The 72089-nt window shown below is 41.2% G+C and overlaps 1 protein-coding gene across 1 annotated transcript; it reads right to left on the reverse strand.

Annotated features, from left to right (window-relative positions):
- Window positions 1-28470: 28470 nt before the first annotated feature.
- On the reverse strand, window positions 28471-38667 carry TNFAIP3 (TNF alpha induced protein 3; the record flags this gene model as incomplete). Its single annotated transcript, XM_084228386.1, has 8 exons — window positions 38358-38667; window positions 34529-34719; window positions 33732-33879; window positions 33424-33594; window positions 32396-32576; window positions 30266-31185; window positions 29455-29636; window positions 28471-28746 (listed from the first exon to the last, which is right to left on the reverse strand). The coding sequence occupies exons 1-8, from the start codon at window positions 38650-38652 to the stop codon at window positions 28471-28473; spliced, it is 2364 nt and encodes a 787-aa protein (XP_084084512.1). The 5' UTR covers window positions 38653-38667.
- Window positions 38668-72089: the final 33422 nt, after the last annotated feature.

Raw genomic sequence — 72089 nt, forward strand, 5'->3', positions numbered from 1 at the left:
CGGTGTGGGGGGTGAGGGGATTCACCAGAGACAGAGTGGGGAACACAACAGGCAGACTGACTGAAATACACTGCTGAGGGGAGCAGTGGGCAAGTCAGGCCAGGTCTGCCGTGCCATGTGGGTAGTTCCCTGGCTGGGGATCGAACTTGTGCTGCAGAGGTTGCGGACAGCTTCACAGGTTGCATCTTAACCCCTTGTGCCACTAGGGGAGACCCCAGACTTTTTTTTTTTAAGATTTATTTATTTATTTATTTATTTATACATGTACTGGGTACAGTCAGAAGCGCGGGAGGGTGGGAGAATTCACCAGAGCCAGAGCAGGGAGCAGAACAGGCAGACCGACCGAAGTACACTGCTGTGGGGAGCAGCGGGTGGCAGGAGAGGTCTGCGCGCCATGTGGGACCCTCACCAGGTGGCTGGGGATCGAACCAGCACTGCAGAGGCTGTGGGCAGCTTCGCAGCCCAGCGCTCAACCGCAGCACCACCGAGGAGGCCCGAGGCCCCAGACTTTAGAGTAGTTTTAGGTTTGCAGGAACATTGAGCAGAAATTCCAGAGTTCCCATCTGCTACCTCAGCAGGTCCCATAGTTTCACCTATTAGTAAAATTTTGCCCACCCCCCACACCGCTGTCCTGTACCCCAGTTCTTGTATGCATAAATAAAATTTCTGGTATAATTGATGAGCCAATATTGATACATTTTTATTAACTAAATTCCACAATTTACATTAGGTTCTCTCTTGTTTTGTGCATTCTACGGGCACAGCATGACAGGTATCTACTGTTAGAGATCATACAGAATAGTTTCAGCACCTGAAAAACCTCTGAACTCTACTTACTTGTCCCTCCTCTTCTCTCTCCAAACCTCTGGCAACCACTAATATGTTCACTGTCTCCATCATTTTTCCTTTTCTAGGATGTCATATAGTTAGAATCAAACTGCACCTAAACTTTCTAGGTGATGTCTTTCATTTAGCAATATGCATTTAAGTTTCCTCCATGTCTATTCATGACTCAATAAATTGATTTATTTTTAGTACTGAATGAAATCTCATTGGATGTACCACTGTTTGTCCCTTCACTTGTTAGAAGACATCTTGGTTTGGCAATTATAAATAAAGCTGCTATAAACATCTATGGGAAGGTTTTCATGTAGAGGTAAGTTTTTAACTTAATTGGATAAATGCCAAGGTGCACAATTGCAAGATAGTGTGGTAAGAATATGTTGTTTTGTAAAAATTTGCTAAACTATCTCCTAGAGTAGCTGTATCAATTTCCATCCCCATCAGCAATAAATAAAAATTCACTATTTTAGGTTTTAGCCATCTCCTAGGTATATCATGGTATCTCATGCTTTTTATTTTGCAGTTCCCTGATGACTCATGATGTGGAACATCTTTTGACAGATTTATTTGCTATTTGTATATCATTTTCGGTGAGATAACTGTTAAGATGTTTTGCCCATTTTCATTGCACAGTTTGCTTTCTTATTGTTGAATTGTAAGAGTTCTTTGTATATTTTGAATACTAGTCTTATATCAGATATGTGTTTTGCAAATACTTTGTCCCAGGCGGTGTATTATCTTTTCATTCTACGCAAGGCAGAAGTTTTTAATTTTAATGATGTCCAGTCTATCAACATTTACTTTGATTATTCGTGCAATTTGGCATTATATGGAAGGGGTGGCTTCTCTTAGATGTGTAGAATAGGCCTTCCCAAGACTTATCGTTTTCACATGTGGGCTATTTCAAAGTAAGGTCAATTGAGGACTTGGAGTCTCATGAGAAACTTTTACGGTTCTCTAAGGATCAAAATGAAAAATGTCAGTAATATCCAGAATTAGTATTTATTTTTAACCAAAAATAACCATATATATCAGAGAAACTGATCTATATAGCAGGACAACATCTAATTACATAGCACCTGGTTTTTATCATAAGTTACTCTCTCCTCGCCATGTGATACCCCCTCCTTTCTCTTTGAAGCCCCAAGCCCTATTTCATTCCTCAGCTCAGATTGTACACCTTCATTATGCTGCATTGGCTTTGGAATCTATGTGCATGTGAATTCTCCATATGTACATAATCAACTTCATTCTTTTCTCCTATTAATCTATCTGATGTTAATTTGAATGCCTGACCAACAAAACAAGAACCCAGAGGGATGGGGGAAATTTCCCCTCTGCCCCTCTAGCACCTAAAAAGTCATTGCCAAATCCAAAGTCACCTATATTTTTTCCTATGTTGTTTTCTAGGAATTTTACAACTTTGAATTTTACACTTAATTGTATGATCCATTTTAACTTAATTTTTATGGAAAGTGTAAAATTGTGTCTAGATTTATTCCATAAGTATTTCTTGTGTACCAGACACTTCATGGACATTTTTTTAAATCCTTATTGTTACCAACCATAAAATTTCTACAACATTATGCTGTTTTTTTTTTTTTTTAAATTGAAGTAAAGTCCTTTTTTTCTAAAGGTTTTACAAAGTCTATCTTTCACTCCAAAAATCCACGTCCATTTTGGGGCAAAGTTTATTTTGAAATTAAGTAACTATCTTAAAGAATAGTAGCAGCACTGTTTACAATAGCTAAGCTTTGGAAACAACCCAAATGCCCAAAAATAGATGACTGGATCAAGAAGATGTGGTACATATATACCATGGAATATTACTCAGCATTCAAAAAAGATAAATACATGCAATTTGCAGCAACATGGATGGCGCTGGAAGGGATCATGCTCAGCGAAATAAGCCAAAAAGAAAAAGAAAAATACCGGATGGTCTCACTCATAGCAGGAATCTAGAAAACTTAAATAAGGGACCAGGAAAATGAATATAAGAAAGTGAAAATCAAAATCAACAAAAAACTATGAACCAGAGACACTTTTTGGGGGGTGGGGTGCGGGAGGGGAAGGATTGGGGTCAGAATGGGGCGTTTGCAATTGTATGGGGGAATATAAAAATAAAATTTATTATTTAAAAAAAAATAGAATATTGAGACCCACATAGTGTGACAGACATAGAGGACTTGATTTTTGCAAATAAGTTACCTTATCTGCAATTGAATGAGTAAAGAGGACACAGTGAAATCCAGTAGGACTCTTACACAAGTTGAGGATGAGATACTGTTTCAATTAAGAAACATATTAAATTCTATCATAGAGACTAAAGACATGGAATCCAGGCCAATAACAACGTCAAAGACACTGGCTCTCTCTAGCTTTGAATGCTGTAATTTTTAGAGGCTGCTCCTTTGCCCTCATGATTTTACTTCATGGTTGGGGGTTCAAAGAGAAAGGAGGGGGTATAACATGGCGAGGAGAGAGTGACTCATATGATGAAAACCAGATGCTATGTAATTAGATGTTTGACCTGCCGTATAGATCAGCTTTTCTAATGGTCAAATCTGCACTGTAATCAGAAAGAAGAAAAGAGGAGTGTATCTGTGACATCTACTCCTTTTATTAAGAAGAAATTTCTCCTTGCATCTCAACAGCCAGGGCTGTGTTACTTGTCTCCCTTGTTCCAATCTCTCATGGAGAGTTTGTGAGGGAGAAGGAGGTTGGGAAGCAGTGCCCATTCAAAAGTTGTCTGACTTAGAAACTGCTTGTAAAGATGTCATCCTTTCTTACCCCAACTCTTGTATGTAAACCTCCTTCTTCTTGTATGTAAACACAGTGACTGCTTAACACCTCTCCTTCTCCAGCTCCAGGTCTTCTAGTCATTAAATACATTTTTATCAAGAAAATATATATAACTTCCCCAGAGGACTACTGGAATTGTCCACAGGACACAGGTAAAGAAGATAGATTGGTGGGATGGGCACTGACTGATACTTGGGAGAAAGAAGCCCAGGCCATTGGCTTTCTCAAATCCTGATCTAGTCACTTATTATTCACTTTGTCCAATAAATTTATGAGTTCTGCAGTGGTCACAGATAATACATCAAGAAGAAAGAAGGGAAAAGTAAATGAAGGAAAAGAGACTCAGATTACATGAAATCTCAAAGAGAGTTTTCAATTCCTTTGGGGTCATCCTCAATACCCAACAGAGTACACATACAAGAAGTACATGACAATTGTCTAACTTGATATACCCACAGATCTTTTTCTATTTCAACAGGCAATTAGTGCTACTCAGTGCTTAAGACACGTGGGTCATAGTATGAGCTCACTAAAAAAATACACGATATTTGTACTGAACTGAGTGACTTTACAGGTTAGGATTGTTCTCTGAAAGATCATGTGAAATCCATTGCAAAACCATCACTTGCATATACCAAAGGATTGGTGAGCATGTTTTTTCGGGGGAAGAATTGTCAAGTAGAATGATTTCACAGAATTATAGAACACAATGCAGTCCTTTTTTCAACAAGCCTTGCTTCTAATTGGAGAGGTCACACTAAATGACAAGTTGAAAGGGACACTGGAAATAAATACGCTAAGAAGATACCTTGAGGGGATGGCAATCATTAAGTCTTACACTATTAGTCAAATAAATCTTTCAGCAAGAGGTGCATTTTTCAATGATACTGACAAACACAAGACTGCTTTTGGATATAGTTCAATTTGATTTCAAAGAATTCAATTAAGAGAGAGTTAAAAATGGGGCCTCCCTGGTGGCGCAGTGGTTGAGTGCTGGGCTGCGAAGCTGCCCACAGCCTCTGCAGCTCCGGTTTGATCCCTGGCCCCCTGGCGAGGGTCCCACATGGAGCACAGACCTCTCCTGCCGCACCCGCTGCTCCCCTCAGCAATGTATTTCATCAGTCTACCTGTTCTGTTCCCTGCTCTGGCTCTCGTGAATTCTCTTACCCTCCCACGCTTCTGATTGTACCCAGTGCTTATATAAATAAATAAATAAATAAATCTTTAAAAAAAAAAAAAAAGAGAGTTAAAAATGACAGAGGCTGACAAAAAGGGAAGCAATAGTGCTTGCTGGACACATTCGTTAGGGCACCCTCGGGGCCAGCCCATGAAGAATCTTTCAGTAGGAAATGAATTAAAATTAAAAGAATGACCACCAAAGAAGAGCTTAAGGGGCAGGAGAGAGACAATTTGGCTCCTGATTCTGTTGTTTCTCTAACACTAACATAGTCCCTGCCTGTCCTTGTGCCAATGGACTTGTTTTGTTGCATAAAGGTGTTCCCCCAGCACCAATGGGCGGTAAAGATGCCAACAAGGAGCGAAGCTTTAGCCTTCAATCTTCACTTTCATTCATTTCCTAAATCTGCTTATTTTTCTCTTTGATTTGGTGGGAGGTTAGTTTTTTTTTTTTTTCTTTTTTCTTTTTTCTTTTTTTTTTTCCATGAAGAACAGGTTGGTGAAGAACAGCGGAAGCTACCAAGAACTTAATCTACAGGTCAGTACCTGATCAATGCAACCAGCTGAAAGTTCCATGGCCAGACTGGGCATTTCAGATCCTTTCACTTCTTTGCAACTCAATTTGCATTTGTGCAGGGTCTGCATGTAAATCCCACTCCAATCTGGAGATTATGGGGCAGATGCAGCTTGTTTGTGCTGTAGAATCACAGCAGAGTCTATAATACACATGACCACGACGGAGCAATGGAAACAGGAAACTATGAGAGCCGGTGAGAGACACAAAGCCCAGATTCCAGTAGCTTCCAAACCAACCCTTGGGACTCACGGACAACTTCTTAGTGAGCAGTAAAAATTTCAGTTTACTCAACACTATGAGAGAAAAAACAACTGGACTTTTGTTTATAGAAAAATAAGATGGGAATAGAAAATTCTCTGTTGTTAAAAGAATAAGACTAGTGAGAGGGAGATTTTGAAGAATGGAGAGAATCTGTTAGAATTAAAGTCAGAGTTTAACTGGTAGTAGCAAGAAATAATCCTCACATTATTTGTTTTTTAACTGCTGTGAGATTGATAGCTACCTTATACTTGAAGCAACACGTTTTAAAGGTGATACATGACTAGGAAAAGGTGAGGGACTTGGAAAATCTACTAGGTAAGCAATACCCCTAGCAAAACACAGTAAGGGCATTATTAAAAAATATATTAAAAATATGTATGGGTGTGCTGGGCTTTATTTTAATTGGTGGAAATTCCATAGACTGTGTTTCTATATACTTTGGAAATTGTGCTTGAAGGCATGCAGGAGATGAGCACGGAAAGGGACTCCAGCCAAGAGGGGGCTGAGGGTATGAAAATCCCTGTGGTTTGGCTCCCCCAATGCCATTATTCGCCCCCTCTTCCCATTATGGAAGCTGAACAGCTCCTGAGTCATTTTCCCACACACCCTTGGAAATGAGGGTGGCCATCTGACCCATTTCTGGTGAATAAGATACTAAGTCGATTTACAGAGGGACTTTTGAGAAAGATATTTTTCTTTCTGATTAAAAGAACAAAAACTTTCCCTTGCCCATTCCTGCTTGAGATGCTGAATTGAGGACAAAATTTTACAGCTATGAAGCAAAACCACAGGGACAAAAACAGCACTTTGAGGTTAGCTGAGCAGAATGATGGATACACATTAACAGTTCCTGAGTCACCCACAACCCTGGAAAGTGCCTATCTTCAGACTTCTTAAAAACAACATAATTGAAATGTGTTTTCCTATATATGCCACTACAGGCCTTCTTGATTCATCTAGAAGGATTAAGGAAGATGCCGGCTAGAAGGAAGATTTTCTCATCTTGAGCCTGCCCCTTCACACAAGCCTTCTCCTTTATCACTTGAATTAAGATAAATGGAAGTTACATGAAATCTACACAAATATGTGCTAATATTATATGAGAGGAGATTCATAACTAGCGTTCCTAATTTGTGAGTGCATGAACATCCTTAAAGAAGAAAGAATTGAGGGAAAGGAATTGATTAGATAAACAGATCACAGAGGAAAGTTAAGGTAAAGTGTCTCCGTCTATGATGTCTTAAGTAGTTGTAGTCTTGGTGGAGAGCTGAGGGGTGAATCACCTGACCTTAGAAACCCACTTGCACTGCCAGAGGAGAAGCATGTGAGCACATGGGAAGCCATGTTGTCGGTTTCCTACATTTTGCCTCAGCTTTCTGTCTGCAGTGACCCCAGGCATCTGTGTTCCATGTTCTTCCTCTTGTTTTCCTGAAAGTCTTCCTCTGCTCTGCCCATTTTCCTTCCTGTTAATTTTTCAGCCCTCGCAGAGTGTCTCCTTTCTGCTACTGCTCTGCTCTTCCTCTACTTGTACTTTCCCGTCGTTTTGCTTATACACATTCTCTCCTTTCCTTTATTTATTTTATTATTATTATTTTTTGTGTGTGTGGGACCCTCGCCCACGGCCAGGGAACGAAATGGCTCTGCAGAGGCTGCGGGCAGCCTCGCAGCCCAGCGCTCAACCTCTGCACCACCAGGGGAGTCCTTCTTTTCCTTTATTTTTGTCCTTCACTCTTGGTCTTGTCTTCTTACTTTTCCTTTTCCTTACTGTCCATCTCTCGCCTACCTTTTCCCCCCCTCTTTGCACTGAAGGGAAATAAGAAGTAATAAACTGCAACAATGCCTTTTGAAGATCATCACAATTTTTAAAACAGATGATGAAGCAGAGAGAGAGGTACCAAACACAAAGATGAAATGATGAAATTCTTACACTTATTTCCATAAACTAGAACAATATTTACATGTTCTCTAATTAAAAATCTTGCTTTACTACAAAAAAGAAGCTGCTTTCACTCCTGCTTCATGTGTATGCTCTCTCCAGCTCAGCTCCTGATGCTTTTCTAGCTTTATTCCTCTTTGGAGAGGGCCTTTTGATGATCGAGAATGGTGGAGGGTAGAATTGACATTAGAACATCAATCAGGCTGATACCTCAAAGAAATTAAATCAGAATCTCATGATAGGCCACAGATATGGGCATTTAAAAATCACTGCCTAACTAATTTTAATGCAAACAGAGGTGAGAGACAGTATTCTAGTACATGCATTCTCAACAGGGTAGTGCCCATGAAAATTGTATAAGTTCAAGTTGAACTGGGGTTGTCAGGAAACTCCCCCACTAAGCAGAGAATGGTAAAAGTAGCAAAAAAAAAAAAAAAAAAAAGTGATCTCCTCATGAGGGTATTAGGACTTCCCAAAAGGGTAAGAGGAGGCTGAGATGACAATGTGTAGGCGCTGCCCACGCTCAGGGGTATGCCCAAAGTTAAAACTGTTTCCAAAAACCCCTGCGTGACCACAGACAGCACGGAGCTTGTCATACTTATATTTAGAAACAAAGCAATAAATACATGAAGGAATTCCATCAGACGTGATAAAATTAAAATAAAAAAGCTTCTCTCCACTCTACAAAGAAAAATGAAGTTTGATACACTAGTCATTTTGTTGAATAGAGCTAAGAAAACATTTTTTTTTCCTAAAACCCAGTGGGAGCAAACACAACAAGTTCCAGGGTGGGTACTTTTGCAAAAGTATTTCCCGGGTAGTTTTGTAAAACTTTTAGGAAGTTTTTTGGTTCCATTTAATGATTCAAGTTTAGAGTCCTGGGGAGGGGAGGGTGTGTGTGTGTGTGTGAGAGAGAGAGAGAGAGAGAGAGAGAGAGAGAGAGAATGGAACAGACAGGCAGTTGGTAGTTCATATCAGAACAGAATCCTTGGAAGGCAACTTGGCAATACCACCTTCTTAAAAATTAGAATTTGCATTCTTTTTTTTTTTTTTTAAGATTTATTTATTTATACATGCACTGGGGTACAGGCCAGAGGCACCGGAGGGTGAGAGGATTCACCAGAGACGGAGCAGGGAGCAGAACAGGCAGAAAGACAGAAATACACTGCTGAGGAGAGCAGCGGGCAAGATGGGAGAGGTCTGCCGTGCCATGTGGGAATCTCCCTGGCCGGCTGGGGACAGCTTCACAGCCTGCACTCAACCCGCTGCGCTACCAGGGAGGCATTCTACATCCAGGAAATTTTTCCTGAGGAAATCATAGCAGAATGAGGGAAATTCGCAACTATCTATAGTCACAATCTGTATGCAACAAAATGAAAGAATTTAATTATAATATACACATAGTGCAACATTCATCAAAAAGAATGTTGTGGAAAAATAGTTTCAGTGATGTAATAATTGGCTACATTTATTATTTACGAAAAATAAATAGGTGCATGTATACTATGACCTTATTTGTATTTAAATATATATTTATTATTAGAAAAAGACCGATAAATATAAAATCAAAAAATTCACAATAGTTATTTACTAGAAAGCAAACTCCTTGAAAGTAGGTAATAAATATCTGCATTTGGATATATTGTGAGTTAATGAAAATATATTGTTGAATTACACTAAATTGTGTAACAAGTGGTTTTGATTTTCTTGATATGTCTATTTTCTATGTTTTTTTTTTGTAGCTAATACATAAAACTCAAAAATGAGAAGACACAATATCAAAACTTATTCTTTACAAAGTCATGTTAGGAACAAAGAATAAAATAAACATACAAAAATGAAATTAATTTTTGCTTAAGCAGTAATGTAACAGGAGGGATATCTTTAATTTTTAAAGTATCTTTGTATACTCACACACACACTTCAGATGATATAAATGTATTCATGTAGAACCCAAAACAATCTATAAAAAACTTATCAAAACACAAAATATTTACATAAGCAAATTGTATTTTTATATAATGCCAAATAAAGAAAGTAAATTTAAAAAATTGCTTTTGTCGTCACAGGGGAAATAAAATCATAAGGTACATAGAAATACCCTTTTCAGAAGAGAAGCAAGAATGTTATGAAGAGTGTGACAGCATTTTAATTATCAAACCCAGTTGGTCCAGCTTCAAATTACATGGCTCCCCTGAATTCAAGGAGAGAAAAATCCAATCAAATTCCTCTCTATTGTCTATCATATCCTTAAGTTAATTTCAATGATATTAAATATTTAAATATGAAAAACAGCACTGAAAAATGTCTAGATGAAATTATAGGACAGAATCTTTAAGATCTCTGGGGAGAAAATGGCTTCTTATATAAGATTCTTACTGATAATGGTGAAAATTTAAATTTGGCCACATTAAAACTAAGACTGAAAATTCAGCCAAAAATTTGGGGAAGGTATTTGCAACATATGTTTAATGAAAAAAAAGTAATAAAAAATATAGAAAAGTGGCCTACAAATTAGTGCAAAAATGACAAACAACAATGAAAAAAATGAGAAAATGGGCAAAAATACAAGCAGGTTTGTCACAAAATACGAAGCCTAATGATCAATAACCATATGAAAATAATTTCAAATTCATTAGTAATCAAGGAAATGTATATCAAATTAAAGTGAGCTTCCATTTCATACCTGCCAGATTGGCAAAAAATGAAAGCTCGTTTTACATCAAGTTCTGGTGAGAATGTGAACTAATGGAACATCTCAAATATTATGGGTAGAAATGTAAAACTTTTTTTGAAATACTTTTGAAAAAATAAATTTTCAAATCATGCAAGATTAAACATTCACATACCCTTCAACCTGCCAATTTTACTCTTGGCTATAAACTCAAAGCAAATTAAATTTCAACATCTTTACCAGAGAGCAGCAAGAATGTTCCTTTTTTTTTGTAATGACAAAAATGGGAAACAACACAAATGAAGATAAAGGAGAGAGTGGAGAAATAAATGTGGTATTTTCATCCAGCTGATGACTAGGCAGCAGTGAACACGAAGACCTAACGACCCTCTATACTCATCCTCTTCGATTATAGTGAATGAAAAGAGCAAGTCACAGAAGAATAATTATATAAAATTCAAACTCAAGAAGAATCAAGCAGTGCATTGTTTCAGGGTAAATTCCTATGCGGTAAAACCGGGAAGAAAAAAGTCATAAACCCAGAGTACAACACAGTTCTTTTTTCAGAAAGAGTCTGCTCTGTAACGGGGGCATCCTACCAGGAATTGTGCTCACTTGCACACACTAAGATCTCGTTTCTGGAATGACAAGGAAATTGAGGGAAGGGTAGAAGCGACTTCAAGTGCTGCTAATGTCCAATGTCTTAAACCCAGTGGTGTGTATTTCAAGTATCGATTTAATTATTATTCTTTAGACCGTTCACATGTTATAAACACGGCTTTTGTTTTGAATATTTATTTACGGTCTTTAGTTAAGGAGTAAAAACATTGAAAGTGGGGAAAACTTTCCCAAAGCTAGTTTGGGAAGAGACAGTGAAACACAGACTTTTTAGGTAAGTGGCTTTTTAAAACTCGGCAGTGTGAGATCTGTATCTATCCCCAGTTCATGGACTGCCTATAAAAAATATGCAATACATGTGGGTTTATTATTATTATTATTAAAATAGTATGCTACACTAGTGGAGGATCCTTTAAAAAATAAACAGAAAGAGGAATTACAAGTAGTCATTTGAGGTTATGTTGATTCAGTGCTGCATTATTTTATAATACGGATCTCAACTTGGAGGAAAGTGTTTTATCCAAATAGCTGAAAAATAACTGCTGCCCATCATCTAAAATTTCTCATAGTCTGTTTGTACCCGATATCCACAAGTAACTTGCATTTTGTCCACCACATCAGGCGTATTACTAACATTACTGTGGGTCTTTAGGCAGCAGGCATGGTACATCATTCGTGTTAAAAGTTCACTTTCCGTTAAAAAAAGATAAAGGAAAAAAGTGAATGACAAAAAAAGAGGAGACTGAAGGTGACAGGTCTGAACAGATTTGGCTGAAAAGAGCGGCTTTAAATGACACAAGGATTTAGAGGCAGGCAGGCACCGGCTGTCAGAGGTTAAGCTTTTATGTGCTACCCCACGTGGGTGACATCATTTGATAAAATTGTATCAAAGCAAGTTGGTTTTACAGCACCAGAGAGGTGGGCTGGGGGTAACTTCCACTGACAAAAATCAAGCTAATAATAATAATAAAAAAAAATAATAAGTGACATTGCTAAAACTTCTGAACCAAAAGAGAGTTTCCTCCAATCAAAAAGAAACAAGAGAAAGATGACATTTCCTGGCTGCCCACTCGACTTACCACACCCCTCCCTCAGCGCCACTTGAGCACCGGAGAAAGAAATCACAGTAGTGAATTAATAATTCTGTGAGACAGACTTTCCTCTTTCCTCCCCCCAGGGTGATTCAGCCTAGCAGCCGAGGAAGGGTGGGCAGTGAGCCCTTTAACTCTGCGCAATTTGGACTGGCTTTCAGTATTAGACATCGGAGTTTTTGAAAATTAACACTGGAACAAAAGTGACTACCACACTCCATGTCCCCTATATCCGCCCTCGTCCAAAACTTTAGCTTTCTCATGGGCCACTTTTAAACAAGAAAAAGTAATGGGAAACACTATGTAGAAAGGTAGAAATCAAACCAATACTGGTATTGTAGCAATTACCACCATCTATGATTGATTTTACTACAAACTAAAGGAAAATTGTGTTTTACCATAAATGACACTCCTTAAACACTACCATCAGCCTCCTTCCTCTCTCTTTCCAGCATATCTACTTAATCATGCATGACTGCAGCAAGGTGATGCAATAGTTTCAAAGTAACTGTCTTATCTGGGAATGAGAAACCTCTGTGATGGAGGAGCCATAGACGCTGCCAGCACAGTCCCTTAGGCATAAGATTAGCAAGTAGAGTTTTCGACTCGTGTTTGCAAGGTGCGTGGTACCTGATCCTCTTGGGAAGTGGCCCCTCCCCCCTCCAATAGATAGAAACTCCATAGTCTACTGTGCTGACTTTCCTGCCCTGCATGTCTCTAAGATAAGAATTCAATAATAAATTCAATTTCTAGTCCCCTCAGATGCTTTCTGGTTTTCAGAATGCAAAAGCCTTCCTTAAAACATGTGCAGAGGAAATCCTATTCACCTGCAGTGGGACTGAGGACTCTGAAATGTTCCAGTGATTTGTTTTTTGTCTTCCATTGACATTCTCGGGTCTGTGGGAGTTATGCTTCCAGTGTGTGAGCCTCACACTCATCTTCAGACTACCAGAGAAAATCAGTACTTTATGCTAAAATCTCCACAGGGCTCCCAAACCTGGGGAGGGTGAATTACTGTATTGACTGGGTGGGATGGCTGCTTACCTAAGCAGAGAGTGAGAGACTCCTCACCAGGACATGATAGAAAATTCTAGAAAGATCCTGAAGTCTGCTTGCTCATAAAGGAATAAGAAACCCCAGATATGACTTGTAGTTCAAAGATGTTTAGATGACTGCCCTCCTCTGGGGAGGAGAGTTTGAGTCTTGGTGCTTACAGCTGAGATCATTTGTAGGGAAAGAAAATATCAGGCTTTTTTGCCCTTCCGCCATCAGGATAGATGATGGATCCTTGTCCTGAATGCATGCCTGATGGAGGACACCTGGAGTAGGGTGTGGGCATAGGTAGATGGGATTCAGCTGAGCTAAGACTATGCTTTTAAGGGCGGCATCACGGGGACGCCAGCAGCAGCAGGAGAAGCCGAAGCCGAAGCCGAGAAGCAGCAGAACGAATGCCAGAGAGCCCAGATAAAGACTTGCTGGGGGCTGGGAGGCCTGTCAGCCTTCCAGCCCCCCAGCCAGCACCCCTGCCTGCCATATGCCTGGTGAACCCCAAATAAAAAACCTGCAAAACTACTGAGGACTCTGACTCCTCCTTTACCCGGTCTGCATGGGATCAGAAAACCTGTACTGTGTCCATTCCTGACCTTTACATCATTTTACCACTTTTCTACCTCCTTCAGGAAACCTCTGCATTATATTTTGATGTGACAAACTACATTTCACAGAAGATACATGTAAAATATTTGAATATAGAATGTTTTCCTTTTACTAGTCTGTTTTCTTTTTCTTTCTTTTTTTTTAAAGCTATATTTATTTATATAAGAACCGGGATACAGGCCAGATGAGCGGGAGGGTGACAGAACTCACCAGAGACAGAGCAGGGAACGGAACAGGCAGACTGACGAAATACACTGCTGAGGGGAGCAGTGGGCACGACAGGAGAGGTCTGCTGCGCCATGTGGGATTCTCGCCGGCCAGCCGGGATTGAACCCGTGCTGCAGCGGCTGCAGACAATTTCCCAGTGCGGCGCTCAACTGCCTTGGCCACCAGGGAGGCCCTTTACTAGGCTGTTTTCAACTATTAAAAAGGAAAATCAACCTAACCTTTTCTTAACAATGTTAACATTTACTTGAAGAAGAAAATAGACCTAATCTTCATGCACTTTGTTCTTTCCCACAGCACTCCCCAGAATGGGGATAAGTGGACAAAAAATATCTTATGATTTAATACTGCATTTAAAAATAGATATTCTACTGAATATCTTTGCTATTTATAACTTCAGTGCCTTTTATGAAGGATGTATGCTAGTAACAGAAGGTACTTTCAGTTTGTTGCACAAGACGGTGGAGTCTGTGCTTGGGACTTTAGAAGGAGGAGCTGGAGCTGAGTGTAATAGGTTACCAAATTTTTTAGTCATTTATTTTAGGATAGTGTCATTGGTGTGGCTTAAGAAATTATATTTTATCCTCAACACAGAAAATATTTACCTGTATTTTCTTCTTCTGAGTGTTTTCAAGTTTTGCTTTTGACACGCAAATCTTTGGACAATCTAGAATTGATAATTATCTGTGGTGTGATCTAGGACTCCAACTTCAATTGGTCCGTAGTTAAATCCAGTTTTCCAACATTTTTAAGGTTCCTCCTTTTCCCTATAACCCAGCTATGGCACCCCTACCATGTAACATTTTCAGGGGTACATGTGTCTATAAAGTGTTACTCGACCTCACTGGTGAGTAAGGAAATGCAAACCAGGACTATTGAGATATTACATACACCCATTTAATTGGCCTCCATAGTCTGTTCCACTGAATATTTGTTTGTCCCTTTGTCAATAGCAAATTTTATTATGATTATAAATTGTTCTTCTAGGATAGCTGGTATATTGTCTTTCTATACATGATTACATATGGCTTTCTAGTAGTTATTCCACATTTGTGTACTTATATGGATGCCTGGGTTGAACAGAAAATTTTCCTTTTCATTCCATTCTTGACTAATTTTGGTAGGGAAGTAATATTGAGTTCATAAAATGGGCTGTGAAGTGTTCTTTCCCTATGAAATTCTCAGCTAAAATGAGAAATACATATAATATTTTAAAATATATATAATCTTCTTTTAAAAGATTATAGAAGTTGTTTATATATACCATTGTCAGAGATTGCAAAAATACGCAAAGCTATAAAGAAAAATGAATTTATAACATTATTATTATTTTGTTATATTTCCTGCTAGAAATTCTAGTCAATTTTTGCAGGACTTATCCATTGCCTCTTCATCTATCTATATATCAACACACAAACACACACACCACACACATTATGCACATTCACTGAATTATAATCATAACAACAGTATCCACTTCTTTCACTACTTCATTAACATTTCCCCATGCTATTAAATATTCTTCAAGACCAGGACTTTTTTTTTTTTTAAGACTTATTTATACAAGCACAGGGTACAGTCAGAAACACGGGAGAGTGAGAGAATTCACCAGAGCCAGAGGGGAGAGCAGAACAGGGAGACTGATGAAGTACACTGCTGAGGGGAGCAGCGGGCATCAGGAGAGGTCTGCGCGCCGTGTGGGACCCTCACCTGGGGGCCGGGGATTGAACCAGCGCTGCACAGGCTGCGGACAGCTTCGCAACCCAGTGCTCAACCGCTGCGCTACCGGGGAGGCCCAAGACCAGGACTTTTAATTGAGATATATTAAGCTAATTATGAACATAAATCCTTAGTAAACTCTCTCTGGGTCTCAGACATTTACATTTTTCTTAGGTGAGTAGTTAATGTTTAAAAAACTCAGTACAATAACACACTAATGTATTTTTTCACTTTCTGTTAAGCTTCATTCTGTCACCTTCATTCTTAGCCCTGCCCTGGTCCTGACCCAGCTAGCCTGACTGTGTCTAGAAGTGGATCAGGGGCTCCTCCCCCACCCATAGGTGCAATCCTGCATTTGCTTGGGAAGCAAGTCATGGTGCCTGAGGCGGGCTCCTATATCTTCAACCCGCTGTGCTGAGTTCTTTCTCTTCTTCCTGGTTTGTGCTGAGCTTGCTCAGCCCATGTCACTGGGCAGCTTGTCCTGGTTAACACTGAATCCTCAGAAGGGCTTGGAGCCAGGTCATGAATTGTACTCAGCTTTTTGGGGGGCTCTTAACAACATGACTTCCTATTCTCAGATATTTATTCATTTATTTTTAGTCAGTTGGACAAGTGAATGAAAAGCTAGTGATTGCCTTCTCCGTGCCAAACTACTATGTGGGGATGCAATTTCATGCAACAATGCCAGGTGTCTGATTCTGAAAATCAGCATTGACAGAATAGCTCTGTTTTACTTCAAATTGGATCTCTTAAGTATTAATGCCTTGTCAAGTTTACTACATGTCTTTGGACAAGTAATTTTAAAACATGGCCACACATCTGAAGACTTTGTTTTGAAGCCAGATTAGCCCCCAATCAATTCTGATTTCTTGTCTTCTCCGCATGTCCCCTTGTAAATGTTCTGGCAGTCCTCAGGCAAGCCTTCTTGGGTCCTGATTTTCATAGCATCTGTACTTTACAAAAATATCTTCATATAAATTCTCCAATTCTAGTTTTGAATCTTAAAATAACTGTGTGAGGTAGGAGGGGAGGCTTGTTAAATTTGTTTCACTGAAGAGGAAATTGGTTTCATAAGTTTATTATATTTCACATATCTATTTATTTTATCTATCATCTATTTATTTATGTTTATGTTCAAGTAAATTTCACATTAGGAACTCAGACCTTTGGCTCATATTTCAGTCTTCCTTCCATTTGAAGGGGAGATGACTAACTTTCACTTTCAGCTGACCTTACAATTCACTGCAGGATGCAGCCAACTTTGCAGTGGGAAAGATTAATCTACTAGGTAGGCCTCCTAGGACAAACTTAAATCCACAAATAATTCTCCAATAGGTATAAATATCAGGGACTTCACAGTTAAAAATGAGTGGATATGAAGGAAGTTCCCTTTGAGAAAATATCATGGTACCTTGTAAGTTAGATCAGTTCTCAGTGTTAGAGTGTGGTTCTTAGTTAGGGACACACCTGTCAAGGGGTAGCTCTGTACTGCATCTCTGCAAGCTGATTTGACTATTTCACATTTCCTATATTAAATCCCTTCCTGCTTAAAATGTCTCATGTGGTATTTTTTTTTCCCTGACCTGATTTGGACTAGTTACAGCCCTTTGCCCATGGTGTTATAGTTTTGGTATTCATGTTTGTTTCTTACTCTGGATGGGAGCTCCAGAAAACATAGGTGTGTCTTATTCATCTCTGTATCTCAAGGCACTTTGTACATGTTGATAAAAGACTACATAGAGAATAAATTTGTGCAGGGGGAGGATGAAAGACTTTTAACCAAGCTAAGAGCACATATCCTTAATAAAGAAAAAGGAAATCTTCAAAGTATTCCTCTTTATCTCTAGACTTGATTTGTGTAAGTCAGCTGGTTGAGTCACATTTCGAGCACTATCTTACAAAATTCAGTGCAAAAAAAAAAAAAAAAAAGACTTCCTTATAACAAAACTGAACCTCTTAAGAAAACTAAAAAATATTTGTTCAGCATGCAAATTAGCACTGACAGTTTTGTTAGGGTTCAACTCAGTGATGACATGCCTTCTTACTGTGGTTCATTGGTGGTGATCACCACAATAGAAATCAAATTTGTGTTTCATTTTTCATCTCTTGGTTGTAGGACTGACCCCAGGCAAAACATGAAACTGATCATGAACAAACATATTGTATCTTATCCATTGACTCAATATTTGCTTCTAGGGAAAGTTCAAACTGTGTCAGACATTGGGTTAAGCACTTGGAACACAGGAAAAGAAAATTTACGTGTTTTAAGAAATCCACTTTGATGGTAAACCAATTATAATTATATATTAGTACAGAAAGTATGCAGATTAATGAGAGCATCTAGGAAAAGCAGCAAATCAGACGGAGAATATAAGATAAAAGGTATTTCTTGGATTAGGGGACTTGTGTGGCCTCCTGAAGTATGTGAAGGACTTGGCTAGGGAATAAGGGTGGTACAGGTAGTGGAAACACCGGGAGGCTGAGTTCATGGCTTAGCTACATATCTGGATTCTTTGTGGATGTGCACCTATGCAGAGAATCATGGGTTCACATCCAGGGGATCTTGTGGACCACACCAAGGACTTGGGAGTTCACTGAAATTCCATGAACCAAAGCTGTGGTTCAATGAAATTTGACTCAGAGTTTAGGGACCTGAACTTTTCCCTGAAACACTTGAGGTTTTGAGTGTTTCACTGGTCTCAAGGCGTAATGTGATTAGATGGACATTCAAAAGATCCCACTGTCTGCACCCTAGAGGATGGTCTGACGGGGTCATGATTGAGATCAAGAGTATCAGTTACCAAGTCTGGTGGTGGTGGTAGCGGGGCAGGGGTGGGGGTGGGTTGGGAGGAGAATAGCCTTGGAAAGAAGCAATCCGATTGGTGGGTATGGGAGCTTAGAATAATGGATTGAATTCAAGAATTTCCAAATGAATAGAATTTAACCCTTCTTCTTTTCTTTTCTTTTTAAAAATGCAAATAATTTTATTACTAAACCAGCAGTAATTTTGTGTATTTTCCCTTCCAGTCTGTTCATACGTATGGAATCCTTTAATGGCATTTATATCCAACAATATTTAATAGCATAACCCCCTAAATATCAGATGCCCACTCTAGTAGGTTTACTAACATAGCCTTACTATAGTATTATGAACTCTGTTACCAAGTCCTCTGACAATCAGGTGTCTTTAATGTATTTGGGGATTGGAAGAGGCACCAGGTTATTCACTCAGACATGGTATACCAGGTTGTTTTACGCAGAGAATAAAAGAAACATAAAATCAGTCAAGATAATGTTTTTAAGCTCTGTGGTTAAATAAGTACTTGTTCCCAGATTATTCTGCTGCCTCTCAGGCAGTGTGCAGCTTGGGTGGGATCAATGGGGCTATCCTCTTGTGGATCCAGAAGCTTCCGTGTCAACAATTTCCTTTCCTCTCAAAAGATAAATACCAGATGATATCACTTACATGCAGAATATAGAGAAGCCAAACAAAAAGTCAAGAGAAAGTCAAAACTTGTCAGCTGACTATACAACTGAGGCAGGGGAGGTCAAACTGGGGAGGCAAGACACAAGGGGAGCACAAGGAAGTGCAAAAATATAGATATGAAAATGAAAAAAAGATGAAAAATCATGATCTGTAATGAAGAGGAAAATAGTCAATATACTAAATAGCAACAGACCCACACATAGTCCAGACACTCCAAAACTTATAAGCAGCAATTTTATATATTAAACAATTGACAGAAGAAGATGAAAATAGTGGGTGAAGAGATGAAAAATTTCTAGAGGGAAGTAGAAACTTTTAACAAGAACCTTTTTCTTTAAACTCTTCTCTTTATTTCTACTCTTTAGATTTAATTATTTAACTTCCTGTGATGTTTAAATCATTGATTTCCATAATCTTTTATAAATATATGTATTTTAGTTTCCTTTAGTTGTCTAACATTTTTTTTTAATTCTTGGGTTATTGGAAACATTTTATTTTTGTTTTTATATAAGTAAAATTCGTTTATACGATGTATAAAATGTATTTATTTCAAGTATACATTATATTTCAGCATCTGTATATACAATACTATGTTCACCACCAAAAGTCTAATCCTATCCCTCACCATTTAATTGCAAGTAAACACACAATAATTTCCCTTTCCACATTTTAACTTATTTGCATTGCAACTGAGAAGTATAAATGAAGTGACTAAAATTCATTGAGAAAGACTTATTTCAATTTTTCAAAAATATGCCATTTGAACATAAAAAAAATTTCCTTTCCTCTCTATGAAACTACTCCTGTTTTTTTCCACTGTGAAAAATACTTCTCCTTTTTTTTTTTTTTTTTTAAACCAGCAGTAATTTTGTGTATTTTCCCTTCCAATCTGTTCATAGGTATGGAATGCTGGAGGTCTCCAAAACAGATGAAACCCACTATCTGTCGCCTATTTTGAGATTATTCTTCATTTTGAATATGGTGTTTTAAATAAAATGGAACCCAGACATGAGTTAGAAAATATAATAAAATTGAGGAAAACACAACTGGTTATATGATACAGTTATCTTTAATCAAGTACACGTTTTGAAATCACAGACCTGTGGCTGTCCTTAAATCTTCAAGGCATGAAATAACCAGCAGACTTCTAACTAGTCATTTTAAGTTTTATAATTTGTTATTTTTAGTGTAAGTTTTCTAAAGATTGTCATGAAGATTGTGAAGTGCTGACAACTTCCTATTTTCTGACACATATTCTACTGGAAAATGTAACTGTAAAACTGGAATTCATCAAGAAACATTATATACTTATGAAATGAGTTCAACACAGCCCCATTAATCACCTACATAAAACTGCAGTGGGACACTTTGGACCTTGAGGATTTTAGGGGCAAGAACTTGACTGAAGTCCAGGTCCTTAAAACCTGAGTAGAATTCCATGGCATCACAGAACTGGGAGATGTTAGAACATCCAGATAAACGGATGAGTAGTGATTTAAAGCCAGTGGACCCTGCCTCCCGGTGGCACAGCGGGTTGAGCACAGTGCTGTGAAGCTGTCCACAACCTCTGCAATGCGGGTTCGAGTCCTGGGCAGCCAGGGAGATACCCACATGGCGTGGCAGACCTCTCCTGTCTCACCCGCTGCTCCTCTCAGCTGTGTTTTCCATCAGTCTGCCTGTTCTGTTCCCTGCTCTCTCTATGGTGAATTCTCTCACCCTCCCGTGCCTCTGGCCTGTACCCCAGTGCTTGTATAAATAAATAAAAGCTTTAAAAAAATAGTCAGGGGACAGAGGATGGGGGTGGGAGGGAGAGAGGGATTTATTTCAGGACTCCAAATTTCTTAATATTGGGACATTTGTGCTTGTGTTTGCCATGAGTTATGATGCTGTAAATAATAAACCGTCTTGTTTTGATTTCTGTGTAGATTGACAGGTGTCATTTTTGATACAATAAAGCATGATAGTAATACTTGAAAATGCCAAATCTCATTTTTTTTAAGATTTATGTATTATTTATTTATACAAGCACTGGATACAGTCAGAAGTGCGGGAGAGTGAGAGAATTCACCAGAGCCAGAGCGGGGAGCAGAACAGGCAGAAGGACCGAAGTACACTGCTGAGGGGAGCAGCAGGTGGCAGGAGAGGTCTGCGCGCCATGTGGGACCCTGGCCCAGCGGCCGGAGATCGAACCAGCGCTGCAGAGGCTGCGGGTAGCTTAGCAACCCAGCACTCAACCACTGCGCCACCCGGGAGGCCCTATATTTTAAAACATTTAACAAGCGCTTTATAGATGAGGAGCCTGAGACTCAGAGACATGAGGCAACCTGCTCAAGTCTAGCAAACAGGAGTGGGGCAAGGGTTGGAACTTCAATATTTTTTTTTACAAAAGACCATATTCTTTCCATGATATATGAAAGAATGCAGAACAGAAGCCAGACTCTCTGCCAGATTCTGGTGAAGGGAGAGTAGCAAGGGAGTGCAAGGCAGAAAGTGTATTCAGAAAGACTTCCCAAGAAAGAGCAAAGAGGTAGAGAAATGTGCAGAATGTCCCCCAGGAGCTGTCTCCGAAGCAAATGCAGAGGACTCCCTGGGGACATGACAGGAAAATATCAGAATGTCTTTTACTTAATTTTTATCTCTTATTGATTGCATACATATTTTACAAAATACAATTGATCTTTGAACAATGGCAGGGACTAGGGACTCTGACGACCAACAGAGTGCAAATCCATGTATATCTTATCATTGTACTTTTTTAAAAAAAGATTTATTTATTTTTATACAAGAACCGGGGTACAGACCAGAGGCACGGGAGGGTGAGAGGATTCACCAGAGACAGACTGAGGAATAGAACAGGCAGACTGACGAAATACACTGCTGAGGGGAGCAGCTGGTGAGATAGGAGAGGACTGCTGCGCCATGTGGGATTCTTGCCGGCCGGCAGGGATCCAACCAGCACAGCAGAGGCTTCACTGTGCGGCACTCAACTGCCTGTGCCATCAGGGAGGCCCATCATTGTGCTTTCTATACTCGGTTCTGTACTCAGGAATTTAACCCACCAATATTCACCGATGGTTGTATTCATGAATGTGGAGCCTGCAAGTAGAAAACAAATTGCGTATAAGTGGACCTGGGCAACTGAAATCAGTGTTGTTCAAGAGTCAATTGCATCTTGATATGATAATATGTACATGAATTATAAAGAAATAAATATAGATAGAATGGGAATTCACGCTCAATTATTTTTACACTGGTAGGAACTTACAGTCCAAAAAAGCAGAGTCCATTGTTTAGAGATTATCTCAATCAAGGCTTGGTGGAGTGGAATCCAAGGGCAAGTTAGGGATAATCAGGCAGCTTTAGGGACAGTGCAGGCAAGGACTTCAGGAGAGTTAAGGGAGGCTCCAGAGATAAGGACAACAAATTCCAAAGCGGACTAATCCAATACCCCCAGGATTAGGGGCAACAGAACATTCCGGAACAAGGATGATAAAGAAAAGGATGCTAAGATCAGGGCTGGGACACACACTCTTAGTTCTGGGCACAGAGACATTTAGGCAGTGAGTGAGACCACCAAGAACTAACCAATCACAAGAGACTCATGGAGCTTTAGAATAATTAGGGAAATAAGGGAATATTCCCTGAGGCATGACTCCATTTAGGCTTCCTTGCCCCTCCCTGGCCTGGTTCCACCAGCCTGGGAGTCCCACTTTATTTTTGTTCCTTTTCTCCTCAATAAACTTTTTTTCTTTCTCTAAACAAGCCTGCCTCTTCTTGCTTGCTTGCCTGAGCGTCAGTGAAGTTCCTGCTGAGGCTTCTTGAGACACCAACACATGTGGTCTAGTGGCTGGGTCTTAGCGCTGCCACTGCAGCCTGGGATCCACTCCTGGCTGGGAGACTAGGCCTGAAAACCTAAAATTACAGTATCGTGGTGGTAGACACTGGCTCCTAACCCCAGGAACATTCTGTGTACAACATTAATGGTGTCATGGTGGGAACTCTTGGTTAAAAAATCACTTTTCTAGAGCTGAAAGGTTTTTAAAACTCTGATCTGGAGGTCTGTAAGACTCAGTCAAGGATTCCATGAGGCCAAAAAATATTTTCAAAAAAATACTAAGCTGTTACCTGACTTTTTTGCTGTTAGTGTCCCCAGTGTGCAGTGGGGTTTCCCAGAGTATCCATGACATGTAATGATGTCACTTTTCTGGAAGCTAATGAAATATTTGCTTGTCTAGTCTACATTTTGAAAGTTTTTATTCACTATATCTAAAATGATAAATATAGATATAAAATTCATAAACAAAAACTCCCTGAGGTCCTTTAGTAATTTTTAAGAGTATAAACAGGCCCTGTCACCAAAATGGTGCCCTGTTCTAGAGAATATAGAGAACATAGAAGGTCATGGTTATATATCAAATAGTGGCACAACGCAAAAATGAATGCTTAAGTTAGTTCAACCTGTTCAAAAGAGTATTGCATGACATGTTAGTAAATGGATTCTGAGTGTTTTGATCTCATACCATTTAAAAAATATTTTTGAGTATGCATATACTCAAAATATGATTTCAAATCAATTGAAATATTAAATAGAACATTAAAATATTATTAAATAGAACATTAAAAATCACAAACTATGGAAATTTTAAAGCAGTGAAAAATATTTTTAAATATTTTTATTAATGGTAAAATACCTTTTGCTCTCAATAAAAAAATAACAAAATTGGTAAAAATGCTTCATTATTTAAAAAAAAATTGTCTCACCTTGTGATAAGCCATTCCAATATCTGATTTTAAATTCATTTTACTGTGATCCTTGATCTTAATATCAAAGCCCAAAAAGACACTCAAAGGATAGAAAAAAAATAGAAGGTAATAGAAAAAATCATTGTCTGTGCCTCCTTATTCATGTTTAATTACATTGCACGTCCAACTACTAGCTATACAAGTATTTTTGTTGAAACTCAGCTAATAAATTCTAGTCTCTTTTGATTCTAATAGGTGGGGAAAGTGTAATAATAAATGAATTCAAAATCCCTGAAGTTTGTAATTTTTAAACACATTCGAAAATCTGGTTTCCAAGTTTAAGTGTGTAGATAAGTTTAAAGGTGGCATAGATACATTGGTTTTGGCAATAAAATCACGTACCAAGGGATAAGTAAAATGTAATCTGTCTCAATTTGTAGGAAGTAAATGAGTGAAGGCCACCACGGTTATTCTTTCGAGTTGAACAACCCAGAGTGACCCCCTCATGCTGACAAATGGGGTTAACCAGTATTAATGCATATATCAAATATTAGCAAAAGGAATTCAAATTTCCTGTTTTCTTCCTGCATCTCCTGGTTACATGCACCCAGTGTTGGGAGCAGTAGAAAGTCATCAGGGAGTTTTAGTTGGTGAAGAATGGAGTTAGTTGATTTAATACCATTGATCACTAGAAAACATACAAGTGAGTGGAATGAGTCAGGGAAGACTAAAGGCAAAAAGACAGAAGGTACAAGCTGGACCGGTGTGAGAGGGGAAGGAATGGCATTGAGAGACTTTTTGTAGACACACCCATGGAAGACTGGATACAGAGAAGAAGGAGAAACCTAGAGGTGCTTGGAGGAAAACAATGCCCTTCCCTGTGCAAGGGAAAAAGAGGGCAGGGAGAAAACTTGAGTTCAAATTTGGATGTGATGAGCATCCACCCCCTGTTGGTACGAAGGTGCCATTCTGCAGCAAGGGAAGTGGAAGCAAAATTCTCTCCAAGTCTTAATTTTTAACTGTTTCATTACTTTTTGAAAAACCATCTATTTCTCTGAGACTTCAAATAAAACCACTTCAGAAAAAACAATGTACATGTACCAACATAAACCAGGCAAGTGCTTTATAGGGGCTGCAGCACCCAGAGGTCCGTCCTTGACATCCCATCAGAACCTGCCTTATTTGAGTTCTCGTTGTCCTCCAAACTAACCCTGTTTCCTTGTCTGTGTACAGGTCTACTGAGTCAGAGATAATTTGCTAATTTAAGTCACTTCCTCCTTTAGGAATTCTGATGACTTATGGTCAAATGCTTAGGTTCATCATGCTGATCAATTAGAATTTTTAATGTTGGGTGAGAGATGCCAGAAAGAATGGACAAAAAGGTCAGTTTGAGGCTTTGTGATTCCACTAGGCAAACATATTGTTCCTGTACCACCTGGGGAGAATCTTGCCTATTTGAACCATATTCTTTTAAGAAGAACTGTATAGGAAAGTAAGTTAAATGAAAGTTGGGAAGGGGTGGGGAACAACAAGCAAAGTCTACAGGATAACCTAACAAATTAGGATCACAAAAAAATTAACAAATGTTAATTAAGAGCAATAGGAGTCTGTGTGGATAGTTGACAATCTGATAAATTAGAATAATTAGGATTGGACATTAAACATAATTTAGCTAGTAGCAATATGGTGGTTATATAAAAAGTACATGTTCTTATCAGAGATCTACAATGAAGTATTTGTGGTGTGATCACAGTGTGTGGGATTTGCTTTCAAATACAGGAAGAAAGGGGGTGATGGAACAAATTTGGAAGAATGCTGACAATTGTTGAAACTGGATGATGGCTATATGGGGGTTATTACACTTTTCTACTTGTTAAAATTTTCTACAATAAAAAAATTATATATTTAAAAAGCAGAGTTCTAAAATCTGGTTGATGAGCAAAATCTGCTATAGCTTGAAAAAAAAAAGATTCTGGGGGCTGCACAGTTCTCTGGCATCAATCCTCTGAGTACATTTGTATGGTGGCACAGGAGGTGGGGTGTGGGGGGATGGGTGGACAGGGGAGGGGGAGGGGGAAGGGGAGAGAATTTCCAGGCCAATCCTGTTGCCGTCACAGTGATGGGATACCTCTTTTAAGATCTGACTCCTTTTTCCCTCCTTCCTTTCTCTCGTCTCCTTCCTTGTTTTTTGTCTTGCTTTATGGAGGCTTAGGGCAGAAACCTTTGGGGGAGTAAAAGTACTAGCATCTCACTGGAACAGGCAAGCCATCCCCAATCCCATCTGGGGCTTGGTGTCCTCACTCTTCAAACAGACACCCAACTTTCATGCTGCTGTTATTTTTTTTTTGTTTTTTTAATTTATTCATTTATTTGTTTGTTTGTTTTTGTTTATACATGCACTGGGTACAGTCAGAAGCACGGGAGGGTGAGAGAACTCACCAGAGCCAGAGCGGGGAGCAGAGCAGGCAGAAGGACCGAAGTCCACTGCTGAGGGGAGCAGCGGGCGGCAGGAGAGGTCTGCACACCATGCGGGACCCTCCTCCGGTGGCCAGGGAGCAGCCGAGGATCGAACCGGCGCCGCAGAGGCCGCGGGCAGCTTCGCAACCCAGCGCTCAACCGCTGCACCACCGGGGAGGCCCTGCTGCTGTTATTTTTATGATGTTCTCTCACTACCCATGGGTGAGAGGTGCAGCCACTGCCAGGTCAGCAACAAAATAAGGTTGTTTGAGAAGTGTGGTCTTAATAGTTAGGTTTTTCCATTCACTATTTGTAAATAGGAAACATTAAAATTTGTTCTTAAATAATTTATTTAATATTATTTTTTGTGAAAAGTTACGTTATTTTGGGAAAACTTGAAGAAATTCAACACCAGGTAAACAGTATTCTATAAGGAACAACTACATGTGCAAATTTCAAATGCTTTTTATAGTTAAGTATAAATAATATTTTTTCACATTAAGAATGAAAGTATTGATACACACAAAATAGTAAAATAACAACTTTAAGGAAACTAGATGAAAACACTGAAGTTTATTTGAATTTTTTGAAGCTAGATCATAAAGATGGTTGATAGGGAAAAGGATTCAAGGCGCTGTGAGTGGAAACATGTCAGCTAATGTGGTAAAGGTGATGGACTTGAGAGATGGCAAATACCTTCAGGGCCCGAGTCCAGCCCAAAAAAGGAAAATGGCAGCCTTTACCTCTGGGGACAGTATGTTTCCCCTCCCTTCCTTCCTTTTTTTCTGCCCCCTCCCCCACCCCTCCCCTCCCCCAGAAAAAGTATGACAGTCACACAAAGCACAGAAGAGAAAATGCAGGCCAAAGACAGAAATAAATTTCCTCTCACTTATGGTGACAGGATTTTGCACATCCCAATGCTACGTGCCATGGACACTGAGCACTGCCCAGCACCCCAGGACGCCACATCAGCACAGCAAAGGTCACATCTTTTTCTGTGACTTTCTCTAATCTTATCCCTGCTCCTTCCCAGTCTTAGCACTAAGGAGGTAGGATACTCAGAGGAGATTACATATCACAGAGAGCAGTTTCTTATTAATGGCCACAAGTGGTTCTGGCCAAAGTTTCATTAAGAAGAAGCATGAGATGTTAATGAATCTACTAGTGATGAAATTCCTTCTTGCCTATGGAAGGCAACCAAAGGCCATCCAAGAGGCAGATTCTCCCAATGGCAGGGACTCACCTGATTCCATAACATCTCCCAAAGCAACTATATGCCAGCCTAAGAAGATACCAGAATGTTTTCTACAAAGCAGAAGAAACATCTTCATTTAAATATTTAAGTTTGCAATAAAATAAATAAAGTTTATATAATACAACAAGGTAGCTGGTTGAGTTCATACAAACTGTATGTTGCCCAACAACAACCAGAGAATAGGTTATTATTATTGTCCTCCTACTTCTAGGGCAGCATTTCATCATAAAAAAATTCCCTCATACATAAGGGATATTTATGCACACCTTAGTTCAAGCCAGCCTCTTTAGAAGTGAAGGCAGGTCTAACCAAGAGTCACAGATTTCTCATTAAAATGTTCTGATTTCTAAAAGGTGCATATTTTGAAGAGCAGCTTGTTTGCTTTTTAAGTTTGTGCAGTCTCAGCAGCCTCAGAATCACAGTGCATGGATGGTTCTGTTTCTGCTGTGTCCATGGAAAAGGAATCGGGCAGTTTGGGAAAAACCACCAACTTCTGACACTCCGAAGATGTCCATTTTCCCTGAGCTTCCAACTTGTGGCAGCCGGCTGAGGATTCAGCATCACCTCTGAGAAACACGAAGGATGGCAGGTACAAGGGCTCTGGGTTCCCAGCCCACCTGACAGGTGTGTCTTTTCCCTTTTCTCAAAAGACGATGAGGCAGTCGTGGCAGGCACGCTACGTCCATAAAGTTCCCAGCCTTCTGCTTGGTAGGAGAGGAGGGGGAGCACCGGCTGTAGGCTGACACCATCCATTGCCAGTCTCAAGCTCTGCTCTCAGGCCACTTGGGACTATCCCCTGGTCACCATGTCCAGGGCCATGATGAAGAGCTCATCCTTTTCTCCCTGGCTCAAAGACACCCTCCAGCCCAAAGGTGGCATCCAAGTGTTAGAGTATAGCACCACATAGGCTAATGCCTCCAGGCCCCACTTCGCTGGGGCTGGCCCACCTGTTAGCCGTACATCTGCTTGAACTGAAAGCACTCGTTGCAGTAGCCGTTACACCTGGTGTTGCCGAAGTGATCGCAGGCAGGGGCCCGGCAGCGCTGTTTGGGAGGCTCTTCGGTGGGGACAGGCTCACCCCGGTGGCCCCCTGGGCCTACCGGCTGGCACTCCATGCAGAGTTCCTCGTTGCGGCAGGCCAGGATGTTCTTGCAGGAGGCCCGGGCGCATTTGGGCCTGGAGGTGTTCTGTGCGGCCCGAGGCAGGTCTCTAAGTTGGCTGTATATCTGAGTGGAAAAAGGGAGACATATCAGTCACGATTCTCAGAGCAGAGTATGTCATCTCATCTGACAGCATGAAGTTCACAAAGAGCTGGGTGGTGAAAAATACTTGCCTGACCAAGGGCAGGAGAGTTTCAGGGACCTGCTAGGAGCATGAGCTCTGCAAGGACTTTCTCCCAAACCCAGTAAAAGCAGACAAGGTCTGGGGGAGGCCCAGCGGAATCACCCATCCTAACAGACCTGTAAATATTGGCCCAGCTTGCCTCTCTGTGCATTACTAATAGATAGGTTTCCCCACTGTTCTGTTAATAGTAAGAGAGGCATCTATGAACCAAAGTTTGCTGTTTTTAAGGTGCCATCAAGTGGAGGCACCTGAGATGCTCTGCATTCTCCTTCTCGTGATAAAGGATTATTTAAGAAAATCGTCTGGCCACGTAGTTGCCTCTGCTTCTAACACAAATCCAAGAAGTCTCTGATGTTTTAAAAGGCTTTAGTCTCTGGCTGATTTCATTTGTCTTTTGCAATGAATTCCCAAGTATCCTCAGGCCATGACAATCAACAGCAGCTGTTGTACTTCCAACCCTGGAGACTACAGTGACTTCCCCAGGTTCTTCCCCAGAACTTGGCAGGGAGGAAAGTCTGCTAATCAGTGTTAGAAATCGCTCCAGCAAAGAGCTGCCCACAGGAGAGGGGAAATACCCTAAAATGTCTTACCAGTTGCTCTTCAGTCCTTTTTGCTTCAAGAAATCTCTGATTCTGGGCTTCAATGAAACACTTCTGACAGTATCCTTCAAACACAGTGCTTCCCAGGCTGCCGCACTCCCTCCCCAGGCAGGGCACCATGTTTGGGAACCTGGGGGCTGTCGGGCTGGCTGTCCCAGAAGCAGTGACAAAGCCTAGAAGAGAGTGGATGCAAGTCAGTGCCATAGAAGGGCCCCAGGAGGTACAGACAGTGGCGTTAGAGGGAGGAAACGAGGTTCCAGCCACGGATTAGGCCGGTCTTCACATCTTCATGTGATACTCTTCCATAAATCCAGCAAAATATAAAACAGGAAGACTAATTACTGAAACAACTCTGGCTTCACAAATCTCTCTCCCTGGAAAATACCACGCTGGAACATCACGGTAACAAAACAGGCCTAAACTGTCTGTCCTTGTGAATTAGAGATTTCCAAAACGTCAAATGTTTTCTTACACTGACCATGGAGACATCCCTTTCTCCAGCAACAGATCTCCAGGTTTTGAGAGCTGTGGTAGCCTAGTACAAACTCATCCTGATTAATGCCAGATACTGAATGACCTCCCGGGAAAACACTCCCATGACCTCTGTCTACCTGGGTGTGAGGATATGCTATTTTGTGCTCTTTACTGCCATGTGTGTCCGGCACAGTCACGGTCACTGTCCCTCTGTGCAAATCGCATTCTACAGACTGTCTAGAGGGGACTCTTATAGAAATTTAGGAAGAAAACCCTCTTTAAATGGGAGTCTTGAAACAGGGGTTAGGAAACCAATCGTTTCACTCACGTTTATTTTCTCTGTATTCGATGAAACACAGTGTGCAGAAGCCCTGGTTTTCTGGAGTCCCAAAATACATGCAGCCGGCTTTTCTGCATTTGCTCGTCCCTTTCCGGTCCCCAGGAGTCCGTGAGGCCTGAGAGAGGCAGCCAGAGGAGGCCTCGTTCCCAGTTCTGTGGCAAGAATGTGGGGAGGGGCTCTGGATAAGCTGTGAGGGGTCCGACTTGGACCTCTGGTGGCAGGAGGGGGGAATGCTGGAGCTGAGGTTGGAGGAGGGCTCGGCCTTAGTCCTTTTGAAGCAAGTACTGCAGATTCCATTAAAAGTCCTTGTGACATCCTGGAGGCAGGCTTGGCACTTACCAGGATGCAACTGCCTCGTGTTGTCTGAGTTGCGGCTGGAATTGAGTTGCCGGGCATTGTGGCAGCGCTCACAGAATCCATTGTGCTGCACGTTCAGTGTGAAGGGACAGCCAGGGCTCCTGCACTTCATGGCTGTGGTCTCACTGAACAGGAAAAGGCTGGGTGCAGTTGGTGGGGCCGAATGAGGACCCCCAGTGGGCTCCTCAGGGTTCCAGGCCAAGGGCTCATAGGCCTCACCCCGAGCGGCCCCAAGTGCCAAGCCAGGCAGCGCCTCCGGGCCAGGTTTGGCATTCACCTTTGTGGATTTGTTTTGGTTCTTTTTCCGTCTCTCTGAGCACTCGTGGCACAAAGGCTGGGTGTTCACTGACATGAAGAAAGGACAGTTGGGAGTTTCACATTTTACGTCCATGAGGGAAAGCTGGGGAACAGAGGGTTCCAAAGGATTCAGAGCACGTGTCTCTCTTCGCCCCGGTTCGTTGTTTTCCTGCCACTTCTTGTACTCGTGCTGGACAAGTTCAAAGTAGTCATCTACCAGGTTTATTTCTTTTGGTAAGTTAGCTTCATCCAATCTAAAGATCAAAAGGAAAAATGTGAGACTACACACACACACACACACACACACGATTTTGCATCATTACCACATCAGGCAAACTCTTAGAATGTGGATCATGCAATAATATTATAACTACTCACTGAAATGATAAAGAGTTTATAGCTCATACAACATAGGCTAATACATTTGCTTACATGTTTTAGATGAAAATAATGTAAGTTCATCTGCTAAGAAGACTTGTTCTTTTCAATATCCCAGTCTCACTGAATCCACCTTGATCCTCCTCCACATTATAGATAATTCTAAAGAAAAGGCTACTCTGGCACTGTCTCTGTATCTTATTACTTGATCCCTCTTTTGAAAAGACATTTTCACTTTCTACCTTCTCAGAGATCCAAATTCTAGTAAAAGACTGCTCAGGGTATTCATTGGGGACAAGAGTACTTTGTGGTATAAACTATGTTGGAATGTTGTGTTCTGTATTTTGCTGTTTTTATTTTTAAGCTTGTGCCTGGTCTCTAGAATCATTAACTACCAGGTGCAGTAACTAAGAGGCAGATGCACCCAGAGGTGCTATCTATTTACTTTGAACTCTCTGTAATTTGTTAACCTCCACTTTGAGAAACTGATTCTCTTGTGCCTTTCTGGTGCATTCCAAGTTATAAGAAACAGCCATCTCTTTAACATGAAGCCAGCATCTAAAATTGAGACCTCTGTGTGAACTGTGCTCTGGATCTCTCCTCCCCTTTCCAGGTGGCAAAACCCTGTGACTGCCACACAAACACCTTCTCTAATTCAATCTGTATCTGACATGTCTGCCCTTACCAAGAAACCAGGAGAAAAAGCTTCTGTGTCCAAGAATTTACATATGTTGGTCTAGCACTAGGGCAACTGAAAACAAAACAAAACAAACAAACAAAAAACAACTCTCCTAGATGCAAACACGCTTTCGTAAAGCTATCATGCTGACTCTCAGCACCCAGATGTGCAGGGAATTCATCATAGATGAATTACTTGCTGCCATTCACAGGCGGAGTCAGGCTTGGCTAAAGTAAAGGCTTCTCAAGCTTGTGCATGAGCCTATGAAATTGGTTCAGATCAGAGGGAATTGGCTTCAACTAACTTTGCTGTGGAGTTCTGGTGTGGCAATAGCTTATGTGCTGAAATCAAAACAGTTAAAGCGACAAAGGAGTGACAAAGGATAGAGCTAAAAATAAAATGCTTACTTTGCAGCATTGATCAAATGTGTGGTGCCATGTTCCCAGCCTGGGACGGGGATTTCTATCACTGTCAAGTACTCCTTTAAGAGCTTTTCCTTCATCTCATTCTCAGGATCTGTTAAAAAGTGAACTTTAAAGTCTTCAAATCGCCCTCGGTCTTTGTTAACAAGTGGAACGGCTCGGATTTCTGAGGGAAAAAAATAACAAACACGTAAGCAAAATATTCTTCTAATAAAAAATAATATGTGAGGCCATATATATAATGGTTAACTTTTGAAAACACGGAAAGAATACAATTAAAGAATGGAAGCATCTTATTTAGCCATACTCAAGCTCAAATGGGGAAAAGAGCTGCACTGAGTTGTAAAAATAAAATGCACTATTTCCAGGAAGCCCAGAGAATATTCATCAGCTGGAGGCAGCAGATCTTGTAATTATATTCCCACATCTTAAAATCTGATCAAGCTGGGTATGAATGCTGACTGAGCTGATATAAAGTGCTGGACCCTCTGGCAAGTTCTCTGTACTTCAACTGCTCATGTGTAAAATAAGGCTGCCCACAATTACATCCCACAAGGATGAAATAACATATCTAAAGCACTCAGGAGCACCGTGCATCCTGCATATTAAGCTATTACAATATGAGCTAACATTTACCTGCTCTGTGCCAGGCACTGTATTAAGGGCTTGATGTGTCTTCCTTTGTCACATATAATACTGAGGGTATATATGTAATATATGTATATATTATCTGAATACACACATACACACACATTTCTTCCAATCACAATTATTGGGCTGAAAATACTTTCCAAGCCATATATAAAAGATAGGAGAGTATTATGATTACTGCTATTGCACACTCATTGCTAACCACGTAAATGACAGGATACTATATATGTAAATGAAAATAATGACTTAAATCATACTATTTCAATAAAGAGCAAAAGAGCAGACTGTGATGCTTAGTGTGAACCAGGTAGACCAGTAGCTAACAGAGGGCACAGATATGAATTGGTTTTCAGTTTTCTCACCAGCGCCACTGTCCTTCAGAGTCACCAGAGGCACAAAGTGTTGGCTGTCATAGCCGAGGACGATGGGGTATCTGTAGCACTCCTGGGCAGGCCAGTGGAGAGGCAAGTAAATCCCGCCCACCTTCAATGGAGCAATATTTGAACCCGATTCCAAACTTCTCAGCATTTTGTCTGCTTAAGGCAAGAGAAATCATTAGGACTTCTATCAAATTCCATTTAGCTACAGTACCTGTAATTTTAGTAACATGGGTTTTTCCAAAAGCTTAACATTAAATTTGAAAGGCACTTAAATAAGACAAATATCTCACCTGAAATGACAATAATCGGCCTTCTGAGGACGTTGCAAAGGACAAATATATGTATTTCTTCTAGGGAATTATACTGAAGTCCACTTCGGGCCACGGGGGTATCTGTGGATGCCATCTTGATAAGGTTTTCCCATTCCTCAGCCCAGTTCTAAGGAGAAGAGAAGGGTTAAAGGAAACTGAATGCCTTCTGCATTAAGCAATCATTCTGACTTGGGTCTCTAATTATTCATTTCTATAACTCAGCTTATTTTCCCCCTTTCTCGAAATCATCACTCAAATGATCACCATTTTTTCCCCATTTTGATTTTCTTCCTTTACTTTTTTCCACTACAAGGCAAAGTCAAAAGTGGGGGAGGGTGGGGACAGCACCTGCTTTCAGAAAAATCCCTGATGAGGCATGATATCGATGCCCCTCATCCAAATGTACACAAAAATTTCAAACGTGTGACTGAGATCTCCCGGAAGGCTCATGACTGAGACTGAGTGGCTGGCCCAGTAAAGCATATGATGAACAAGTGAACCGAAAAATAGCCAAACACCACAGGAAAGGCCCTCACCAGCAGCTCTTTTGCAAAAACAAAGCGATCCAAAGCTGAGGACCTGCTGCCCTGAAGCTTCCCAGCAGGGACAAAAGCCTCAGGTTCACCCCACAGGTTTCTGGTGTTTTCTGTTGACTAGGTTTGCTAGCCAAGTTCATGTGAGCTAATACATGTTCCATGAAAGCAAGGGCCAGCCTCTGGGACTCTTTCCTTGGGGTGAAGATGTCAATAGATGCTTAATGGAGAGACAAAACATACCCGTGTATCATAGCAAAGCCCCGTTTCCACAAATTCCTGAGACTTGAGAGACTCCAGTTGCCAGCGGAATTTGAAATTGCGCGTGTCCGTCTCCTTGAGTGTGCTGAAGAGTGCCTTTCTCAGGACGAGGTCTGTGTCCTGAACACCCCACATGTACTGAGAAGCAGCATGCATGAGGCAGTTTCCATCTCCTGAGGACAGAAGGGAAGCAAATTCAAGCAAATCACAACTATGTGATCAAGCAAAGGTTTTCATAGAGCACACTAGCCCTAATGCTAATCTAGGGGACCCAATAAGGCATGCAAGAAATGCAAACGGTTTAATGCCTTAGTCCAAAGGCCAAGGAATAACATTTCCCAAGGTGATGACAGCTTTAAGGGCAAAAAAATTCATTCTTTTCATTCTTACTTTTAATGAACAAGATCAACAGGGCACAGAGAATAAACAGGACCATGGCTCCACCCTGGCTCTGGTAACTAATATCGGTAACCTTCGGGGAAAGTGCTTAACCTTTCTGAGTAATTTTCCTTTGTAAAGTGAGGACACAAGCCTCCCCGGAGGCGCAGCAGTTGAGCGCTGGGTTGCGAAACTGCCCGCAGCCTCTGCAGCGCCGGTTCGCGAAACTGCCCGCAGCCTCTGCAGCGCCGGTTCGATCCCCAGCTGCTCCCCGGCCACCAGAGGAGGGTCCCACATGGCGCGCAGACCTCTCCTGCTGCCCGCTGCTCCCCTCAGCAGTGTACCTCGGTCCTTCTGCCTGCTCTGCTCCCTGCTCTGACTCTGGTGAATTCTCTCACCCTCCCGCGCTTCTGACTATACCTAGTGCTTGTATAAATAAATTAATTAATTAAAAAAAAAGAAATGCTTTAACCAAAAAAATTAAATAAAGTGAGGACACTGGGTTATGATCTCTGACGTTAAGCCCTTTCTAACATTCCTCGATGTTCTGGCCCAGAAGCTGGCGCCACTGCTTGCTGATTCTAAAGACAGCAGGCAAGGCAACAAGCACCAAGCAGGAAGCCGGCGGGGCTTTGTGTACTAGACAGGGATGGCCGGTATGACTCAGTGCAAATGACTTGACCATTCCACTGTAGCCTTTGGGGCCTGGGAGTTTCCTCTCCTGGTTTGTAAAGTGGGATTGAGATCACCTGATTACCTACACCCACCCACTCACCAACACCCCCCAGAAATGCTTTATGTCAACCTGCTAGTTAGCAATTACAAGACCTTTTTAAGAATTAGAGTTCTTGGACATCTAAGTTTGAAAACAATTCAGAGTTTAGAGCATTTTAAGAATTTTGCACGAAAGAACTAATTTTTATTCCATTAATGTGTTACTTCCACAGGTTAAAAGCCAAAATTCAAGAGACTGCATTTTTTCCAACCTCTAAACAATAAATATTTGGGAGAGATGTTTAATATAACAAAAGTTAATCCCTTAATTTCCTTTGTCGAGAAGACAATTGTTTTTCTCAAGAAAGGTTAAACTTTTGGTGTACTGGTTAGCATTCTGGATTCTGAATCCAGCAATCATGTATTACTCTGTAAGCAGGACAATAAAGCCTTTTGAAATGTTATCCAATTGTAATTATAGTCAAACTGTAAAAATACAAAACAAAACAAAACCTCCTTCCAAAATATATCCAAAGCTGGTATCCTGTCAATTTATACATGTAGAAAACAGGCTAATTAAGTATTCAAACAAATGAACAAAAAAGATCACTCCAGCCTGGTGTCTTGGCAGAAATGTGGCAATGATTACATTCTGTTGAAATTTCCCCTTTGCAAAATCTAGAGCAAAGATAAGGCTTTTTTTCTTCTTCTTGTGCTTACTTTCAGTTCTTTATTGAGATGCACAAGTACAAAATTCCCTAAGTAACATCTGGAATTCCCCAGTGCTAAGTTATTTGACTAGCAATTGAGCAACAGTATTGTACTTTTTGTTCTGGTGTGTAGACATTTAAACTGCGAAGTGCACCCTGGACTTTCCAAGTGGGTGTGGCCAGGGTGAGCTGGAATAGGGCTACTCATTATACAAGTGAAATCGCTGCAGCCAATAGACGCTGGAATTTTTCAAACGAAGTTTCAATTTTATGCCACCTACTCCCTTCCTCATTCACAGCAGTCTCATATCCTCAAATGCAAACTTGTGAATCACCCCCTCCCCAAACAGACCACTGACCGTAGAACCCTCCTATCGGGGAAGGCTTAGGGGAAAAAAATGCTCATAAAAATCAAAGAGGAAATGTTTTTCCCCTTCACTAAATATCATGTTTTCCTTTTCCAGATTTTTATGGAATTTTCTTGAAAGTGGGGAAATAAAAAAAATTCTGAGCCTAAAAATCCCTATTTCCCAGAAAATGTTACCAATATACTGGCGTTTCAAGTTTTGTTTGTATCATAAATCCTTGACAATTTAAATGACATATCCTTGAAGAGCAAGTATTTGCCATTTATATTTCTTTTTTTTTTCTTAAGGAATTGAGCAAGTTAAACATAACATTCCAGCTAATTCTGTTAATGATAATAAGGGTTTCCTCGAGCTACCACAAGTGGCAGACTCTTCCAGGCAAATACAAAATTCTACTTCTAACTCTCCCAGACTGAGTTCTCTTTTTTGGTAACAAAATGGGAGAGAGTTAAAAACCACAAACTGTCAGGAATATAAACTCCTTGATGATAACTAAACATAATTACCTACTTCCAGGCATCACTTGATTCAATGCCAAGAACAATATAAACAGCTATCCCCAGTTTTCTTTCTGTGCTTCTAAGAATTTGCGTTTCAAAAATAAAAGCAAGATATTGAGGTGATGCACAAGACACCGTAGAACCAAAACAAAACAAAACAAAACAAACCATGTCCCCGTATTCACCCCCGCATTCCAAGTTACCTCAGTCAAAAATGACCAGAGTTAATGTACTAATTAGGTTAATTAACTTAATGTTCTTATCATCTCATTGTCCACAAGGATTTTCTGCACTTGGCTGTATTATTTTGATTGGGAGGGTTTAGGACTGTCACTGACCTGATAGTCCTTGAAGCCTTTAATGGACCTTGGTCAGCTATGTATTCATAATTAGCTAACGTCTATAGAGCAGAATTTTGTACCTGCATGAAATAGTATGCTTGAGTGTTTCTATGCTGTACATACTCTTGCTCAGAGGAAACAATTAAAAACAAAACAGTCAAGCTTAGAACAGGAAATAGCTACTAGCGGTAAAGGGTTATTGAACAGACAGGCACAGACAGCAAGTAGGAATCCCTAAAAACAATGAAGTAGAGGTGGTCTAAAAAACTCTGTGCTAAAAAACTCAAATATTTTCCTACTTCATAGCATCGGACCATAGGTAACTGAACCTAGACGGGAGACAATGTCCTTAATAGCCATTCACTGGTTAATCCATAAATTGCTACCAATTCAAGAAGCCATCATCCAGAAATACTAGTTCACACCACGCTTTCTTTCGAACATAAAGCCTTTAATTTATTTATTGTTAAAACCCTTTAATAGTTCCATTACTGACTAGGGAAGGGTATTTTACAGACGATTTAGCAATTGCAAGAACACACATAAATCACCCAAGGGGAGCAAGGTGTTCACAAGCACATCTCCCAAGTGTCAATACACTCTGCTCTACTATACACAACTAGAAAGGACTCTCATTAAAATCATTCTCGAAACAAACTTGCTTTTATTCCATGAGTTCCCATACCAGGCTGTCCTATACTGAGGTGTCTATGGCCTCAAGGGATTGAGTTTGGGTTCATGCTATTAAAATGGCATGAAGGGAGCACGGGGGAGGATCCGCGAGGCAGAAGCAGTCTTACCATTGGTTTTCAGGGCCACGAGCTTCCTGACTTCCTGACACCAGTTGAGATTCTTCTGATTTTCCAGGGAGGCCTGGATGTTTCTGTCGATGAGAGCTTTGTGGATGATCTCCCTAAACTGTGGGCAAAACTGGCCAATTCTGAACATTTCCAGGGTGTATCGGTGCATGGATTTAAAATGATGAATGATTCCATTTGTAGGTTTGAAAAAATCTTCTGGAGTTCTTTCTCGTATCTTCACAGCTTTCCGCATATTGCTCAAATACAAAGCCTGAGGAAGGAGTTGCTCAGCCATTGTGCTAGAAAACACCTGAAGAGGAGGGAAAAGACCTATTCCGTTAGTCTGCCTTTGATGCTCGTCCTATATACCTGCCTGCAGGAAAGCCCAGCGTTTGATCTTGTCATTACCCTAATCTGTAGGCAAAAGATCTTAGTCACCTCTACTCCCAGGATACTAGCTGGCCCCAAAGATTAACTCACACTGGACTGTTTTAAGTTACATCACTTTTAAAGATTAGTCTAAACAAGAGAAGGAAGGCGGCAAGTGGGTACTGAGGAGGAGGGGAATAACCCGTGTTTTCAGTAAAGTTTGTCGGGGAGCCAAGCCCGTCTGTCAGCAATAGGTACTGTGCCTTCTAGGCGCCCATCTCAGGCCACTGCCACTATGGTGCTGCCACGGGATTTCAGGAGAGCTGAGCGCCAGTTTCAGGCACCAAGTAGCCATGACGAGCATAGCTCCTCCCCTAAGACCACCCACAAGCAATCCCTGCTCTCAGGCAAGTCTTTTTTTGTCTCTTTAAGCACAGTCTTCCTAAACTGGAAGACAGCAAATATCTGGGAAAAGCCCTGTAACTTTTTGCTGTCCCCTAGGCTGCTGAAGAGCATAACCTCTTTTGCCCAAAAAGAAATCTCAATAAAGAGTTTATTTATAAAAGTTATTACAGTATTTACTAAAAACTACAGCCAAAGGTTTTATAATCGACCAAAAGCCTATTTCCAGCACAATGCTTTGTCATTTTGAGAGCAAACTTAGTAGTCAAGAACTAAGTTCTTTCAAAAACTTGCCAATGAACTTTACAGCATCAGAATGAAAAACAGAATATAAAGAATAGAGCAGTAGATTCTCATCTCCAGGAGAAGACATTGGAACTCAGTTGTTTCAACTCAACTGTCAAGCAAATTGTATTATCATCTTGCAGGTACCAACACTCAGATGCATTTCCCACTGCATCTTTACCCTGAAATCTTCAAATCAACTGGTGGAAGGAAATGAAATTTGGGAAGCAGGCAAAGATGTTATAGCTGAGGCAAGTGAGGAAGAACTGAGGCAAAGATGAACACCTGCAACGCAGGCCAACAGGTGGAATGATGGGACCTGACACTGCGTGGGGTCTCTGCACTGCAGAATGGTGTGGAGGGAGTCAGTTCTCATCCACCGGCCACTAGGAGGATATAGCTTGCCAGACACCCTAAATTCCCAGAGGAAGATGGTTCCAGAGCACACAGATTTTCCTTGGGAAGTTTCATAGCAATTGTTCATCCCACTCCTGCATCATACTATTAGTCAGGGGAAGCCTCCAGTTGAGAAAGCAATTAAGCCTATGAGAGGGAGGCAAAGCCTAGATTCTAGGAAAGCTACTTCTAGGTAGGCAAAGCATCCTAAAGCTATAGATAAAGTTGTCTAAATTCTTGTGACACTTTCAAAGGAGGAAGTTGGGCTAGATGACTCCAAGATCGCTTGAGAGGAATTTTCTGATGGTGGTTTTGGATGGGAAATTCTTAATCTGATTGCTAGGTGAGGCCTAGGACAAATCATTCTTTAGGTCAGTCGGTAATCTCCCCTTTGATGTCATCCATCCCTGAAGGTGGAATTGGACAAAATCACAATAGAACCACAGACGCGTGAAGGGACAAAAACTTGGCATGAACACGCACACGTGCACACGCATACTTCTCTGTGGCACGGCAAAAGTCTCTTTCACAATGTCATTCATTCATTCATGCCCCCACCCTCAGACAGGCAGTGCTGAACCACTGCTGAGGGTCCAGCATTGTGCTTGATGCTGTAGCTAAAAATCAAAGGTGACCTTATTCCCATCTTGAAACATGACCATTTTAGTCTGCAATTAAGGACACAGAAGTACAGGCCCTGTTCCGCTCCCCTGGCCATCCACTGGCTGAGCTTAGCCTAGAAGCCAGGTCTTCCAACACCTGCCCTGTTTTTGTCACAACACCGCACCAGAGGCTATGGTGCTTGCCGCTTTCAGATGGAAACAGGTAGACAGTAGAAAGATTTTTTAAAAAGCTAGGTGTTATCTGTTTTTGCTTTTCCACGCTATTATTCTTTTCTGAATCTAAATATTTTCCAATAGATCTCAAGCAGTGAGGGCTATAAACCATTGGTAAGACATGCAAAAGCCAATATGCACTAGTCTGGTGTCACTTCATTTCACAGTCTGCAGAACTGCCTCCTTAACAGAAATCAAGACCCACTGTTCAAGTCCCCAGGACTCAGACTTCTCCACACTTAAGATTAAATGTGGGTGATGCATAACTCTAACATCCTAGAGGCAAAGACATACAATATTACCCTTGACATGTCTTTTACACTTCTGCTACCTTGATGACTTTTTAATCAACAAACACCTTATCTAGTTTTCGGAAAATGCCTCTGCAATAATTCAAAAGTTGTAGAAAGACTTGCAGAAATCAAACAAGCACCTTTGACAATGAGAATGGAATAGTAATAGGCAGCTCAATGGTTTGGAGCATTAGGGCTGTGGCCCAGAAGACTTTTTAACAAACAACACTTCTCCCAAAACCCAGTCTGGAGACACTTGACCAGACTAGCTTTCCAAGGAAAGATCACAGGCAGGGAGAACTGAACACAAAGCGGTCTCAAAAAGAGCTGAGCTCCTTCCTTGCTTAATACCACTGCTTTCCTGAGAGGCCAGGTGGCAGGATGTGGGACGACCCGGGCTGACAAAGACAGACTGTGGGGTAGGGGCTGGAGTAGGGGCCTGCAGAGCCCTTTAAACTGGAGCCCCCAAAGGCAGGTCAGCGATTTGCAGACTTCTCTTAGACTGCTGCACCTGAAAATGATGAGCCCCGAACTGCAAACCCACCCACCTCCCCGCACAGAACGCCCAAGTGTCTGCAAGCTTTGCCTAGAAAGGCTGAGCTGATAGAGCCCCCCACCTCCGCGGGGCTTCATTGCCCTTGCGACACTCCACCCACGTTGGACTAGTTCTGCACAAACTGGAAAGAAGCAGCCACAGTGGCTCTGCAAGGTTTACGTGGCCATAAGCATGCAAGGCTTGATTTCGAGAAGGAGCAAAGCACCAACAACCACAGGTCGAAAGGGCTCCAGGAGCGACTCCCCACCAGCCACGGCCCTTTAAGCTCTCTGCATTATCTGAAAAGGGCAGCAGGCTAGAGAAATTCAAGGCTGTCAGCCCGACATCTGGTGGGGCGACCTCAACTCCCTGCAAAGGACACAAACGGCTAACCCAGCCCCTTCCAGGACGGCTGCAAAGCCAGTGCCCAACACACCTGGGAACCGATGCCAATTACGCACCCGCAGCGTTTCCTAGGAGTTCGCAGCAGACGGCACCGGGACGCCAGTCACCTGTCCCGGCCTCAGGATCTTCTTCTGAAAGTCCAAGCGCGTGTCAGGGCCAGCGCGCGCTGCAGGCGGGGGTCGCGATCTGCGCCGGGTGGAAGCGGCGCCCCATGGACGCCGGGGCGCGGGGGTCGCTCGCTGGCCGGGTCCACGGGGGGTGTGTGTGGGTCTCGCCCGCCGCGGCAGCCGCCACAGCGCTCCCGCGGGCTCCGAGCTGGCTGCACTTGGCCGGCGCAAGGCTGCAGACTGCCAGTTCTTCTTTTTTCCCTTTCTGTTTTAGTGCCCGCGACTATAGGGGAATTCCAGGGGACTTTCCAATCACATGACTCGGCGGGCGCTCGGGGCGCACTCTGCTGTCCCGCCGCTAGGGGGCGCAGCTCGGGGGGGGGCGGGCGAGGGACGCGCCGTCCCGCCCCGCCCGCCCGCCCGGCCCGCCTAGTTGCCCCGAGAAACTCCTGCGTCCCGCCCCGGGGTGTCCCCGCGTGAGTCACCTGGGCATTTCGGAAGCTGAGCACAACGTCATATCCCTGTGGAAATCGCGGTGCTGGGAACTGGAAATGAACTAGGTTCTTTTTGTTAGCCGTTTTTCTGCAGAAATCATCAACTGTGAAGAGCAAGAAGGGAAATAATAAAGAAAACCCTAAAAACCACCCCAGGCAGGGTCTGGGACCGCAGGGCTCGGGCTGGGGTTAGAAGAGTCAGGCTGTGCACGTGATGAGCTCGGAGGGCAGCACCCTAGACGGCTCCCCCGCGGGGATTTCAAGAAAAAGAAGCAGCTCCAGCCCTGGATCTCCCGTCTTCAGCTTTCCTGTTAACCGCGGACTCGAGGCTGCTGGGTTGCGGCTCCAAGGTGACATAAGACAGACCCCTGAGGCCTGTGGCCTTGAGCATCACAGGTCAGCCCAGGATTAGGTGAAACTGGGCGTCTGAACGCTGTCCTTACAATGTGCTCGACCTTAGGCTAATTGTTTGCAGTGTGTCCTGCCATTTAAAGCTCAGCAACTGCTCTGTGCAGTCGAAGAAAGCGAAGCTTAAAAACTTAAGCCATTTGCCCAAAGTCTGCACAATCAGTAATTGGCACTACGGGGATTGGAACTGGCCTTCATACTTCAAGCCCCATACTCCTAAGTGGTAACTGTTACAAGGCAGGGAGAGGGGCACCCCAGAACCCACAAACCTGCCTGCTCTAAATAGGTTCTGACATCCCCTGCATCAAGATAAAACATAGCCCTTTAATGGAAGGTAACTTTAATACAATTAGTGTGCAATACAGAAATGATAAAGAATATAGTTTCCCAATCAAGCACCCAAAGTTACCCACAACTTCGTGGGTAAAATGTCTAGCCAAACAAGGTTGACCCAGAACAAGGCCCAAAAGCCTGCTACAAGTCTAAAGCACCTTCTGGTGGGGACATATGGAAAAGGCTCAGACACAACCAGAGAAGTCTGGGAGGAAAAAAGCAAAAGCAAGATAAAAGCTACCCTTGTTAACCTCCCCACGGGTCTCTCACCCACGTCTGTTTTAGCTAGTCCAGGACCGAAAAAGCAAGTGACGCTTCTTCACATGTCTCTCTGCTACATGTGCCGCCTCCAGCTCTTATTCTTGCTTTCGATCCTGCTCCCTTTCTTTCCTAGTCTCCTCTTCAGCTTTTCCTCCTCCCTATTCAGCTCCACCTTCTCTTGGGTGGAGCAGGGAACCTGGAACCTGCTCTTTTCCTGGGACCTCCTTGTTACATAACTATTAAGCTATCAGTGCTTGAGGAAAGACCCTACAGCATTTAAAGTCTCAAGTCTATAGTCTCAAGGCCATTTGATCCTGGCCGCCAGCCTCACAAACACACAACAGTCACTTAGCCAAACCTGGACCTGAGGCAGGGGCAGATGGAGATTTGGAAACCAGACTAGCCTTGGTTCCATCCCCTGGAAACTTCCCCAGCTAGTTAAGATGATAAATGTGATGTACACGTATGTAAAAGACCACCTTTAATCCTCAGACCACTCTCCCCTTGTGCTCCTTTGGAACTAGAATTAGCCTGTTTTGGCTCATTTCTGTCCCCTCAACTCCTTCTGTAGCTTCTGTGATTTACTTTCTGGTCTACAATTTGGTCCCCGGTATGCAAGATAGGGTTACAAATCTGAAAGGCCACACTTAACAACTGCCACTTTGATTGTCTCCAGGTAGCTGCTAGGCCATCTTGCTTAGCAGTCACATGCAGGAGTGGCCTGGGGCCCTTTGTTTTTGCTCTATCCCCATTTTCCATGATTCTGCCACTGGAGTGATGATGTTTTAGATTATGTCCTTTCTTAATTCTTACTCCTTTCCACCTTCTGAATCAGGCCTCTCCTTGACCATACACTTAGCTTTTTCATTTTTTTTAAAGAGTTATTTATTTATTTATGTGTACAAGAGCTGGGGTGCAGGCCAGAGATGGGGGAGAGGTGAGATGATTCCCAGAGACAAAGTGGGGAGCACAACAGAGGCAGGTTGACTTAAATATACTGCTGAGGGGAGCAGTGGGCAAGTAAGGAAAGGTCTGCTGTGCCATGTGGTCACCTCCCTGGCTAGGAATCGAACTCATGCTGCAGTGGCTGTGGATAGCTTCATGGTGCTGCTTCTCAATCCCTTATGCCACCAGCTTTTAAACACTTAATAGATGGGCAAGACCAGTAAGATATTTTTTATTTGATAGTGAATAAAAAGGAAAGAATGGAAGGGAAGGAGAACATGCAGGAGAGACTCCTTATTGTTGTGGCATCATTACTAAGGTTAAAACACAAACAAACAACAAACAAACCTGGAATTCCCCCATTCCTTGCCCAGTGGGCAAATTTGGAATCAACATGGTTGCTATGGGGACCAGAAGATAAGGCCCATCACCTAGACCTTGACCAGCAAATCTCTAGCAAAGTGGAAGCAGCCTGGGGACATTCTAAGTCAAAGGTCAATGCCTCGCCCTAACATCCTAGCAGATAACTGGTGCAAACTGACATCCCAAGAGCTTATAAAGGAGAGCCTCAAGCCATTCTTCAGACCCCAGGATATCTCCTGTCTCCCCCTCCCTGTCCCTTGCAGGGATGTCAATAAATCCACCTCCTATTTTCCATTCTGTTTCTTGTGAATTCTTTCACCCCTGTACCTCTGGCCCACCCCAGTTTCCCCCGACACAATAACCCAATGTGTCACTAATAGCAGGAACAAGACCTTCCCTGCAAGTGAGGGAGCTGCTTTAATGCCTCAAAGAGCTCCTCTTATCCCTTTGCCTGAAAGTATGGAATGCCAAACTCAAAAATTCCTTCCTCCATGAATTCTGGTTTTATTTTCTGTCAACAATTGACTGAAATACTTGGCAAAGCGATTCAATGTTAGATCATAAATATAAGTATTCAGTTATTGGCTTCCATTTCTGTGTATGCTGTTATTAATGACCAAATGTAAACAATGACAAAATGACTGGAAATGGGCGCTGGTAGGAACCATCTAGTGTACCGTGTCAGATTTAGCAGTAAGCTGCACGTTAACTGAAAAAACTAGTCCTAGTGGGCAGAATGAAAGACTCCCCCCCAAGCTCCCCAAAGCTGCCTGTTCTAAATGGGTTATGTTATCTGCCATATCAAGACAAAACATTGTCTAGTGCATAAGACCTTCAATGGATAGGAACTTTAATACAATTGGTAGAGAGAAGAGAACAGAAAGAATATAGTTTAAAAGTTTCCACATGAAATACCCAAAGTTACCCATCCCCTTGTAGGTAAATGCCCAGCCAAATAGGGTTGGCCCAAAGCAGGACCACTAAGACCTAAAAGACTGTTATAAGACTAGGGATCCTTCTGGTGGGGACTCACAGGTAAGGGGCAGAAGGCACCAGACAACTCTGGAAAGAAAAGAGCAAAATCAAAGTTAAGATACAGGCTGCCATTGTCAGCCTCCCAAGGGCCTCTCACCCATGTCTCTGTCACTTTCAAGTGTCTTCTTCCATGTCCCCCAAGTCCCTGGTACAAGTCCAAGGCTGAAAAGCAAGCACAACTTCTTCACATCTCTCTCTGATCCATGTCCCTCCTTTGCTCTTCCTCCATCTCTCTTGCTTCATCCTTTCTATCTCTCTGCATCTCCTCACTGCTCAATTCCACCCTTCCTTGAGTGGGGCAGGGAACCCGGCACCTCCCCTTTCTATGGATACCACACTGTTATAGCTGATATTTGGAGGAGTGCATGCCACTATGAAAATTTGCCTTTAATGCTCTTCCTTTCTCTCCATTTGTCCCTCAATTCCCTAATCTCAGTGTGAGGTGCTTACTATCCTGCCTCCTTTCCTCCTCCCTCATCTCCACAAAAGGGGATTTCAACTTTCATTCTCATAGGGACCGTATTTCTGGCGCTCACTAATCTAATTTGTGTTCCTTTTCAAAAACAGATTACAATGTAGTTCTATGTTATCATTCTTGGGAACTATTCCTATTGAAACCAGACCTTCCTAGCGCTTACTGGTAGAAATTCCAAGGGCCTCAGCAGGCTGGAGGAGAAGATGCTAAATTTCCATGAGTCTAAGAATCCATGGATTTGATAACAACCCAGTAGGTGGGGAAACAGCATCAGTGTAATATATGTGCACACCTCCCCTACTCATGAAAATAGCCTACATTTATTGAAATAAGTGCATTCCTCTTTCTTCTTCACTCTACAGGGAAGGAAAGACTCTCCCTCTACCCTCCTAGGTTCAGGAACTGGGTCTGTGAAATACAGAGATAACAGCAAGTTCACAAGGGGAATTTATAAATTTTTAATATTACACACATGGGGGCATCACAGGGAAAAAACGAAAGCTCAAAAAAGTGGTGAGATTTGACAGCTTATGTAAAGATTTAAGTCTTAATAGGGAAATGGAAGTGAATATAGGCAATTTAGGGGGGAGAAAGTGATTTTTAGGACAGATGAAAGGGCCTTAGAATAATGGATGGGAGAGATGATAGTGTATGACAGAGTTTGTCTGAATGTGATGTGAAGGTCTTAGTCTTCTCTCCTGTGGTGAATCAACCTTTCCCAGTTGATGAAACACCTGGAGAGTGGGTTGATGACTATTGAGTTCATTTTAGAGGATCTGTCTTGAGGTAGATAAGTTCAGAGGAAGTCTCTTCTTGTGTTTACTGTTTTTCAAGTACCTTCAGCTCCAAATAATCAATACACCAAGATAGTAGATTTTAGGGTAGCATTTTCCTCAGCACAATAAAATACAAATAACCTGCTTGGGTTATTTGCATTTCCAATTGAACCAGAAGCTCAGTGGAAGCTAAATTTGGGTTCCTATCCATTGAATAAAATATTCATCAAATGATAGACTGTGATGTGGTATTGAAGCTAAATGAGAAAAACAGGACAAAAAATGCATGGAAATATTCTAAGTGGTGCAAGTTTATCTTTGGTGAAGTGGCTGAGTTTTCATTGTTCTTGGAAAGCAGGAGGCAGCAACCTGTTGAGACCTTACAGGAATGGTCCCCCAGATAGAGATGAGGCTGGGTAAATGAGTCCTGGAGACATAGATCAACCTCAAGATTAAAGGCTTGGATGGTGCCAGATCCTTGTGAGACACAGGGCAAGCTAGAAATTAGGCAGTTTTAGGGACAATGCAGGAGGGGACCTCTGAAGAATTTAGGGAGGCTTCAGAGATAAGGACAACCAAGGGAATGTAACCCATTTCACTAGGAAAAACAAACATCTCAGGACCAAGGACAACATTGTTAACGCTGGTCCTGGTTTCCTTCAGGTGGTAAAGGGAGGCGGAGATTGGAGAAATGGAGAGTGGTTTAATTTATGGACAACTTAGAAGGGCAGCAGTTTAACTTCAATGCAGGGATGCCCATCCAGAAGACTGGGCCATAAAGATAATGATATAACAAATGGGGAAAGAGAAAGCTGTTAGATAAGGAATGTGAAGATCCCCCACTCAGTAGCAAATTAAGTGAGACAGCCGAGAACTAACCAATCACAAAGAAACTGGTGGAGCTTTAGAATAATGAGGGAAAGAAGGTATATATTCCCTGAGACACAACTCCACTTTGGCTTCCTTGCCCCTCCCAGGCCTGGTTTCCTGGCTTGGGAGTCCCACTTTATTTCTGCTCTTTTCCTCCTCAATAAACTTTTTCTTTCTATAAACAAACCTGCCTCTTCTCGCTTGTCTGCGAAGTTCCTGCTGCGGCTTCGTGAGACACCAACCCATGGGAGTCTAGTGGCCGGGACTCAGCGCTGCCCGGCAGCCTGGGATCTGTTCCTGGCTGGGAGACTAGGCCTGACAATTCCGGTATCACTTGGCAAGGTCATAATCCATCCATTTATGGATATGCCCCCAAATATGCTTTGTAGCATTATGCAGATTTAGAAATGATTCATTGAGTTGTTTATTGCCTATTATTCTCCACTGGAATGAAACTCTATAAGAGCAGTATTCTTGCCTCTCACTTTTTCCTGGCACAAGTAGGCACTTGATAAGTACAAATTTGTGCATATGAATGAATGAAAAGGGACCTCATCTAGCTGCATTTCTAAGTTTGTGAAGACACAGGCAGTAACAATTGTATCATTTCCCTCCATCATTTGCTCCTCTTTCCATGGATGTTTAGTCACTGTGTTAGAAGTTTTTAAATAGTAAAAAGGATATTGTCATAAGCTTCGGGGAACTGGCATTTGGGGAGTCCAAACACGTTGATTAAGCTTATTGCGCTTGTTCTTTCCATTGAGTTCAATTCTTTCAGTTCAGTTGACTGGGTCTGTTAGTTTCATCCTATCCTTTGACCTTTTTTATATAAATTAGGGAATTAAGAGAAGACCAAGAAAGAAGAGTCTGGGCCTTTTCAAAAGTTTAAGTCCCCAAACATTTACAATTTTCCCCAGGTAAAACTTAAGTCATCAAAGATAATAATCTGGCTCTAAATAAGTCTGTGTGTCCTGAGAGGTACTAGTCATTTTCTTCCTTCTCATTTGTGTGAGTAAACATCAGCCTGGCAGAGAAGTTCTGAGCCTCTACCAGGTGTGTTTACTACATATGTTTATGCCCATTTATTATTCTCTCAATCACAGTTGACCGTTTTCCCATATGAATGGTTTCAAGTTTAGTGTTTCTTAATTCATTTATAAATGAGTTTATTATATGCAAAAATATTAATCTTTGGGGGCCACCCTGGTGGCACAAGGGGTTAAGCACAGCATTGTAAAGCTATCTGCAGCCTCTGCAGCACATGTTCGATCCTGGGCTGGCCAGGGAGCAACCCACATGGTGCAGCAGACTTCTCCTGTCTTGCCTGCTGCTCCCCTCAGCAGTGTATTTCAGTATATCTGCCTGTTCTGCTCCTCACTCTGTCTCTGGTGAATCCTCTCACCCCCCGCACCTTTGGCCTGTACCCAAGTTCTTGTATGCATAAATAAATACATCTTTAAAAAATATTAATCTTTGGTTTGTTATATATTACTAAGGGGAAAAGGTTCTTATTTTCTGAACTGGTCTTGGTCTCAGAAAGTCCTGAGGCTATAGCTTTGTTGATATCAGGTTTCAACAGACACCATTTAGAAATCTAGGAGAAAATTTTACAATTGCCATAGTTTAAATGTCTTGGGACTGCCAAAATCTTGAAATAAATCTGCCAAATCTGCCTTCAGATGGGTTCAACCCTCTAGAGGAAACATCTAGATAGGCATCATGCTTGGTCTCTAGAATGTAATATAGTCTTCTTCTGAAACAAGTGACTTTCTTGGTATCTTATAGAAGCACCTCAAAAAACCTCAACTTGTTACATTCAGCTCTGCTGAATGTCTTCCCTTAAGAAGACATACCTTGATTCTTGCTTTTGTGGTCAATTCTTGGCCTCTCTGGTTGAATCAAACAGTCATACTTTGGTGGTTCTCAGTCATGTAAAACAGACAAATCTGAGCAAAAGTGGGGTTTGAGACTACAATTTTTTTTAAAGAAATGACTGAATTCATATATATATATATATATATCCCTGATTTTGACCATCAGGAAAATTATTTTTCTGTTTAGATGGCTGAAAAACTCTTGGCTCTGGACATTTTAACTCTAATTGCTCAGAGATACATAACCAGCTATGTTTTACTCCCTACCTACAGTAGTTTTCTTTATAATAACTGAATTGTCCATCAGAACTTTGGATGCTGCTAGATTTTCAAAGAGACTTTCTAAAATGAAATCAAATTATTTAAAAAGAAAATTCACCATAAGAAAATGTAAATGACCTCCTCAGCTAGTGATCTTTTACTCAGGGACATAACATTCCTATTTGTCTGATGATTTCCTAGTTAATAGTTCCTTTAGCATTAAAAAAAAAAATGTCTTTAAGGGAAAATGCTAATGGAAGTCATTTAGAAAAACTTTATGGAAAATGGAACTTTCGGCTGAACCAAGAGGTAAGTTTCCTTTCTTAAATTGGACTCATTGCGCTTATTTTTAATATGAGAGATAGGGATGCACTCGTTCCTGAGACTGATTTCAACTCCAACATTTTATCCTTCTATAGTTTCTTTTTTTTTTAAGATTTATTTATTTTTATAAGAGCTGGGGTACAGGCCAGAGGTACGGGAGGGTGAGATGATTCACCAGAGACAGTGCAGGGAGCAGAGCAGGCAGACAGGCTGAAAGCACTGCTGAGGGGAGCAGCGGGTGAGACAGGAGAGGTCTGTCACGCCTTGTGGGTATCTCCCTGGCTGCCCAGGAATTGAACCCACGCTGCAGAGGCTATGGACAGATCCACAGCGCCATGCTCAACACACTGCAACACTGAGGAGGCCCAGCCTTCTATAGTTTCATCAAGAAAATTGTATATGGTTTGACGAGGCTGGAAGAGATTGTGAAGATGGCACCTAGCACTGTTTTGGAAACTAGGAGAGTCGTTAAAGCTTTCTACTTCTCAGCCAGATACTAAGAATGTAAAGTCTCTTTTGCTGCTACCACCAAGGTCTGAAAATGCTTCCAAACTTGCAAAGAAACCCAATAATCATTGTAGGTGCCAGTGTCTCCTTGATGCTTCTGCAGCATATTATCATTTCTGCACCTTCTCTGATCCATCTGTGGGTTCTGCTGTCTTAGGCCAGTGGGGTTGGAAGACACTCATAGTGACAGATGCTTTTTGGGACTTAATCAGCCTTCCCACACACACTGACCTTGAACCAGAGACCTTGAACCAAAGTTGTGAACCTTGTCTCCTCACCTGTTTTGTGGCTACTACGGTGCGCTTTAGTACAAATAAAACCTCTGTTAAACCCACCCCACAAAAAAATTTCAGAAAATTGCATTTGATTTAGTATTACAGTGGATTATATTTAATAGAGAAATCTGAATATAGGGTCTGAATCACACCGCTATGTTCAAAAGTCAGCGCTGCCCTTACTAGCTAAATAACCTCGGTCCAGTTACTTCACTTATTTGCCTTTAGTTCTTCATTTGAGAATTGGACATAGGAATAGAATCTAGAGTTATTAGGAAAATTAAATAAATAATAAGCACATGTGATGTGTTTAGAACAGTGCTTACCACATAGCAATGTCATTTACTAAAAGGTACAAGAATGATTTCATGGTTGTTATCCATTATTTTGAGGGAAGTTCAAGAATTCCTTTATACATTTACATTTTTTTAAATACAGTTAGCTATTTTTATAAATACAGATATACAGGAAAGTATTGAAAGTTAGCACTCGATAAAATAAAAAAAGAGTTGAAGACTGATGATTTCTTTTATCTACTTTTTGGGGCAATAGTTTAGATCTCTTAATAAGCCGTTTTCTCCAACTGTATTGAGGTATAATTGGCAAATAAAACATCTATTTAGGGTATAAAATGTGACGATTTGATATAGGTATGTGTTGCAAAATGAACTAATTAACACAACCATCAGTTCACAAAGTCACCAATATGAGTGTATGTGTTGAGAGCACCTGAGATCTACTCTCAGTAAATTTTAAGTATCCACGATAATATTATTTTTGATAATATATTTTAATTTTTTGATTCGTTTTTTAAAATAGCACCATAAGCCAATTTTAGTTCATATACCCTTATTCTGAAGTCACTGAATGTATTTGTATCGTGTCATTTGTATTTGTATTTGTGTCATTTAGTCATATGCCAGTGACTTGATGTCTTATATATGTTATAATTTACCTAAAAAAAAAATAAAATTGTGCCTTCCTGCTACCCAGGGAGGGATAGGGCATCTGTCATATCCTACTTGGACATAAGCGTTCAAGAAACAGTCTTTGTCCTGCCTGTGGAAGGAGATAACAGCACTCAGGGAGAGGCGACCGGGTAGGACTTGCATTTCATATTCTGTGTACCCATCATAACTTAAAGGGAAATTTCACAATGTCCTTAGCCCTTGGTGCCCTGCAAATGAAGAAGGACAATGACCTCAAATTCCTTGCAACAGGAGCCCACTTTGGTGACACCGACCTTGACTTCCAAATAGAATTGCACATCTGCAAAAGGAAAAGTGATGGCATCTACACTGTAACTTTGAGGAGAACCTGAGAGAAGCTTCTGCTAGGAGCCAGTGCCATTGCTGCCATTGAAAACCCAGCTGGGTTCAGTGTGATATTGCCCAGGAACACTGGCCGGTGAGCTGTGCTGACGGCCACTGCTGCTACTGTAACCATTCTTTTTGCTAGCCACTTCACTCCTGGAAACCTCACTAACCAAAGCCAGGCAGCCTTCTGGGAACAAAGACTTCTGGTAGTTACTGGCCTCAGGGCTGATTGCCAGCCTCTTAAGGAGGCATCTTATGTTAACCTGTCTCCCAGTGGTCCACACAGCCTTTCCTCCATGCTGTGCAGACACTACCTTCCTGTACATGAGAGCTCATTCAGTGGGTCTCCTGTGGTAGATGTAGCCAAGAAGTCCTGTTCATACATAGCACAGGAATCCTAAAGTCTCTTGGAGATGAAATGAAGGTCATTCTCAACGTCATTCAGGTGACCTTGAATGAGGTAAGGAAGAATGAGCCTCCACGGTCTCTTGTTCAATTGCACCAGAGTGGCTTTGCTTTCAGAGCTTCACGTATTACATTTCTTCATAAGAATTTGTCTGATTCAATATATAAATGTCTTCAGTTTACACGTGAAGAGACTGAATTTCAGTGAGATGAACTCATATGCCCAAGGACATAACAGGTTAATGGCAAACCAGAAATAAAACCCAGGTTTCCTGACTACCCAAAAGACCACATTCTGTACCTTGCTACCATGGAAACTTCCAAATAAATTACAATGAAGATAAATTCACAAACAACAGCAATCAAAATCCCCAGAGTATTTCTAAGAAATACGAATGCTTTTTTGTCAAAGTGTTTCTTCTGCTTGCTAAAAGCAATAAAGTCTAAAACAACCGAGGGAACGAGAATTTAGAAGTTCAAGATTAGGCCAAGATTAGGCCTTCAGATTGTTTTGTAAAATCTTCAGAACCTGAATGAAATCTAACTTACCCATCTATGGAAAATAAACACTTTTGGGGGGGAAACATCCAAGGGTCAAGAAATTTGTATGTGTCAAGCACCATGGGGTTCAGGGATAAAAATTTCCCTACAGTTCTAAATCAAACATTCCAGTTTGAGATTTCTTGAAAGTGTTTCCAAGAGAAGAAATGCTAACCTTTCTTTTCCAGGTCAAATGCTAACTTAGGTAATTATCCTTTGCCCACTTTCCTTGCCCAAGCTGTTTTAACTAATAAGCATGCTGCCTCTGTGGCCTTTGGTGAACTGAATTGTGGTGTTAGCACATATCTCTCAACAACTGGAAATGTTCTAGTTTGCTGAGCGTGTTTCCCTTGAGACTGGACAAGATTTTGCCATAAGTATCTGGCTTACTTCAGGGTACATCATGTTTTCCAAAAAGCAGAGGGTTTGGGGGGCGGAAATCTTCATGTTTCCTTGTACTAGCTTTCTCAGATTCAACTCCAATCCATTGACCCACAGAAGAACAAATACCCTTCCCTTCCTTGCTTGTCTGGGGTATGTCTGATAGATGCTGAGGAGAAAGCTTTAATAAATCCTCAACAAACAACTGTTAAGTAAGATCAAAGTCTTGGAGTCAGCTTCCCTTCCCTCCCCGCCCCAACACTTACACCATGATTTTCCACAGTAACAGAACAGCAGTGTCCAGTATCAGTTTCTGCAGGGCTTTGTACTCAGAAAGAGTTGCATTCTAGTACCAATGTCCTACTTAATAGAGGTTAATTTAGGCAAGTTACTCAACTCCTTAAAAACTCTTTCCTCAGGCTTACATATTTTTTCACTTAAAATCTCTTGGAGCTGTCCCATATCAGTACATGCCATCTGCTTTGCTGTTTTTTAAATGTCTATACAGCTTCCATTTATAGCTATAATATTATTTAACTATAGATAGACACTTTGCCAGCCTCCAGTCCTTTGCTCTGGGAGGCACTGCTGCAGTGTGGGTGCCCCCCCCCCCCAGAAAATTCTCTGTGAGTTGGGCTCTCCTATGGGGAATTGCTGGCTAAGCAGAGCTTTGTATTTGAAAATGGCGGTTGTCCCTTCACAGACTTAACAGCAATGCCCAGGAACGCGTTTTCTCATGGAAATCTGTTAAACCATTAGGTGAAAATGGCTTCTTATTGGATTGGGTATTGTTTAATGTGTGTTGTATATTAATGTAATCTTTTATTATATGAATTGCAAATATACACACATATATGCAAATATATCTGTGTATGTGCAAGTGTATGTATGTATATATACACACATAGATCTACTCTTGTCTTTCAATAAGTGTTTAATTTTCCAAGAGAAATTTTTAAAATTTGTTTTATATCTTCTTGATTTTTAATCATATTTAAAAATTCTTTCCTACTCTGAAAGGAAAGTCTCCCAATTTTCTTCTGAATATTGTGTGACTTTACATTTCACATTTAAATATTTATCTATACTTTATTTTACTAAGCTGTGATGTAGGGATCTAATTCTATTTTACTTTATCTTCCCAGATGCCCACTGACTTGTTGTAATTATACCATTACTGAATAATAAACCAATCTCCAATTGAACTTATATAGCCTACACTTCTGTGCGTATTTTGATACATTGTTGAACTTTTACCCTGTTTTACAGATTTTATTGTCTGTTTTTATGCAAAGAAAACATTGCTTTAATAATTAGGATTTTATAATATGCTTTAATAGCTAATATAGCATCAATATAAGAATTTTCCTAATGATGCTTATTTTTTTAAAGATTTATTTATTTATTTACACAAGAGCCAGGGTACAGGCCAGATGCGCGGGATGGTGAGAGGATTCACCAGAGACAGAGCAGGAAACAGAACAGGCAGACTGATGAAATACACTGCTGAGGGGAGCAGCGGGCGAGGCAGGAGAGGTGTGTGCCAAGCGGGCTGTGCCAACCTTGCTTATTTTTTCATATGAAATTTAGAATACATTTATCTAGTCCTTTGTCTCTAACATAACTGATACGTTTTGCGTCTTATTATTTTTTTTTTTTTGGCAGGGTAGTTAGTGCATTGAATATATAAATCACTCAGGAAGACTATATATTCATAATGTTGAAACTTTTTGTTCAAGAATTTGTATGTCTTTCCATTTAACTATTTTTGTGTGCCTCTTTGGGGTATTTTGAAATTTGTACTTGATAGTTATCATTAAGAGGAGATTATATGAAAGGAAATAATACTGATACCTACCTTAAAGAGTTATTGTAAGGATTAAGGAAAAATAATAAATAGTACCTGGCCCTTACCCATACTCAAAAATATAATACATGACAAAGCACACTTCATTGCCATAACCTGGTGTATGAGTGACTAATAAGATAAGTTGGGCTCTGAATAACCTGAAATTTCCATGGCTGTGACTCATCCTTGGCTCTACCTTTAAAATAGAAACAATTTTCCTATCTTTGCCACTCTCCCTAAGCCCTGCTCACCTCTCTGCCAGGGTTAGCAGGTGATGAAAAGTCCCACCAAGGGCATCTTTGGAGTCCTTGTTGGACCTAAGAGTTTAAGAAACAGCTTATGGCTACCCTGCCTGTAAAAGGAGATACCGGCACCCAGGGAGAGGCAACTGGATAGGATTTTCATGTCATGTCTCCTTGACAGTAGTGGACAGGAAAGGGAAAATCTTGCCAGGCACATCCCAGATTGCAAATCCGTTATATTTTTGTTTTGCAGATAAAGAATCTTCCTCTATAAGATAGTAGGAGGTTTGCTCAAGATTGCCATTAAATATGATTAAGTTGTCAATCAAATGGAGAATGTGGTTTTCTGTCTCCTGACACACAGTGTCCCATATTCATATGGTTCACACCATTTATGGCACACTCACTGCAGGCTCACTATTGAGCTAAATGTTTTATTTGCCTTATCATATTTAATCTTCTCAAGTAGGTATTACTAGCACATTAAACATATAAAATAATTTAGGGTCAAGGTCACAGACCTAGAAACAGACAAGATGTCTATAGGAGATTGTTTCCAAAGTCTGCCTATTAACCATGATGCTTCATTAAGTCAATTTTAAACAAGGTGAGCAAAATCAAGTGTAAGATAAATTGAACAACTATTTCTCTGCATGCCTGAGTGTGGTCCTTCATCTGGAACGGAAGCATTCTCGTGTTGGGTATTATTAGTGTAAGTATTCTTTTTGTTAAAAAAACCGCACCTCAACTGGGGGCTGCAGTTCCTCATAATTCTTGAAAATCAACCTGAAAAAGTCCTGGGGAAGTTAACTATCTTTCCAGCTGCATTTGCTGTTAGGGAACAAAATTTATATTTCCATGTGATCTGAACGTGCCATAGCAGCAACATCAGAGGCATACTTAATTCACTTATTTCTTTTAATTAAAAAATTAATTTCATTTGATAGAAAACTTATTGATATCATACTTTCATTTGACCTTTGCCAGGTAACCTATGCAACCTCTGAGAAATAGTTCAGAAAATATGAAAGATGATCCAGCAAATTACTTATTCCCTGCGGCAAAAAACATGTGATCAATGAATCAGGGGAAACTGACTACGAGGGAAGAGCACACTAAGGCATCTCAGCATGAGTCACCAAACATAAGGACTATCCCATGATCAAAAAAGGTGAATGAACAAAGCTGGAGTTCCTTTTATAGTTTCCATTGATTCAATTAACTTGTGCTCATTTCCATGCGGGCTAGTGGTACCAGCTGTGGTAAAGAATGAAGGGTTATTACTGTAGCACCCAAAGGCTGCTCAGTCAGAGACAAGACTTCATGTATGTGTGGAGTAAGTGGGTCCTGAGCATCCTTGGGTGAATGGGACAGACATTTGAGAAGGTCAGCATCAATGAAATCTAAAGGGGGAAAAGACTTGGAGCCTAGGAGCAGCCATTTGTAGAGACCCCGCAAACTAGACTAGGTGCCAGGGGACCCCATTCCTAGAACAACTGGGGACAGCAAGTCTGGGACTTAGCCTTGGAGGAAGTTGAGCATTTGGCATTTTAGCAAGGCTGTTTGTTACTCAGGTAAAAGGACCTACTTGCTGGGGTGGGAGGGGGAGTTTGTTCCTGGGAAGTCTGTCTGTCTTGCTCATTGCTGTGATGTCTTCAGGTGACTGTCAGTTTGGCACATAGGAGAAACTCAACTAAGTATTCATTGAGTGAATGTATGAAGGTTAGAGCAGGTATCCAGTTTCTGAATGTAGGACACATAATATGAGCAGGTGTCTGAGTGGGGTAGCCCTGATGTTGAGTCATCTGAGCATTGACTAAGGACATGGTTATCCCAGAGCCTGGGGTGGGGCGGAACCTGCAGGTGGCTCAGGTGGGGGAAATTTGGTGAATGAGGAGTAGACAGGTAGTTCTTTACTCATTCTTTGACAACTTTACATTATTATTAGATTGTTACTTTTAATCCAACTCACAGTCTTAGCCTGTTCAGGCTGCTATAACAAAATTAGCAAAGACAAGTAGCTTATAAACAACAAAAGTTACTTCTCACAGTTCTGGAGACCAGGAAGTCCAAAATCAAGGTGCTGGTAGTATTAGTGTCTGGTGAGAAATGGTTTCTGGTTCATAGATGGCCTCCATGGAGGTAAGGGATAAGGAAGCTCTCTGGGGCCTCTTTTATAGGGCACTAATCTCATCCCCTTCATGAATTCTCCACTCCTATGAGCTATTCATCTCCCAAATGTTCCACCTCTAAATGTCATTACACTGAGGATTAGGTTTCAACATATGAATTTGGAGGAGGGGGTGACATAATATTTAGTCTACAGCACACACTGAAATGGCCTTCACTTTTTTTTTTTTTTAAAGATTTATTCATTTATTTATTTATTTATTTATTCACACAAGCACTGGGTACAGTCAGAAGCGCGGGAGGGTGAGAGAATTCACCAGAGCCAGAGCAGGGAGCAGAGCAGTCAGAAGGACCGAAGTACACTGCTGAGGGGAGCAGTGGGCGGCAGGAGAGGTCTGCACGACATGTGGGGCCCTCCTCCAGTGGCCAGGGAGCAGCCAGGGATTGAACTGGCGCCGCGGAGGCTTTGGGTAGCTTCGCAACCCAGCGCTCAACCGCTGCGCCACAGGGAAGGCCCAGCCTTTATTTTTGATCAAACACACTGAAAAGTTTTGCCAGTGTTCCTCAGTTTCCATGAAGCCAAGATGGCCCACACTTAATCAAGAAGTCACATGCCACTAATGTCCAGGGTTCATGATGCCATTCAGTTTCAATTTATTAAATGTTTGCTATGTGGCTGGTTCTGTGATAGGTCCACTGTAGACTGTATCCTAATTCCTCCAATAAATCCTTAAAGGTAGATGTTACTGGATGCACTTTCTAGATGAGAAACCCAAGCATCAAGTTCAATATCACACTCAGGGCTACAGAGACTAGGAAATGTTGGAGCTGGAATGTTAGACCCAGAATCCCTTAATTTTTCTTCAAATCTCCCTGATTTGGCCTGCCCCTGACCAGCACTGCTCGAACTTTAATGCACAGATGGATGGGTCGCCTTGTTAAAGTGTAGGTTCTGCCTCCGATGCTCAAGCCTGGCCCAAAACTCAGCTTTTCTGTTGTCCAGAGGATACTTTCAGCTCTGTGGGCCAGATACTCTCCATGACATCTGCTCAACTCTGCTACTGTGATGTGAAGGCAGCCATGGACAATATGTAAACAGATGTGTGAAACTATGCATCAAGAAAATTTATTTATGGACAGAGCAACTTGAATTTCATAAAATTTTTGTGTATCACAAAATGTTACTTTTCTTTTGATTTTTTCCCGACCACTTACAATGTGAAACACACGTTCAATTCACGGACTGTAGTTCCTGACTCCCAGTTGGTCTAGTGATTCCACCTTGATATGAAGGGTGAAGAATTTGCCAAAGAAGGTCTGAGATTCTGTGAGAGTTGGCAGACAGGCGGCTGAGAAGGGGAAGCACAGCCTGGAGTCAGAGTCATTGACAGCCTTTGTCACTTTCAGCAAGGTGACACAGGAAAGCCTTTTACTTTCCTTGTGTCTTAATTTCTGCATGTGCAAATTGGGGATAAAAGTAATACCTATTGCACAGAATTTTTTTAAAGATTTTTAAAGATTTATTTATTTAAAGATTTATTTATTTATGCAAACAAAAGCTGGGGTGCAGGCCAGAGATATAGGGTTAAGAGGATTCCCCAGAGACCTAGCGAGGAGCAGAACAGGCAAATGTACTGAAACACACTGCTGAGGGGAGCAGCGGGAGAGACAGGAGAGGTCTGCTGCGCCATGTGGGTCATCCAGCCTGGCTGGGGATTGAATCTGCACTGCAGTTGCTGCAGACAGCCTCATACTGCTGTGTCTTAACCCCTTGTGTTACCAGGGAGACCCTTATTTCACAGAATTATTACAAAGTCAAAAAGAAATGAGCTAATGCTTGTATAGCTATGTGACACCTGGCATGGGTGAATTATAATGTTAAAGTTATAATGCCAGTCTCAGTCTCAATGGCTGAAAAGGGATGTGAAGACAAGAATCCACAAGGGCCTGAATGGACCTCATAACAGCAAACTCAAAGATTATGTAAAAGAAAATTTGATGATCATCACACTGTGGATGTAAACAATTGTCCAATTTTGAGGAAAGTGAGAACTTTGAGGAAGTGAGAACTAAGTGCAGTTATATAAAGTGGGGTGAGGTCAGTGACGATGTCTCTTTAGAGTGGGCAAGGGAAACCCTTAGGAGAACTGCTGGCAGGGCATAATGACACAACTGGTATTAATTTAATAATATCAATTAGTAACTGATACTTAGAGCATAAAGCATTTGGCGTGATAACTTATGGTCCTCATAGGCAGTAACCTATCTAGCCCTCATAGTCACTTTGTAAGTTAGACATTATTTTTTTTTAAAAGATTTATTTTTTATTTATACAATAGCTGGGGTACAGGCCAGACGCACGGGAGGGTGAGACAATTCACCAGAGACAGAGCAGGGAGCAGAACAGGCAGACAGACTGAAAGCACTGCTGAGGGGAGCAGCGGGCGCGACAGGAGAGGTCTGCCATGCCATGTGGAAATCTCTCTGGCTGGCCAGGAATCGAACCTGTGCTACAGAGGCTGCAGACAGCTTCAGTGTTATGCTCAACCCGCTGCACCACTGGGGTGGCCCAAGTTAGACATTATTTTATCTTCACTTGACAGATGAGGAAACTGAGGCAGAGAAACAGGTAAACAACAGGATAAGCAATATGTCCTGGGACACCCCCCCCTTTTTGTGTGTGTGGGGGGCACTGCAGTCTTACTCCGGCATCCTTGTTTAATCATTACACTAGAAATTTTCACTCCAGGAGCTTTAGGTTCCCTGGATAAAATTAGCTTGGCCAGGTCTGGGAACCTGGGGGTGGGGATTTTTTTCCCCCAGGAAGTAAAGGGGGCTTTAGGGACCTGCAAGTTTTTTGTGCCACTTTGTCACAAAAAAAGAGTCAATATGACTCATATAGAAATGGAAAGAACTCTTCTCATCTTTACATCTCACATTTACTAACTACCCAAGCCAGGGGCCTGCGCCAATCATGCAGCCTATAGCGAAGGTTCAGGCCATATTTTGTATTTTGGTGTAGACTCATTTTCAGAAGCAGGTGGGGTGGCATACATATTTTTTGCTTCTTTTCTGTGTGGTTGATGGCCAAGGCCTCATATGTGGACCGCACATAGGCAATATGAAACAGAAAATGCCTGTTATGGATCAGAAGGAAATGTTACTTGAAACAGGTCTCCCGAAATTAGTGCCTCTGGTTACTTGGATCCTATGAGTCTATAGAAAACTTTGGGTGATTCCCCACATTATGACTATTGTTTCCCCCATCTGTTATATTGTAATTATTAAACAGAACTTTTAAAACTGAATTTGGAAAAGGGATTTTTTAACAAGGGTATGCCCTACTCTATATACCTCAGAGAATCTGCACTGGAAAATTATCTGTGTTGCCCTTATCTATGGTAGCTTCCTCATGAGTGCGTTCAGATGTCATGAATATTCCAGAATTCTCTTCACCACATTTTATTCTTTTATTTTTAAAAAAAGATTAATTTATATATGAGTACAAGAACTGGGGTACAGGCCAGAGGTGCAGGGGATTAGAGGATTCCCCAGAGACAGAGCAGGGAACAGAATAGGCAGACTGACTGAAATACATTGCTGAGGGAAGCAGCAGGCAAGACAGGAGATGTCTGCTGTGCCGTGTGGGCAGCTCTCTGGCCGGCTGAGGATCGAACTTGTGCTGCAGAGGACAGCTTCAGTGCTGCACTCAACCCCTTGAGCCCCCAGGAAGGCCCAACCACATATTTTTTTAAAATTTGCAGTAGGATGGTTGAACTTAGAAATGCTATGATACATTTCCCAAAGGATCAAGAATGACATATGAACTGTACCTTTATGATCTACAAAAAATGGTATTCATAAACTTTGACCTGATCCAGTGTCAGCTTTCCCAAGTAAGCAAAGCAATCTCAAATTCTTTAAATATTCCAAGGACTCCTTCCAGGTGATAAGTTACTATATGCCTCTGCTTTATCTCCAATAAAGTAATACATATTTCTAGAATTAGAGTGCTGCACATAATTATTATTTTATTAGTAGATATAATTATAATATGTAAGAACAATACATTTATTAATATGATAGTCATTAATATAACTCACACAGATATCTAACTAACTGGCATTTGTTATTAGATTTTCTTTCAGTTTTCTTTGCTGTTAATTTAATGCTCAGAGTTTTTTTTAATGGAATCAATTTGAGTTTTATAAGAAATATTCCATGACTCAAAGGAAAAGTTTGCCTATGAAATATACAGCCAAGACAATCACAGCTCAGAGTTGTTCAGTTAAATGAGAGTCATATAAACACACCTGAATTGCTTGAAACATTCTTCGTAGCAGTGTCTTACTTTATTATGAGAGCAGTGCAATCAGTTAGCAAATACATGGAATAACAGGAATTGCTGTCTCCAGTCCAACCTCACTCATAAATGCCACACGAACTTTAGTAAGTGATTGGGGACAGATCCTTACAGATCCTAGAACGAGAGCATTCATAATACAACCATTAATTTATATTTACATAAGTGAGACTAGAAAAAATGGTTGCAGGAATACTTTTTCTCAGAAAATGTTTAATATCAAAAGAAGTTGTTGAAGTAAAATGATTTCTACAGGTGTTTGGACATGCAGTAAATAGATAACCTGACAGATATTATAGTCTGGTTACATACAAAAGAAGTTTAGTTTATTTTGAACTTTAGTTCTCATTGGTTAGATGAGGACTTTATTACCTATTAAGGGGATGCTGATAAGAGCATAACTCTCAAGAACTTACAATGCACAATCCGGGACTGTGGATAATTAAGTACTAGTTTGTGGTTCTGATGGTCACATGCTGTAGGAATTCTGAGGAGGATAGATCAACAAGTCAAGAAATAGCCAGAGCTTAAAGCTTTGTGGAGGAACCAAGACTGGGGCCAGGTCTTTAGTGACAGGGACATTGCCCCATGGGTTCTAGAGAAAGTAAGGGCCTTCCAGGAGAGGGAAGTTATGAGGGCCAAGTCTGGGAGGTGGGAAATGAACTCAGAATGTTAATGGGGCAGTGAAAAAATTTGCCTCACATGAAGATAAAAATAACCATACTTGGTCAACTGGTAGAGACCTCTGTAGGATACCAGAGACTTTAGCTTTATAAGGGAAAAGGAAAGGCAGTCTCGAAACACTCAAAGTAGGGAAATGTTATGAAAGAAGATTGATTTGTCAGTGGAGTACTCTGGGAGATACTAACAGGTAACCCTTTGAGTAAAAGCTTTTTGTATTTTAAATACTCCAGGGACTTAATTCCAGAAATTATTTTGTCCACCAGTAAGTCACTTTCAGCTAAACATTTTACCTAATATTTTAAATTTGTTGAATGCACTACTATTTCAATATTTTATATGGAAATATAAATAGGGTTAGATAAAAACTCATCAACCGGTAGTCGATTGGAGATAGTTTGATTGTTGGACAAGGCAGATAAGGGCTTTGCTCTCAGAAACCTTATTCATTGGGAGAGATTGACTGTAAGCAAATCATTACATAAATAGTAAGTTTCAATTGTGGAACGTGCTCAGTGATACTAGGTAATAAGTGGGAAGTCTAACAGAAGGCTCAAACACGGCCTTACAGCCTGAGGATTTGGGGAAAGTGTCTGGGAAAGTGACATTCAGAAGGAGATCAGATTGAAATGGAAGAAGGGAGGGAAGAAGCTGAAGGGTTTAAGAAATTTTAAGAAGAGAAATTATGCTGGCGAGGGCCCTGAGGTGAAACAGAGTCTAGAGTGTTCAAGGAACTGAAAGAAGGCCAGCTGGGCTGGGGCAAGGGCATGGCCTGAGCACTATGGAGAAAGGCTAGGAGGAAAGGCAGATGGTGCCAGGCCTTGTAAACCACAAGAGCTTTCAAGCTATTTCTCCATCTTCCTCCAAGTGTGCCTTCCCTCTACCCCCGCCAAGAGTCACAGTGATTTCCACATCCATTCTTACTGTCCACTGACATCCTGTCCTTATACTCTCTGCCTCACTTCTGTGCAAAGAACTGTAGCTGAGCATGGCCACATGTTAGAATTCAAGGTCAACTGAAAGTGCCCACCTGTTATTCTAAATGCTGAAATTCTCTAATCTGACTGTAGCCACCAAACTGGTGTTTGACCTCAGACCACCTTCTGTGTCCTTCACTGTTCCCGGTCTCCTAGTTTACTGGGTTCTCCTCCTGCTTCCCACATAGCCCAGCCCGGAGTTAAGGCCATTCACTTTGAACTGAACCCTTATTTCTGGTGCATCGTTCTCTTTGGCTTGCCTTCTGTCATCCCACATTCCCAGACCTCATTCCGGAGTCCATATCAGCCTGTTTTCTCCACTCCTCTTTTTGAACTTCACTGGGAAACTGTTGTTGCTTCCAGGTGCCATCAGTGCTGATTCCTGCTACGGACTTCAATTGACCCTCATGTCACATGTCACTTGATAACCATTTTTCGGTTGATCGTTCATTCCTCCTACTTTCAAACTTTATCATCTATGCCTGTTCTCTTGCCATATTTGTTTCCTAGCCTGGGGATTGGGCCCTCTCCTTGAGTTGCCCAGGTCAGGGGCCCAGAGTCCCTTGGACTTCACTTTTCTCACTTTCCGTTTCAGACAGCAGCCAAATCCTGTTAATTTTATCAACTTAAATTCTCTTTTCAGTTTCCTTCTCTCTATCCCAATAGCCATTTCCCAAATTCAGACTACCCTTTTCCTTAAATGGTTTCCTTCCTTCTCATCTGGAATTCTTTTAATTATTCTTCCACATGACTTCAGATGTGAAATGTAAACTTGTCAAATTATTTTGCTTTAAGCTCTCCCATTACTTGTAGGAGAAAAGTTTTCCCTTTACACAAAACAGCGCCCTCTGTGGTGTGGCCGCTGCCTACCTGTCTGCTCTCTGTTCAGGTGCACCTCCTCCACCTCCTGCCCCACTCAACCCTTGAGCCTTGTCTTCTGTGCACAAATTCGTTTTTTGTCTCCTAATCACAATGCTACTGAGTGCCTCTGCAAATGCTGCTCTTCTGTCTCCAGTTTCTTTCCCCACCAGGGTTATTCCCCAGGTACTTGATATCTTCTTGAAATTCACCTCATAAGTTACAGGAAGCCATTTCTGAACCCCATTCTCTCTGTCCTCCCTAGTTATTCCTGATCTCTTCTTCCCCCAAGCCCCCATTACACCCAGTGCTTTTCCATCAGACCACTTAGAGCTGCAGTTATTTATTTCCATACTCATGTCTTCACAATGGTTATAAGCTCCATGAAGAAAAACTATGTATGACTCTCCATTGCATGATTGGGGCCAGCTCAGTGGCAAATCAGAGGAAGTCACCAGATCAAAGGCCAGTGTATCTTGGCAAATGATTTTATGATCTACCTTGCTGAGATGAAATTCTCCTCATGTGGGGCATTCCAATTCCCTTGCCTCCTTCTTTCCAGAGAGAATTTTTTTCCGCCTCCAGCTCCTCCATATCCGATCCAGGGTTCACCTCCATCCTGTCCCTGGATCGAACATGATCCCATTACTCCTGTACTTTGCTCTCAGTCTTCCCACGTGTTTCTTTTTCTACTTTTCCAGCGTGCCTACAAATAGACTGTCTCTTGGGCCTCCCTGGAGGCGCAAGGGATTAAGCACCACACTATGAAGCAATCCACAGCCTCTGTAACACGAGTTCGATCCCCGGCCAGCCAGGGAGAAACCCACATGGTGAGACAGACCTCTCCTGTCTCGCCCGCTGCTCCCAGAGTATTTCAGTCAGTCTGCCTGTTCTGTTCCCTACTCTGACCTGTTCCGCATCTCTGACCTGTACCCCAGCTCTTGTATGCATAAATAAATAAATATTTAAAAAAAAACAAATCCACTGTCTCTTCTATTAAAACAAAACAAATCCACTGCCATCAGCCCTTCCCTGTTCATCCTGTAGAAGGTAGTTTTTCCCTTAAATCCTACTCCTGGCCTCACTCTTTCATTTACTTCTTCTTAATTATACTTATCACAACAGTATTATAGCTCATTTTTTAAATCCTCACTAGAATGTAAGTTCCACACCAGTGCAGAAACACAATTCATTGAATTTATCTGTTACATAATTTAATGTACCCAATGAATAAGTGAATAAGCGAATGAATAAAACTGCTGTCTTCACTGCCAGCCTCTTTTGAATTCTGTGTTTTTTATGCTGTTTACCACCCATTCTAGTTTCTAGCCTACTGCCTACTGAAATTGTTTTCTAAAATATATTAAATTATATGTTATATATCTATTCATATAGATGTGTGTATATATGTATGCATATTGTGTGTGAAGGTAAATAGGCAGATAGATGATTTATCTATGTACAAAGGCTGGATAGGAGCATGGGAAAAATAAAAATTGTTAATGCATAAAGTATTATGCATAAAAATATTCTCTTTAATAATGTTACATAATTTACACAATAAAAAATACCCTTAACAATTAATAACTGCAAAATTTTGTCATTTCCTTTCTAAAAGTGACCCTTCTCAAAACCCATGATGTATTTTTTATGCTCTCATGGCCTCTTGTATATGTATATTAATATATTGGACATATTGTAAAATACTTTCCTATATGTCTATTTCCCAATTAACTGAGAAACTCTAGGTCAAGGATTATCTCTTACTAGTCTTTTTATACGAGCTCAAAGAACAGCATATATCAAAGTGTTATAGGGCAGCCCCGATATTGAACGGGTTGCCTGGCTGTGGGTCCTCACCCGCGTGCTTAAAAGGGACATATTAATACTCCACTGCAGGCACACACAAAAGGTTAATAAAAGGTTTATTTACAAGGGAAAAGGAAATAAGGAAAATGTAAAACTTAGGGAGAAAATAGGGAAATAAAGTCTTTAATGCGTCCTACCCGATCCGACGACCTGGAAACCCAAAAAGCACTCTCAGAGCAGGCCGGACGCTGCGAGCTGGCGGAGAGCCAAAATGGGGGACCCCCCCCAAAGTCCACATGTGTGGCTTTATACCAACCTGGCTGCTTAACCCCACCCTCAGGTCCCAGCCACCTTCCCTTTGGTGGTGATGGGATTTGGAGTGTCTTTGGCTTTGGCCTGGGGTCGGGGTGGAGTCCACAAAGTCTGTATGGAATTAGCTTTAGGACATCCTTTTCCCCCTAACAATTGGGTAGGCATTTGCTTTTAATGAATTGATGAATGAATATGTAAATTTCTTCATGTGGTCCCACATTAGCCGGAGCAACACATTTATCTAGCTCACTATGATCAGAAAACATGAGTGTCACCCATGGGATCCCCAGCCCTCCTTGTTTTCTGGACCATTGTCTCAGTGTCCAGTTCTTGCTGATCAGCTAAAGGTACAGGACGCCTCACATCAAGGACAAAATCCTGGTATGAGGAACATACTTGGAAACCAATATCTGCTGAAAACAGCAGGCAGATATTTATGGCCAGATTAGCAAGATCAGCTAAAATACCTTACTTGTGAGTTAACAGAAAGTTAGGTAAGAATAGAGAATAGAGATAATATGCTTTAACAAGCAGGAACAATGGATCCCCTCTCCCCTAGACAATAGCCCCTGGTGACTTCACCCTAGCTTACATCCCCAGTTACTACCCCTACGCAGTCTCTACATGCCTGCCCCGCCTTCATACTTGACTTTAAATAAATATGCACTGCTTTGGATGGGGCTGCACTTTACTTCCCGGTGTAGCTCCCCTAGGCTTCTCATTACTTTAACCCAGTTGGACTTTGTTCTCTTTACCTTGTCCAGCTCTGCTCCCAATGTTTCTGTTCTGTGAGGCAACAATCACTTACAGTTTCTGAAAACTTTGGTTACAGTAGAAAATAACATCCTTTGGAATAGGAATGTACACATAATTTATAATGAGGCTGGAGGAAGTGTCAAGATATTTTGGGGTTGTTCCTTTGATATTTTCTGACTTTAGATATTTTCAGTTCCTCAAGTTTGGGATTTTTCCCCAATTTTTCCTGACGTCCATTAAAATGATAAAGTTATTTCCTCTCTCCAAGGTTTAAAATCTCTTGAAATGAACACATGATGATGACTAGGATTCTCATGGAAATGTTATCAATGGGTACTCTTTAGTGGAGTAGAGATTCAGGCTGGGGACGTAGAGACAGGCCTGCATTACCATCACTTAAAGGAGTAGATGAGACTCCAAGAGAGAAAAGTATAGGAAGAGGGAGAGAGGGCTTAGAAAAGGGCCATTGAGAATGCACAAGATTAAAGACATGACAATAAAAAAGCAAAAGCTCAGTCAAACAATGAAATATTATAAACAGAGAGATGTGAATCAATTGTTCGGTATTTCCTATACGTGCTAGAAAATAGAAATCACTAGGAGCTATTTGTTAACTATAGAGACTTTCAGGACAGAGGCCTGGAGTGTACCTTCACTACATACCCCCTGGTGATTCTTACAAGAGGTCAAGTTTAGAAAGTATTAAATTGGTTCAGTGTAATTTTCTGATGTGAAATTTAGTAGGTAAAATTCACAGATCCTCACACCCATATATCCAACATACATTTGTGCCAACAGAGGTGTTAATTGACTGGTTCATTCATTCATTCATTCTTACTTTCATTCAGAAGGCATAGTCACTAAATGTGAATGTCTATGATGGGAATAAAACTGCTCATCATAGGGTGGGATGATTTAAAGGAAATCAATATCAAACTCCACAAGCAACTACTTGATGTAATTTACAAATTTACAAACTTTTGTGGGTGTGTACAGTCCTTAACTACGGAACAAGGCAGTGTGTGTGTATGCTTTGTTTTGTTTGTTTGCTTTTTAAACACTCATTCAGTGAAGTTGGATAGTCAAGCTGAGTCATTTAATCCCTTAAAAAATTCCCTAACCCCCCTTTTCCTCTTGGGAATTTTGACACTGAAAAGTTCAAGTATTTTATGTGTGATACACCTTCTAGAAACTCTTTGCACAAATCCCTCTACTAATTTAGCTCTATGCTTTCAATGTGTTAACACTAAGGCAACATCTGGGAAAACTTTGATTTAATTATCTATAACTTTGATGCTGTGGTGATTTTTCTAACCAGCATACTTTTGATTTTTAGATAGATTCCTTCTTGATACCAGTTTCTTTCTTTTTAAGAGTTAGATTTCTAGGTTGAAAATAAGTATAATGTATTTTCCAGGATGCATATATTGTATTTAGAGTATTGAATGTGTCTTTACTTGAAAGGGATTAAGAAAAAATAAGAATAAAACCACAAATAGAAGTATTTGGTGGGGGATTATGTATTTTTAAAATATTTTTAAGATGTATTTATTTATGCATACAAGAACTGGGGTACAGACCAGAGGTGTCGAGGGTGAGAGGATTCACCAGAGACAGAGTGGGGAGCAGAACAGGTGGATCCACTGAAATACACTGCCAAGGGGAGCAGCGGGTGAGACAGGAGAGGTCTGCTGTGCCATGTGGGTAGCTGCCTGGCTGGGCACAGAATTCGTCCCTCAGAAGCTGCGGACAGCTTCACAGTGCTGTGCTCAACCCCTTGAGCCACCAGGGAGGCCTCTGGTGGAGAATTATATATTTTTTAAAAAATTTTATTTTTTATTTTATACAAGAACTGGGGTACAGGCCAGATGTGCAGGAGGGTGAGAAGATTCACCAGAGACAGAGCAGGGAACAGAACAGGCAGAGTGACGAAACACACTGCTGAGGGGAGCAGCAGGTGAGACAGGAGAGGTCTACTTCACCATGTAGGATTCTCGCCGCCAATCAGCCGGTATTGTACCCACCCTGCAGAGGCTGTGGACAGCTTCACAGTGCAGCGCTCAACCACCTGCGCCACCAGGGAGGCCCTGGAGAATCATATTAAAGTAAGGATTGTATAAGTTCTCATATGAGTTTAGATTCTCTCATTCATTCATTTTGAGGTCAGGGCAAAGCCCTTAGCAAGTAGTAGTAGTAGCAAATGACTGATAATAAGTATGAAATGTTTGTGAATATAGTATGAAGTCCTCCTCTGGAGAGTGAGATTCTGAAAGGGAAAGACCTTGCATTATTAAGATAATATCTATTAACACCAGGTGGCATGTTGTAGGTATAGGTAAGTATCTATGGCACTTGAATTTGATTAAGGGATGCCTTGGAATGATTGCTTTCTCAGTGTCTGATCCCATGCATGTTATGACTGACCTTCTCTTTCTCTCCTTCCAGTATATTTTACTGATGAAAATGCAGTAATATCAGGAATAGCATATCAGGATTTTCCTAATATGCTAAATGAAGCATTTCAGTGAGTTTTTTTGAGTTGGTCTTACATTAGTCAATATTTCTAAAATGTCCCAAGCTCACTATCAGAAGTTGATCATTTCATTTTGGGAGCTGCGGTTATTGAGGAAGGGGAGTTCCTTCAAGGCTCATAACATTCTGGAATCCCCAGGGATGGTCCATGACAAAAGATACTAGAATTCTGAAGCATATTCTTCAAACCACAAGCAGTCAGTTTGCCTTCTGAGTCATAGTCCTTAATCAGGTCAGCCTGAACTCAAAAGTACAGTGTCCCCCATAGAAAATTCTTCAGTCATGTTTTAGAATGTTGAGCTCCAACCCACTCAAGTACTTCTAAGCTTAAGTTTCCAAAGCGGCTGCCATATCACATATTTGCCATAAACATTCCTACAGCATATTAAGCATTGTTATTTTAAAATGATGTTAAACAAATATTCTTTAAATTGATTCATAACATTTTCCTTAGTGTTTTTCTTCTATAGAGATTTTTGCTAACATTCTAAGTTCCAAATATATTAAGGTAGCTTTTAAAGATGTCTACCTGTACAATGCAACATAAAGAACTGAAATTATTTGGAAGACAGAAGCCATTGAATCATTTGCTGGAGGTTATCTGTCTATGTGAGTGATAGGTCTGAATGGACAAACAGATTCCTGCAGTGAACTTAGTCATTGAGAACTTTCTAGAAGGGGATCACATGTTATCACAGAGAGGAAAAAAAATATTCAAGTCATTTCCTTTGGAGTATGTCTGAGGAATAGAAATCATTTTCCCTTCATCAATAGCTTAGTCGTTATTTGCAGAAACAGCTGAGTGTTTTTGGCTTAAGCCAGAAGGGCCCACTCCCCTCTGTTCTGCACCATGGCTGGGTCTTGGCTAACGGGCACATCTGACCATCACAACAGTAGTACCCACTTTTAGCTCTGCCACTACCCCACCTTTCTAACTTTAGTTTTCATCTTTTCTATTAATTTTCACTCTCACAAACAAACATCCCTAACACATCAGGGATATAATGTAATATATAGAGCTCAGGTTTTGTGAGCCTGGATTTATATATATGGCAACTCTAAGAGCCCCTGAGGTGGGATTTAAGTTATTTAATGAACTCCTTCCCTCCCCAGTGCCTCCTCACAGTCACACTTGCTTCTAAAAGGTAGGTAAAGCAACCCACCTTCCAGAATTGGGAAGGGTAGAGAAGACATAAAGTTAACTTTCCAGCCTAATGTTAGCATGCAGCAAACTAACAATTGCAATATCCTAAGAGGAAAAGCTGGGGAGGGGCCTCCCAGAACCAAGCAGAAGTTCTGTCTCCAGCATTTATTGCTCATTTTGGGAATTCTCCTAACTATCCGCTCCTCCTGCCTCAGTGTTCTCATTTGTAAAATGGCCAGATTATTTCTTAACGTTCCTCAATGAGCTAAATGACTTAAAGGAAATAATCTTTGCAATATACCTTTATAAAAACTATAAAATGTGTTATTGATATGATTACAAGATTTTTGCAAGTTAACTTTCTATTGAGAACAGTATTTTTTCAAATGGAGCTCAAGGATGCTGTTGTGCTGAGGGTTGAGGTGCTATTTATTTTAATGACTCATGTGGTACTTGTTTGTGAACTATCTTGTAGGTTGTTTTTCTTTCTCTTTTTCCTGTCACCTCAACTCTGTTCTGATCTCTTAAAGAGCAAGGACTCAGCTGTAAAGTGGTGGGTTGCAGTGCTCAGAGCTGACAGCAGAGCTGCTAGGAAATCCTCCTTGGAA

This window comes from Talpa europaea (assembly GCF_964194135.1).
Source record: "Talpa europaea genome assembly, chromosome: 2".
In the NCBI taxonomy this organism is placed as follows: Eukaryota; Metazoa; Chordata; class Mammalia; order Eulipotyphla; family Talpidae; genus Talpa; species Talpa europaea.